Genomic DNA, 72,089 nt, shown 5'->3' with positions numbered 1-72,089 from the left:
CTGAAATCTAGAAAGATCTGCCGACAGCATGAAGACCCACTATAACTTAAAGACTACTAGAAAATAATACAATGTAGGAGACCGGGTCTACTCATACAATTTCCAAAGGAACCAGGCCAAACAGTGCAAATGTTTGCCTATCTGGAGGGGTCCTTTTGAAATTGTAGACAAAATCTCACCAGTCGCCTACAAAATCTGCATCCCCATAGGCAGTTTGGCACAGGGGGAAGATAAGTGGGTCCATATTAACCAACTGAACTGCTGCCATCCTAGGCACGCTCTGCAGCAACTGGAGGAGTCTCCTGGAACCCCAGAGGCGGTCACTCCAGCTCCCTAGAATTCCCACTTTAAAATATTCCATATATAGTCAATAAATTGCCAATAGAAAAATGTGGCCTGATTTGTCAAAATGTATGTGTCCGCCCCACTACATCAATAGTGGTGGGGAAATGTCTACAAGTATGTTTTTACTTTGTCATCCTAGAATTGGAAACCATGGAGACTAAAACCAAGGAGGAGCACCCAGGTCCTGGAAGCAAAGATCCAATGGGCCCAGGGTATCGCTCCATACTCACATCAGGACTGTGCGAGGAGAACTGGTCGATCCACCCCTGATGGAAGAAAACATGATGAACGTTGCCATTTTTGGAACCAAAAGAAAAGAGACTGATAATCCCAGTCTTGCGACTTCCAATTGATAGATGATCAACGACAAATCACAAGGGAGGTCTTGTGGGATGTTCTGACCCACTAGGCTCTGCCCTGCAACATCACTGTGTGCTGCTTTCATCAGAAACAACAGAATAGCTGCCAAAAAGCCCTGTGCGCTAAAAATCTCTGAGAAGTGCAAGGGGAAACCAGAAAAATAGGCTGCCAATCCATTTTGCCTATGTCAGTGGTAAAACAGGAGACCACACTGCCAAAACCTGTCATTGGGCTGCCCATAGAGTGAAATGGAATTACCTGAAAAGGCAGTGCTGCATTGCCAGGCAAACCCAGAAGTGCTTTAATATCTGTTGTTCCTTGGCTGTTGAAATTGCAAAATTATGTTCCCCAAACAGCAGAGAAGATCCAACATCATTGTGGGGTGTTCACCATCACCTTATTTAAGGAATCCCCATAAGCACAATGTCAGGAGAAGCACATTTCATCACAAAAATATCCCTATTCTAAAAGGTGCTTGCCTGGAAAAACCTATCAGATATGGGCGCAGTACCGCCGCTCGCCTGTGTCAAAACTGTCCTTTACTTAACCTGTCAGTTTAAACTTGTATATTAAGATCAAATTGTGGTAAAGAAGAGACTTGCCATCAAAAACAATATAGGTTGCTACAATTCAATCTCTAGGTTTTAAAAAGACTGTAATTAGAGATCTGTGTGTATACTTGTTGAAAATGTAAGATTTAGTTTAGCAAAAGACAATTTTGAACAAAGTGTTTTACGGCCCCCTTGTGACTGTCTTTTTTTAATATAATGGTTTTGTAGCCACACTGGACTTCAAAGGCACATTCCACAGTTTGCCCCAAACAAAGGTGCCTTCCTGTTGCTCTCTGCCCAGCAACTATCATTTAGATGCTAATGAAAGAAGGAGGGGATTATGCTCTGCTTCTCTGGGAGAGACAATAGGCTTCCTGTACTGAAAGGGAATGCAAATTCAGTTGTCAACAGAAACCAATTGCAAGCAGGAAGAAAGTCCTGGACTGCTCTGGGCCCAGCAAACCATGGAGGCGGGACCAGACAGATTTGTGTGTCAGAAACTGTAGAAAATATCTTTTTGAAAAAGACTCATAGAAAACTGCGAAATTTGTAAAAATCTGTAAATTAGAGGATGTAAATATGAAAATGCTGCTCACTGTTTGAAACTACTCTGAACTCTGTGCGATGTTCAGAGACAGCGCTACCGAAATTTGGATGTTGTAGCAATTGTGATAATGCTAGAAATATGAAACTTCACAGGATTATGCCCAGATGTCATGCACATGTATGGAGAAAGATGTTGACAGATCTGACACTGGGTAGCCAACCAAAACACGAATAACTGTCAATTTTGAACCGAAGCTCTCACTGAGCTGGGACTCGGACGGATACGTGCTCTATTAAATCTGTGATGTGAATATGTATTATTAGGAAGTTGGTGATATTGTAAATATGATTTATGTGAAAAATAGATTTACTGTACTGAAACAAAGGGGAGGTACTCCCTGGATTGTAAAACACTGCATCATCATGAAACCATGTGTTCCTTCTCAAATCAGGAGAGAGGACAGACCCTAACCAATAGGATTCCTAGAGGGTGTGCTTAGTATAATCTAGCCTACCCACCCCTTAGCGAAATGCATAAATAGGGACAGTTTAGGACCTAGAGTACACACAGATTCACCCATAAACTGATTTACTGGTGAAGCAGAAGGCCCAATTCCAAAGCTGATCCCTTCTCAGCTGGCCTTAAAATCTTGAAACCTGATTTTACCCCCAGACTTCAAAGGGGCACACCAAAAATTGAACAGCCTGGCTGTGCTGATTCTGCTTTCTTGCCAAGAACTCTTGCCAGAACCCAGAGATCCAAACCAGTAGAGCAGAGCTGTAACCAGATAGCTGCAACCCAGAACCAACCCATCATATCCAGTCCAGAGGCGTGCAGTGTCCAGAGTGCCGTGCTGAGTGCAGAACCTGGCGCCTGAATCCTGTCCGGTGGGCTAGCAGAATTCCAGTCCAGAACCCTTTGACCAGATCCTGACGGGCCTATTCCAAAACCATAGTTGTGAGTATCTATGGCATAGAATTGTCCATAGCCAATCTCTTATCCTTAAGTAATCCAATCCAATACTGTTCTATCATATCCAGAACTGCATTGTAGAATCTCTTTTGTCTTTTCTGAATCTTTCCCTCATCCATGTAGTCCTTTGTGAATTGTAGTGATAATATGATCTTTGCGTTAATATATTTGCTGAAGAAAGACAAGCGTCTCGGCAGGTAGAAACCATCCAGGAGCGTCACTGGATCGGGCCTGTGTTGTCGTGTAGCTTGTGGCTTCATAGACTCCTTAGTGTAAAGAAATTCCTGTTTGTAATTTCAAATGTGCATCTTTCATTTGTAATCTTGACTCTTTCAGAGAAAAATTGACCTCTATTAAAACATCTGTAACTTCCATACCGTACATGCTAGAAACGAAATTCAATGTCAAAATGAAGCTAACATCCTGAGCTTTCCAACGAACCTGAACCTTTAACTGCATTCCAACTCCTTGTAGTTTTTCTGTAATCGCGTGTCTCGCGCACTGAAATGTTTGCCACTGATTTTGCATTTTGGCTCAATTTCATTACGTATAAACCAGCTATTCTTTGCATCCGACCTCAGAATTCAGTTTTCAATCTGCTAGTTATTCAATCATCATTGCTAGTGTTTACCTGAAACTATACAAAACGGCTCCCACTTGTTTTGAATCCAATTTAGAAAATTAAATCCATTTTTCAGTGTTTTTCCCATTCATTCAAAACCACATTCAAAAGCATTTGACCTGGTTTGAAATCATTCCTGTTTCTTTCTATGCTTGCTGGGGGGAATTGGGATTGAAACTGTATTTGTTGAGTGTGTATTTCCTGAAACCTGTGTTCTCTTCTTCCATCTCTATATTGCATATTGGGGGGAATTGAGTAGTGTGCAGGGGGAAAAAGTGACATTGCATTTGACTGAACCCACACAACGTTTTATTCTGTGCTGCATGATTTTTCTTATCCATACTCATTCTGATTAAAGAGATTGTTGATTGTAATATCACCCAATGGTGATCATTGTATAAATATTAATAGTGTGATATATATATTGTTCAAATTCATAAAAGCGTGATATATATATATTGTGCAAATTCATAAAATAAATCTTTTAACTTTGCAAAACAGCCTGCTTCCTGGTTCAGTGAGACCGGGGGGATTCAAAAAGAGGGGCGTGATATAAGGGTACATCATTCAATAAATAAAATAACTTATAGACACAAATATATAATTAAGGGTTCCAGCTGTGCATCACACGCTAGGCATTGACTTAGGTGGAGTGCCGGGTTGAAATCTCTTACAGATCTTTGACTACAGCTCTTACACTAAACCTTTACTTCAGACCCTAAAGAAGGCCCAAGTAACGAAGGAGAAGATTGAATGGCTGAGTCCATGGAAAAGGGGTTTGCTGAACTCAAAAGAGCTATTTGCACAACACCAGTTCTAGGGATTCCTAATTATGCAGAGGAATTTTACCTGTTTTCGCACACAAATGGCAGCATTATGACGGCAGTGCTCACTCAAAGAACCTCATTGGGGTACAAGCCCCTGGCATATTACAGCGGGAATCTGGACCCAGTGATTGATGAGAAGCCTCTTCCCGTGCAAACAATGTTTACACTGCATGAAAACGATGGTTTACCAATGTTCTCAGATTGGTGAACCATTTCGTAACCTCAACTTTGCAATAGTTTACACAGCTATTGTAAACATTTTGCAAACATAATGTCTACTTGCAGTTTACACAACATTTGAATGAGTGTACACTATGTTTGCAACCATTTTACAACAATGTAAACTATGTGCAAAATCTTGTGTTTACAATAGTGTGCTTGTTTGTAAACCATACCCAACCTATGGTTTGAATGGTTTACAAATGTTTTGCAAACCATTAACAAAAGATTTACAACAGTTTACAACAATGTTGCATACCTTTTGTTTTAATGGTTTAAGAACATGTGTATACCTTTCAAACCATACATTTGGTTAGGTTTACAAAAGAGCAAACATTGTAAATGCAAGGTATTGCATGCAGTTTACATGCTTGTAAGAAATTGGAAAACAATGTCCACACTCATTAAAATATCTTGCAAACTTAAGAAAACACTAAGTTTGTGAAATGTTTAAAGGAGCTTTGTAAACAGGTGCAAAGCCGAGGTTATTCAATGGTTTACAAATCAGACAACATTGGAAAACTGTTGTTTTTATTCGAAAGCAATGTCAATTTTTTTGTTTTAATTTAAATCAACTCTCAAAGAGTGACATCATTCAGATGCTAACAATGTGACGAAGAAGCTGGTGGCAGACCTCTCATTGGTGTACTTCATAGTACTCATAAGCCTTAAAAAACTCAGAAGGAATTCTATTGATATGGGGAAAAAAAGTATTGAATACAAAGGTTATGTGTTTATGGGGCTGCTGCATTCTCAGGTGTTACCAGATGTGAAAATTCACAGCATCTTGTCACTTCTCCACAGAAGGTAGCCCTTCTCTGTGAGGCTAGGGAGGTGAGCTCGCTACACAATATTCCACTAAGGGTGACGGTCGGTGGGGCCTCACACGGAGAGACTACCCTCTTGGGGATAAGGACTCCCGTTCCCATCTCTCAAAATGATTTCTCTCACTGAAACCTGTACATCTCCCTCTGATTCTGCTACACTTGCTGTCCTCCACGACCCCCTCTATACAGTGGTCGAAGTGTGCAAAAAGAAGTAGTGGAACTATGTTCCTTACTGGGCCGCATCCGCTCCCCACAAACCCGATCACCACACACCCTCCACTGCACAATACAAGCCCCCAAACCCATGCGCCTTCTGTTTAAGGGAATGCTCAGCGCACTGCACTGAAAGTGCAAGTTTCAACTTCTTCATACACTTTTATTTTAAAATGAAACCATTCCGGAATGGTTCCTTTTTAAAACAAAAGTATAGGAACAGTAAAACTTAATTTGAAAAAGTAGAGGAGCACCGCTCCCAGCCGCTCCCGCTCACTTCGACCGCCGCCCCTATAACTTCTGCCACTCTCCCTGTAACACAGGTGGGGGTGGTGGGGTGGCTCTGTTTTTATCTTCCAAACTCCCTATCACGACTTCACCCAATCCCCTACCAATTCTCCCTCATTGGAACATACTACCGTTACCATCACTGCACTTTACAATATTCACACCATCTCTCTTTACCAGCCTACTGGTCTGGTAGGCCAATTCTTTGACCACCTTTCACAAATAATCGACTCACTTTCTCCAGATCAGCATCTCATTGTCTTACATGACTTTAACCTTTCCTCTCACTCCACAGCCACATCCACCAACTTTACCTCCATTCTCCATCATCACTCTTTCTCTTCCATCCACTCCCTGCCCACCCATGCTAACGGGAACTCACTCAATCTTATTCTTATCTCATCTCTACTCTCAGCCACCAAAATCACTACTGCCCCATCTCAATCTGACCACTCTTTGCCTCTATCCCGACACCCTCCTCCTCCTCCCTCCTGCCACCATCTTTGACTTTTACTAAGTGCAAGTTTTCCACGTCTGAACTCCCCATCTACCTCTCTGACCTACAACACTTGCTTTCTTCATTTGCTGAACTCACCTTCCCAATCCCTGATGAAGCCTTCTCCAACTTCAACACTGCTCTTCACGCTCCCCTCTGTGCTAATTTCCCTCTATCCACTTTCAGCCCTGTTAGAGTAATTTCTGGTGGTCGGCAGAGCCGTACCCGGGGTCCACGGACCTCCAGCTCTCGGAAGGCCCTAACTCCTTCCGCGTCCCAAAGAAGTAGAGGGGCCGCACAAGAGCAATTAGTTACTGCTGTTTATTAGAAGAAATAGGCTGGGACAAATACATGGAGCGTGGGTTCCAGGCAACCTCTCATTGTAATCGGGCTCGCAGGCCGTTTTGTACCTGAGTGACATAACAATTTGCGTCACCTGCAAAAGCTCATCCCCAAACCTACCGCCACTCCGGGTTGGTTCCCCCGAGTGGTAGGTTCAGTATAGGACCATATAGTGAAAGGGATTATTGGTGGGTTAGAGGTCAGGTGGTACGCTTGGTTCGTCCCTAGAAATTGTTACTTCGAAAAAGCTACATGGAAAGGGTTAGTGATTGGTTATGTGGTAATGTCGTCAGTGGTTAGCCCCGTGTCCTGATTGGTCCATCAACGAGCCCCCAAGCTTGTGACCATCGTTGTTCCCAGCCCGTGATGTACCTAGTGCTGGCAACAGTGTGTGACTATTTGTCAGTGAAAGACAATGGACAGGTTCTGCTACTGCCATTAGAGTGCTCCTTTCCGGGGCCTGTGTCTGAGTTGTTACGACTTTGTTGCAAGAGGGCTCCCAGACGTGGGACACTAGTGCTTCTTCAGTCTTCAGGAATTGGCATTGCATCAGGTCAGATTGGTCACGTGTTGAGAGACTGTGGCTGAGGCAGAATTACGGGGATTTGATTTGTATTTTGCTTCAGATGGTCTTAGCAGTGGCAGATGTCACCTTGGCTTGGAGAGCACGGATTGCGGATTGCAACATGGCAACCTTGGCTGCATTGGCTCCAGCCAGGGCTGTTCTGCATGCTCAACACCTTGTAACTCTGCATGTGCTGCTCCCGACCTGTCGGCTCTGGTCTGAGGCCTACTTTGGCTTGGTTGTATGTGGTGGCATACAGGCCATAGGGTAAGGGGTTGTGGGGGCAGTATGGTTCCTTGTACATTGGTCCATCTATAGGGTCTTGCCTCCAGGGTTAGTAGCATGAAGCCTTTGCAAGCATGTACACAAATTCTTCTAGCGTTTTTGCGATGCAGTTGCTGGCCTATGTGAAAAATAATAACGATGCACGTCTGTGAGTGTACGGGGTCTGCTAAGTCATAGCACTGATCGTGTTCTTCATGTGGATTGGTGTGTGAATGATCCAGGTGCGCAGCAGCACATGTGTTTCTGTCCATCGTGGCTATGCCGTCATGTCATCTCTAACGATGGCAGCTTAAATTCCGAAGCGTTAATCGAGCTGGTCCATGTGATCGGACCCAGCTCCGTCTTGATTCCCACCGCATGTCTTGGCCGGGATGCGGCCTGGTTTTGCAGGTGGAGCATGGTCATGGTGTGCGTTGGCATCCGGGGCAGTGGGCAAAGGTGCAAACTCGTGTGATCGTAGGTTCTTTGGTCGTGACATCGTCTTCCACAGTTTGTAAGTGGGTTGAGGGAAGGGACCTTCCCATTTTTCCTCTTCAGCCCTAAACCCTCCCTGACATGAACATGGATCAGATCTCTCATCCGCACCCTGAAACCAGCCATGTGAAGAAAACATTGACCTGGCAAATATCAAGACTCACCCTCGATCTCCAAATCTACCTCTCTGCTCTTTCAAACTACTCCTTGGCTCTTGACACTGCCAAACGTGAATTCTTCCGCTCTCTTATTTCCTCTCAATCCTCCCAACCCAAACGCCTCCAAAAGTCTCTAAACTCTATTCTCTCTCCCCTTAAATCCTTCTCAATCTCTTCCACTCTCCGTTTAATGATCTTGCTGTCTACCTTGCTTCTAAAATAGCTACCATTCGAGATACCCTCCTAGACTTCCTCCTATCCCCCTCCTGCCCACTCCACTTCACCACCCCTATCCTCCACTCTCGCCACCATGTCCACCTTTGACCCCACTGACACTGAAGAAATGTATGCCCTTCTCCATGCAGCAAACCCTTTTTGTTCCCCCACTGACCCTCTCTCCCCCCAACTAGTGAAACTTATAGCACCCACTGTTTTCTGGTATCTTTTACATCCCTCTTCAATGCCTCCATTGACACTGCCACTTTCCCTTCATCTTACAAATCGGCCACTGTCATCCCCATTCTAAAGAAACCCAGCCTTGAATCTAACAACCCTGTTAATTTTTGTCCTGCCTCCCTTCTACCTTATTACTCCAAAATCCTGAAAATAATTACATTCAACTGATTCTCCAAATTTCTGGATATGCACAACATTTGGGACCCAGTGCAATCTGACTTCAAACCAATCCACTCTATCGAAACAGCCCTTCTCAATGTAAACAACGTCTTTTCCTCCCCTTGCCCTGCCAACCTGTCTTCTATCATTCTTCTTGACCTCTCAGCCGCCTTTGATACTGTCGACCATTCTGACCTCATAGCCTCACTGTCTATCCTTGGCATCAAAGATAAAGCCCTTGATTGGATATCCCCTACCTTGCCCCTAGGCATTCCAAGTGTCCTGGAACAACGTTTCCTCCACACCCACCCCTTTCACTGTTGGTGTTTACCAAGGGTCAGTCCTAGGTCCTCTTCTCTTCACCCTCTATCACCCGCGTTCCGATTTGAGAGGCAGCAGAATAGGACCCTGGGATTGAACCCAATTATAACAAGGCACAACAACACTACTTAATGAACATACCTTTCAGGCCCAGTTTTGAAAAAGGCTTTATTTAGCTGAAACACGTGTCAACACAAAGGGCATCCTTATTTTTGTATAACACAAAGGGCATCCTTATTTTTGTATAATTCAAGTTTGGATGACCAGAATGGCATTCTTATTTTGTTTAACGCAATTTTGGATTGAATAAAACACAAAGTGTGTGATAACGGATTGGCGCAGACTCACAGAGTTATTCCTTCATGCAAGACACAATGTACATATTGAGCTGCTGCCGTGTGCTCTCACTCCAACCTTCTACTGAGAGGGTGAAGTTCTCTACAAATAAGCACTTTTCATTACCATAAGGATAATGTGACAACCTTCTGCTTTTCCACAATTGATCTGATACACCAGGGCTGCAAACGGCCATTCTACAGATGTTTGGATTATGACTAATCATCCCTCACCATTTACTTTGCTTGTTAATGGTCATGGGAGTTGAAGTCCAAAACATCTAAAGACCCAAAGGGTCCAAACCGCTGTCATATATGGATGTAAATAGAGGGCTTCTGCAGGGACACGGTCACAGAGTCATGTTGAAGGTGCAGTAAGAGTCATGTTGAAGATGCAGTAAGGGACAACAACTTTAGGCATATTATAAAACATCATAGTAAAATGTTTACCTGTTGTCTTTTTCTAAGACAAAGTATAATATTATGTATAAAAGCCAAGGTGTTTCTGCCCAGATCAGCTACAGCCGATTCAAAACAGAGGCTTTTCCATTAATATAAAAAGTGTTGATGGGTGCAGGGACTGTTATCGGCAGCAGCTACTGGTATCGGTAGCAGCTGCAACAGAATCACAGAGCCAGTCTCTACACCCACTCTCACCTCACCACTGCCAAAGGAAGGGGGTTATATAGGCTGGTGGCTGACTTGCATCTAGAGCTGGGCAAGCCTGGTGCGGCCCGGAACAGTCAAGGTAAAAAATGGGTCTCTGCCCTGATCCTTCTTTTTGGGTCAGTGCCTCTATGAAGCAGGGGGAAGCAGGGGCCAACCATGAGCCCGCAGCACCAGTGACCCATTAAAAAAAGTGTTTTTAAAAGTGCTTCCCTGACCTGACTTCACATACAGGAGCGTCAAGGCACTAGGTAAGGGTTACACTGTTTCCTCTCTTAATCCCACACAAGTGCGACAGTCAATTTTATTCTTTCCCATTCCCTGTGCCCCATATCCATTTCTGTCTCCCCTTATCCACACCACAATCAACAAATCTGTCCACACCTCACCCAGTGTGCCATCATCACTCATTCCCTGCCCATTATTTATGCCTCTAGCACCCTTATCAGCACCACTAATAACAAATGTCCCCCACCTTGAACCAATGGCCGCCAGCTGCCACCTTCGCGCCATCATTCACAAGAAATACCAACTAAAATCCTCCCTACCCATTTTCTATGTGCTCTAGACCAGTTCCTTTTCTCTGCACCCCCACCAGTAGCTTTTCTCTGCGCCCACCCCACCAGTCCATTTTCTTTGTGCCACTCAGCTAAACCCCCTTTCTTTGTGGCTCCCAGTCAACCCCCTTTCTTTGCACCCTTCCAGCCAGTTCCTTTTTTCTGCACCCCGCAGCCAGCCCCTTATCTGTGCCCCGTAGCCAGCACCTTATATTTTCCCCCTCCCACCAGGCCCTTATCTTTGGGGCCCCCCCAGAGCCATTTTCTCACTTTCTGGGGCCCAGGGCACAGACTTGGTGCGCCCCCCAAAACACATGCCTTCACCGACCTCTGAAACCCATGTCAACCCACACTGATCCGCAAAATGAAGAGATTACATACCTCAAGTCAAATTCAACTGAAACTCACCTAGGCTTTAAATGGATTAGCTAGTTTTTAATAAAATATAAACATTACACTCTGCTACCTGTTTGCCCAAGACGGTGCTATACTGAAGACATTTTCAGTTTGTTTTTTGAATAATATATTCATTTTGAAAGAAAATGAAGGAAAAATATGTTTAAACAAGTGTCTATCTATCTATCTATCTATCTATCTATCTATCTATCTATCTATCTATCTATCTATCAAATGCTTAGGGATGTTTCCATACTTAGCTGACGCAATTCATCAGTGTTAGGTTATCCTATGCTGTCCAAATGGCAAGGTGCACCTCTATGTGCCCTTCCACTTAAACAACAGCTATAATTTTAACAAAAATAATGAGTACGGTACTACGTGGTCACTTTCACCTTCCGCTATTGCAAGCATTCAGAATAATTTCAAGTTACTTCTTTAAAACCCCACTTCTCTTCACACAGGGCACGCCAGTTCCAGTATCAAGGAACAGTTAATTACCAGCTTGACGTTGAAGATGCTAAAGAGCGAAACCCTCCTCAGGAGCTAAAACTGAAAGTAGGTGATGTAATTATGCTACTAAGCAATATTATGTCATCATCGGAACTCTGCAATGGAACAAGGTTGACAATTACACATCTAAAAAGACACATCATTCACAGAGACCCATGTTATCAGTGGAACTTAGATAGTGTTCTTATACCATGTATACCTCTCATTCCATCTGATACAAATATGCTTTTCAAATTCAAAAGAAGACAGTTACCTATACGTTTAGCCTTTTCAATGACCATTAACAAGTGACGGGGACCTACGCCCCCTTCCTGGAAGCGATCAGTGTTAATTCCGATATTTAAGAAGGGGGACAGAAGTGACCCTATGAATCACCGACCAATATAAACCTTTAAAATCGACTAAAATGCCATATGTTTCCCCGGAATGGCTAGTTTATTTAATAAAATGATAACCTAACAGTTCAACCTGACAATTATTTTTCTGTAGGAATGTGTCTGAAGTACATGGTCTGACTAGGCAGCAGAGAAAACAAAAAGGCATGTAACAAACATCAAAACCCATTTAGCATTTCAGCTCATGCCCACATAACAGACAAATTCAAGTAATCATAGAAAGAATTAACTGAGAAGCACCCAGTGAGTATATGCTTTCTACTCTAGTTCGGCGGGGGGGTTTTGGTCAGCGTCCCTTGTTCTCTAGGACACCTGTTGCTGTGTGGCACTTCTCCCTTTCCAGAGACTTCTGATTTACTGTGGGGGACCAGTGTTTCAGTTCCGGGTCCCCTAGTGGTGCATCTTCACCTGCAAGGGCTTCAGCGTTTTCCTTATCTGGTCGACTGGCTGGTCTCAGCGTATCTATGTGGGGAAAGTCCTGTCGCAACTTTGGGACTACTCTGGGGTTCTGGTTGGCTCAGGAGTTGTGGGCCCTGGAGGGACGTCTCTGTTCTATCTTCTGGAAGGAGTTATCTGCCATTCCTCAGGCACTGTTCGCTTTGCGGGTCCCTGGTGGGCCTGTCTGTGGTGGTCCGGATGAACGACTCACCTGCCTGGGCTTCTGTGACCTGTCGGGGAGTTTCAGGGGTCTCAGTCCCTCATTGCCTTGGCCTCTCGATTAGCAGCCTGGGGAGAGGGGCGTCTTATCTCTCTGGACGCCACACATATCAGGGGGGTGGAAAATGTCAGTGCAGGGCACCTCAGCAGGTGGTGTCTCTCCTCACAGGACCTGGTCCTTTCAGACTGGGTTTTTGGGAAATTTGTCTCAGGTTCGGGTGTCTGTGTCTGATCCAGGTTCCCGGTAGTAGAGGCCTGGGGGCTGGATGCCCTGCGCCTGGACTGGCTGCAGGGTCTCTTGTATACCTTTTAGCTCTAGAGTCAGGACCCACGATTCATTCAGCAGTGGCCTTGCCCTTTCCTTTCCGTGAGTTGTCCAGGTGATTCGATAGGAAGCCTGGAAATTGCGAGGTCTCAGTTCACTGTTCTGGGGTTTGTGGGTCCAGTGATTGACTCTGTACTCTGTGCCAAGCGGCTGTCTCAATTATGGCCCTATGAGTGGCTCCGGGAGCTTTTTCTGGTTTGGTGTAGGTGATCCAGCGCATCCCCTCTTCTGTGTGGGCTTCCTTCTGTGCTGCAGTTTCTCCAGGGGTTCAGAGGGAGATTCCGCAGGGGCTTGCAGTGTCCCTCTTCGCTTCCAGTAGGCTTCTCTTACTGCCTTCAGAGAGCTTTGGAGGGCAAGATGGAAGGGGCTACCCTGGTAGGGAGGTTCCTCCCAAAGCTGGCTTCTTCTCGCCCCTGTTCCTCTATGGGTCTTCCTCCATGGTGCCTGGCCCCCTTTTTGTTGTTTCTCCAGGGTCCTCCCTTTGCTTCTCTTGCCGATGTCCACATGCATACATGCCAACCCTCCAGATTTAGGCAGGAGACTTCCGATTTTACAGTAAAAAATATTGCCATTTTTTTACTTTCTCCCACCTAAAATATTTAAATCTCCAATACAGTCCTATGGCAAAATTCCTCACTCCCGATTTCTGTGGCAAGATCTCCCTCCCAGGTGCCCAAGAATGTTGGCATGTATGCACATGTGGCACCTTGCGCTCAGGACTGCATTCCTACTCGCTTTAACTTTGGCTTGTGAATTGGGGAAGGTGGGGGCTTTGTTGTGCCACCGTCCTTTTCTATGGGTCCTTCTGGATGCCTTTGTCTTGCACTGTGTCCCCACGTCTATGGACCTGGTTCTACTAGTGTTTTTTGTACTCCTCAAGTCCCTTAGGAGGTGGCTTGGCGCTCCTTTGGTGTCTGTGGGGGCCGGTCCTGGAGTATCGCTACAGAGCTGACCAGTTCTGTTGGTCCAACTGTCTTCTTGTTACATTGGGTCAGCTGGAAGATACGTAGTGGTGTCCATCAGCCGTTTGGTCAGGCGTGGTTTATGTGTCTGCTGGGTTGCCCATCCCTGTGCATTTCAGAGTCGCCCCACTGGGGGGGTGCCTGCTTTCTGGGCAGTCACCCAGGGGTGTCTCTGTGGAAGTTTTGCAGGGCTGATTACTGTGGTAGCACCATGACATTATAGGAAAATGGGTTGATCTTACCAGATTACAACCAATAGACATGCTTTTGTTACTTACAATATGACTGCCGTACGAATTTCACTTGTCTGAGGCCATTAAATCTTTAAGATTCCTATCCTTAGCGTGAGTTGTTATAGCCGGCCCGATAGCACAGCGAGTAGAGCGCTTGCCTTGACGCAGGTTCGAATCCCTGTAGAGCCAAACTCAGCCTTTCATCCTTCTGAGGTCGATAAATGAGCACCACACACCGTGGGTAATAATAAGCAGCGCTCAGATACCGGAGGGTTTGTAGTGCTATATAAATGCTAAATTATTATTAAATTATTTTATTTAAAAAACGCATCTCCTCAGAATGCCATTAACATTGTATACTGCCACATGATACCTTAATTTGGCCAATAAACAAATGGGTGATGGTTATGGAACCCCCTGCGGTTCAATGCTGCAAGTATTGGATTTTCCTCCAACAATGTATTGGTTATTTCTCAATATGGAGCTATTTGGCCTTCTTTTATCACTATGCAATATCTTTGGTTAGATTTCGATTCTTACGCAATAAGGGTTTTGTCTATTGGAAATATCATTCTTGCCAGTGCTTGTGCCCAAAACAATTTTTTGTATCTCTACAGCTGTAGGCACCACGATTCATTTATCTGGTCACAAATCTCTAATGCCCAGATTTTATATTTACTACACAATTATGCACTTCATTCTAGACGTGCTTATTATTATGTCATTAATGTGCACGGAATCAATAAGCAATTTCTAGCTTTCACGATTGTTTTAAGTAGGATCCATCCGAAATGCACGTTGTGTTCTTTGTTATTTTGATTGCTGTGCAAGGTCACAAGAAGTATTTCCTTGCTTTCACCATGGTCGTAAGTAACATCCCGCCGAGTTGATCAAATGGTAACTGTGCTGCGTCATGACGCTACGTGGTCACCTGATCCCTTTCCGTAACTCTGACTGTAGCTGCCGCCTTACGAATTCGAATGCAGCCGCTGTAGTGAAGCCTTATGTTAGACATTCAGTGTGCACTACTGAATCACAGACCAGCTGCTGAGTCTAAGTTAGTTCCAGGCAAGGCTTTATTCACATATGTACAAATCTGTACATTACTCCAGTTACTTTTATTATAGTTACAGCACGTGTAGACATTGACATGGACATGGGAAGGTATAAACATCACTAACAAAGGAGCTGACCCACCGGCCATCCATTCAACCCAGCTCAGGCCCCCAACTGACACTCGCAGAACATTCACACACAGATCCACCCAACATTCTCCTGAGCTGCATTCATGCACCAACATTCTATAGCAAGCATCCAGGCCAGTGGCAATACAAGACTACATTACAACAGCCGCAGGACTGAGGTGCTTTGCTGCACCGCACTACCAATGGGGTCCTTCTTAGTGAGTTTTACACCCATAGATGGGCTCTTGTCCTTAGTGTCAGATTTGCCATATTGACGGCTTGTTTTAGATACTGAGTGCGATTATTTTTTACTTGTTTCCATGTGCAGTGCCGATCTGTGGCATTTTGACGGAATCGGGTCCTTTTAAAACATTGTCACATAATGGACGCTTTGGAAATGCCTAACGGTGATTTATCCGACTGATCATTTTTGAATGCCTGCATGACATTGTACTGACTCGGGTAATGCAGTCTTTCTTAAACAGTTTCACACAACACACGTGGTGTTCACAGCGGACATGCAGTCAGCAATACATCATTGTCTCCTTTTCTTTCTTAGTATCGACTTTGGTCTGATTGGCAGTATCAGTCACATATGGATTAGTGCCCTTTCTTTAACCATCTAGCATAGTTTGGGTAGAATATGCGTGCATTGTTTCACGAATGCGCAGGTCTTTAATCACAAGAGCGCTATACAGGTAATGAAGTGCACCCTTCTAAAAATAATTAAACTGTCAACACATGGGGCCTCATTACGACCCTGGCGGTAAGGGGTTAACGCCAGCGTTAGCTGCGCCGACCCCTTACCGCCAACTACGAGGTCCCTTAGCGCCATGGCGCTTTTAACACCTGCTTTTAGCAGGTGTTAAAATCCATGGCGCTAAGGGACCATGGAGTTAATTACGCCACCGTAATTTACGGTGGCGTAATTAACGCCTTCCCCACTCCCATTATGCCCTATGGGGCAAAAATGGGAATGGGGAAGGGTAAATGGGGATTGGAGACTTACCGCCCCGCCGACCTCGGAATGGGGCGGTAAGTCCGCCAACCACCATGGCGTAAACGTAGTTTACGCCATGGTGGTAAAGTCACGGCCCAGGCGGTAACTTACCGCCTGGGTCGTAATGAGGCCCATGGTGTTTGTGAGGTAGAGCATGGGCTGTTTTTTTTCTGTTTTCTGCACTCGATCACACCATATTATGCAGGCTTTCTCCTTTTAATATCACTATACTGTCTAGGATGAAAATTAAAAACATTTTTGAGACGCATGCTGCCTATATGTTTGTTACCATATTGTCGCAATATTCACTTTATGAGATGCATGCACCTTATACTGATTTGTCACTGTATTTTCGATTCTTATATTCTTTCCATGGCTGCAGTGCACACTGAGGTTCTCTTAGAAATGGTACTGGGACTTCGAGCCGACATGGCCATGTAAGTACTGTGCTTTCAGCTATGCACAAGTGTTTTGTTTTTTTAGACTTTGACCGTAGTTTATGTCTCTTTCTAACATTTTCAATATCCAGTAAGATATTTTCCCTGCCCAGAAAATAATCAAAGCTTTGCTCCAAAGATTTGTTTGCATCTACACATGAAGAGCCATTTGGCTTCACCAACAAGGTATTGTGATGTGGCTCGTTCTTCTCGTTTCTATTATCATGATCTCGTCAATAAGTTGCCCATTTGCAATGCAGACGCCTTACAGCCCACGGGAGACCCATACAACCATGGGATATCATATGTATAGCAATTTGTTAAAAGAGCATGCCTCGTTACTCATCAGAATTAACTTGGGTGTTTTGGTACAGCATATATATCTTTTGCGCCTCAATGTTTTGGTACAGCACATTTTTTCCGAAATATCATGAGTATAGTTACTTTGTGCACCAGACCAGTCAGTGGGTTTCATACCTCACTTTCTCATTGTAATAATGTGGTTTTGTACCTTGATGTAAACATGCTAATAACTTTATATTGTTTTCTTTTTCTTTTCTCCCATCCCCCATATCATTTCCTCTCTGTGCTCCTCTGTGCTCTCATATCCTATGTTTCAAATGATCATCAGAAGTGTTCAAATATATTTTTGGGAGATTCTTTTCTGATATATTGGTGTCCTTCTTTACTATTTCTATGCTCCTCACAGATTTGATCAAATGTGTATTGTTATATTGTTTCTGTGCCTTGATAAAGACCCAAAGGGTTGAAACACGTGTTGGCACTATTGCTCCGCTTTCTAGGGCAATTATGTGTATTTAGCACCTATCATTCAGTAAATCAGCTGTCTGAATTGTCAGTATCAATACATACTATTGATCATTACCATACTTCTATCTTTTTCATTACCAATTGTCAGCACAACTTAGGTGATCCACCAGTTTCTCTTTTTCTTATCATTTGAATTGAATTAATTTTAACCTTTTGCACCTATTACATGCGAGACGGCAGTGGATCATTGGTATGTTTACCTTTCTCCATTTTCAGTTACATCACGAAACACTGGATAAATTTACCTATTGTGACATTCTTACCAATGCAACTTATTTTTTATTAGACCATTATATGGAATGTTGAAAGTAAAATGGTAAACCTACATTTGTTGGCATCTATGCCTTTTAAGGATAACAATTTTAACACATAATGGTTGCATTATGCATGCTAACCTTACCTTAACTATCAGTTTAATTCATACTCTGGTTCTGTAGCCAGCACATACACCACCTATGACCCTATCTAATATCTTGGCATGGTGACTCATAACCACACTACACATAACAGTAGGGTAGAAGGTACTTGGAGCGAAGCGGGATAGAGGAGTAATTGGGGGGGGGGAATTTGGAGGAAAGTGTGGGGAGAAGGGCTGGCACATTTATGGGTGTGTTGGCAAGTGCAGGGATAGTTGGGGAAGAGGGCAGTGGAGGGAGAAGATGGCAGCTTGATGGGTGCTGATGGAAAGGGAAGCAGTTGGGGAACAGTGCAGATGTGGGGGTGGGGGCAATTGAGGGAGAAGGGAGTGGGACAGTTGCAGGCAGAAGGCAAAGTGGAGGGGTGTGGGCATTTGAGTAGATGTTGGAGTATATGGGGCAGTTAGAGAGAAGTGAGAAGGGGCAGTTGAAGAATTGGGGGGGGAGTTGGTGGCAGTTGGTTGGAGGAGAGTGGTCAGATACAGTTGGATGGGGGAAAAGGGTGGCAGTTGGGTGAACGGAAGTTGAGGTAGAGATGAGGGCAGTTGGGGATGAAGTATAGGGGGAGCAAGTGGGGTGGGCAGTTGGGGGAGGTGGGATGGGGCAGTTGGTGAGTTGGGGAGAATGGGATGGTGGTAGATTGTGTAATGTGTGTGTGAATGTGAGGGGCTTGGATGTGTGCATGTTTAGAGGCCCAGGGTGTTCCGTGTGTGTGAGGGTGCTGTGTGGGGGAGGTGATTTGTAATTGTATTTCGTTATTTATTTATTGTAATTGGGTTTTTATAATCTTCTTCGTCTCCTTGTTAGGATGACTCCAGAAACCCAAAGCCGGCGATTTCCATCTATTAAGATGATGTTTGCCAAAATAAGCACCAATCAGCCATCCACCTCCACTAGATCTCATCCCACTTCCCCGTCTCCCGCGGAAACTGAAGCAGGAACCTACACTGTTCATCCATCACCCCGCTTTTCCAACTGAACAGATCAGATAACCCCTGTACAACCACCCCAATGCCACTCATCCTGACTGAGCAATTCTCTCTGCACATCAAACCTCACACAGTCCAACATATAATGAGGCAATGTATCTGGGCACCCGCAAGCCTCACACACCGCTGATGCAACTCTACCCATCAAACACTTCCATCCCGCCCGCATGACCCACCCTAATGCGATTCAAAATAGTTTCCTCCCTTCGTGTCAACTCCACCCCCCTCAAACGCCCAAATCCGTACTTCTCTGCACACCCCTTTGAACTCATATCCCACTGATCCAACCACATATCCTTAATTTTTCCATGCACCATCACCTGTGCCTCAGCCACACTCAATGGGACTTTCACATCCACCTCCCCTCGCAAGGTGGCCCCATACGCAGCCTGATCCACCAACTCATTACCCATGTCCCCACAATGACTGGGAACCCAAGCCAACTGCATCATGGTACCCCCTGCAACACACTTGTCTAATGAGCACAACTATATCCCTCCTATCACAATTCCCCTCCTTGATAGCCAACAACGCACTCATCGAATCCACAAACACCACTACCCTAGCCAACTGTTTCCCCATAATCCGAAGCACTGCCATATTAACAGCCATCAACTCCGTCATGCAGACGGATACATCATCCGACAACCTAGTCACCCAAAACTCCTGATCTGTCTGAAAATAACAAGCCATACCAACCCTGTTCCTCTCCGGATCCCTGGAACCATCCATATATACTTGAGTGCCAACTTTCCCCTCCACATACTGCACTGCCAATCTCTTAATCACCCCTCTATCACCACCCTTCTTGATCACCACCTTGGCCAAATTCAAACAGACAATTGGATCATGATGCATCCAAATCGGCCGTACAACCCTATCCACATATTCCACCATACAAAACCCCTCCAGCCCCAATCGTTTCACCAGCCTGTCCACATGGAATCCAAAAGTCCCCCCTTTCATCTCCCAACTCCCACTCTATAAGCATGCATCCAAATAACCTCCAGGCACTTCTTCACAGGATGCCACACACTAAGGGACTTACAACGCAACCAATACCTAGCACTCAACTCTTCCCTTCTCAAATTCAGTGGCAACATCCCTGCTAACACTTGCACAGCCTCTGGGGGGGATAATCGAATAGTCCCAGTCACAATTTCCCTTGCCTGGACACCATCAAACACCTTAAGCTGAGTCCTACTATAACTGCAGCTGAACTCTGAACTCCAGCACGCTCCTGACCAACCCCACATACAACATCCTCATATTCCTCTGCCCTCCACTCCTGACCCGACACCACCTTCAACAAATTAAGACGCTGTTTACACTTTGCCACCGTCTTTTCCACTTGTAACTTTCATGACAGGTGCTCATCCAAGAGCACACCAAGATACCGGAATTCCGACACCCGGACCAACACATCCACGCTGTTCTAGAGATCCAAACTGACACCACTACGTCACCTGTTAAACAACATACATACCATTTTAGAGGAGGACACCTTAAAACCCCAATCCTGGCGCCACCTTTCCATTACCTCCAAAGCCCCTGCAACCTTCCTTGGATCACTCCTCCCACCTGACCCCTAACCCAAATCACGCCATCATCTGCATTGTTTCCCACCTGACAACCACACTCCCGAACTCTCTCTATAAGGCCATCCTCCGCTACAAGAAATAAAATAGAGCTGATAACACTACCGTGGGGTGTCCCATTTTCCATCAAAAACTCTCGGGACAACACATCCCCAACACCCACCCAAAACGCCCTATTCATCAGAAAATCCTTTGTCCAGGAAAACATCTTCCCCTCAACACCTTTCTTTCACAACACAAATAGCAAGCAATCCCTCCACACCATATCATACGCCTTCTCCATATCAACAAAGATCACCCCCACCGTTTCCCGACAGGACAATGCTTCCTCCACATATGTTGCCAATGCCACAACTATGGGCTTTGCTATGGTCCGTTTCTCTGATGGGACCTTACTAGAGGCTGCCACTGGATCTGGGAACGCAGGATGCAAGGAGGCCCGATTTTGCAGTGGAGGGAGCACAATTGGGCACGGGAGGAGGAGGAAGCACTTCGAGGAAGAAGGGTGAGGTTCATGTGGGACGTGGCGGGTTGCTACGGGGTGGCGTCCGTTTTGTTTGCAAAGGCGGCGTGCTTTGTTGCTAGAGGGGGCTGTGTGTGTTTGGTGTTGGGGAGGTCAAAAGTGACACGCTAGTTGGTGGTTGGTACATGCCTGGTGGGTGTCCCTGCCTGCGCCATTATGAGTGGGCAGGGGAATACCCTGGAGACAGCGGCTGTGGGCGGTGGAGTGGGGGTGCAAGATGGTGTACGGCCTGCGCCTGGGACTGGGAGGAGTGATACATTAGGTGGTAAGGGAACCCATGGATCTGCAGGGGTTGGTGGTGGTGCATCTGACAAGGGGTCTCTTGGGAATGTAGGGGGGAAAGGTGGGAAGAAGAATGGCAAGAGTGATGGTGGGAAAGGGAAATTGGGTACAGGTGGTGGTCACCAGTCTGGTGGAGGGTTTGGCAGGTGCTGGTGTTGATGCTGGGAGGAGTGTTGATGCTTGTAGAAGGAAGGGGGGGTCTTTTGGGGATGACAGTGGGGCACTGCTTCATAGTAGATCCCCTGTGGATCAGAGGGTGGAGAGCAGTGGGGGTTATGGTGGTGGACAGCAGAATGTGGGTGGGTGTGAGGCTGCGGTTGAATCCATGGAGGCAGAGTCAGGATGTCAGGTGGTCATAAAGTCGACAAAGCCGATCAAGATCTTAGTGGTGTTAGCCCTTTTGTTTTATCTGAGTGGGTCCGTAAAGGGATTCGTGCTGTGCAGTCTGTTCAGGTAATTGGTGGGGGGCGGTGGTTGGTTAAGGGTGTGGGTGATGTGACCAGAAACAAGGCGTTGGATTTGGGATGTCTTGGGAGGCATCCTGTTTTCATGTCGAACAGGGTGGTGCAGTGTGTAAGGGAGTGATTTATGGGGTACCTCTTTGTGTGAATGACAGGGATATTGTGAGTGCCTTGAAGGAGGTGGGGGTTTTGGAGGTGTGGAGGCTGGGTAGGAAAGATCCTTATGGTGGTGTAATTTCCACGACTGTGGCTATACGGTTTAGGGGGAGTGAGGTGCCGGAGCACGTGTTTTTGGGGTTTCAGAATTTTCGGGTGAAGCCTTATGTCCCAGCCCTCCTTAGGTGCTATAAGTGTCAGGAGTATGGTCACGTGTCACGGTCTTGTAGTAGGGAGAGGAGGTGTGGTAAGTGTGGTGGTCCCCATGATATTAAGGAGTGTGTTCCGGTTTGTACACCGTGTTGCAATTGTGGTGGGGATCATGTTTCTTCTTTTAGGGGGTGTGTTGCACAGGTTGAGGCCTGTAAGGTGGTGAGCACTAAGGTGAGTCATAACATTATGCAGCAGCAGTTCAGAAGGTGCGGGAGGAGCAGGTGGTTGTGGTAGGTAGTTCTGCTGCACTGGTGAAGCAGGTGGAGGTTCAGTCTTTGGGGGTTGAGGGGGTGTTACTATCAGAATGGCGGATTTGTTGTGTTTTATTATCGCAACTATTAATATGACAGCAGGTTGTCAGTCGAAATCGGACAGGTTACAGGCGGCCGTGAAGTCAGCAGAGATGTACTTAAGGATTGGAAATCTCACAGATAAGGATGTACATAAGATGTTGAGTGGTGGTGATGTTCCCCGTGAGGGTTCAGGTGTCTGAGGTTGTGGCAATGGTGTGCAAGGAGTTTGTTGGCGAATGGGCAGGAGTTGAAGAAAGTGTTGGTGAAAGTGGGTGATGTTGACGTTGTGTGTGTTCAGGAGATGTGGTTGAGAGAGGGCATTCATTTTCGTTTTCTGAGGGGTATGTGTTTAGGAAAGAGAGTGGCGGGTCACGGGGGAGGGTTTGCTTTTTGGTGAAGATTGGTATTCAATGTTCTGTCCTTGAGTTTGGGGGGTGAGTTGGAGTTGATTGGTGTGAGGTTATTTACGAATTCTGATGTGTTGGTAGTTTTGAATTTCTACAATCCGCGTAGACCTCTTGATGTGGGATCTTTGCGGCAGGCCTTGGGGCAGCGTGACAGATATATTTTTTGTGGGGATTTTAACTGCCACAATACGTTGTGGAATAGTGCTGTGACGGATGTTAATGGGGCTAATCTGGAGGTGCTGGCCGATTGAGTGTGGGCTTGTGTTATTTAACTCGCCTGGGTTTACTAGGACTGATGTTCATATCGGGATGGGGTCTTGTTTGGATTTGACCTGGGTATCAGCGTCTATGGTTTCTAAGTGTGTTTGGAAACTGAGGACGGATGGGGAATGATCATGGGTCTATATCCGTAGAGGTAGGTGTAAGGCTGGTGAAGTCTGCAAGTCCTGCCCTGAGGGGGTATCACATCTGTAATTTGGATTGGGTGAAGTTTGGAGAGGGGTGTAGCAGGTTGATGGGTGTGATTGGGTTGGGTGATGCTCAGGAGGTGGGGGTGCCATCCACTGTGGATGCAATGGGTTTGGCTCTGGAAGATATCTTTCGGAGTGTTGTGGCAGAATTGGCCCCTGCTCGAGGTAAGCTCTTCTGGAAACCTGATGTCCCGTGGTGGTCGTCAGAATGTACAGCGGGTGTTCAGGATAGAAAAAGGAAGCAGCGGAAGGCCATGCGTACTAAAGCGTTGGCAGACATTGTTGCGTATAAATAAAGCTAGGGCACTGGTGCAGAGGGTGATTTGATGTCATAACCGGGTGTATTGGAGGACATTTTGTAGTACTCTCTCTAGTGATACATGTTTGTCAAAGGTGTGGGCGAAGTTTCGGCGTATGACTGGGCAGGCGAGAGGTGGAACTCTGTTTTCAGTGATTACAGATGCGGGGTGTGATATGGTGGATGATGGTGGTAAAGCAGAGGCACTTGGAAAGTATTTTGCAGGTGTGCCTAGCACGGAAAATAATTCTTTGGTGTCCAGATGGAAAGTGGCAGAGTTCATGGCTGTTAATCAGGGTGCGCTGAATTTTGTGGACAAATGGACATCCAGTGAGTTGCGGGCTGTGCTAAGGGGCCGAGGGGATTCAAGTCTGGGTGAGGATGGGGTATGTTTTATTTATTTGCAGCATTTGCCAGATGTTTGCTTGCTGGAGGTGTTTCGGCTGTTTAAATGTTGGGTGGGATCACAGTACACTGCCTAGTGGGTGGAAGAGGGCTGTCATCCTGCTGACTCTGAAATTGGGGAAGCCGGCTGGTTTGTGTGGGTCCTATCGGCCCATTGCTTTTGACATCTGTTTTGTGCAAGAATGTGTGGGTGGTGTCGCCTGGGTATGTATGTCAGGGGCTGTGGCTGGAGGGGATGTGTGTTTGTATGTGGTGGGGGCTGTGTGCATGTGCTTGGTGGTTGGGGAGCTGTTTGTTTGGGGGCTGTGTGTGGGGTGGGTCCCTAAGGTTGTGTGAGGGCCCTGTGTTTGTGTGGGGTTGGGGGGCTGTGTGGGGGGGAGATGGGTGGTTTTTGTATGTACTAGGGGGCTGGGTGCTGTGTGGGCATGTTGATGGGGCCTGGGTGCTGTTTGTTCAGCAGAGCTTGGTGCTGAATGTGTAGTACTTCTCTGGGGTGTTGATGCTGTTTGTTGGGGGTGAGGGGGATGTAACTGCGGCAGTGCCTAGCAAGTTTCTTTCCTATGCTGACACAAAATGTTGGCATTGCCAATTCTTGTCTTTTTACCCCCACCGGCCTTGCTTTGCTGAGCTGACTGAAATGGTGCTGGATCACAGAGAGTTTGAATGGGTTTAGAGCCAGCAGTTTTTGTTATGTTGGGTTTGGATTTGAGAGCGTGTGCAGTAGTAGGAAGTGGCTGTTTTTGAAGGTAGCTCTTTAGTTGGAATTGATGTAGATATTTAGTTGGAATTGATGTGGGGTTGTAAGGACCTAGTGAATAATATGCATATAGGGTAGGGGATTAGATCGCCACAATACAGTTTGCACAATAGATGGAAGCAACCTATTGGAGGCTGTATGGGGAAGGGGTCATTTTAGATGGCTTGGCATTCTTGTTGCTCTGAACTACTGTTCTCAATGTTCGAAGGATACTTTTTCTCGTGTGTGTGTGTGATGAATGAGAGAGACATCCCTGACATGAATGCAATGTAGTGTTCTGAAAAGCTGGGTACTTGCCCCAATCCACATTCCTTTGTAGTGGGTGTCTGGGTGGAGTGAATGCCTGTGAGCCTGCATGAATGCCCTACTCTGTGCCTGGATCAGCCAGAGTGAATGAGGGACATATCTGTGTGTCTGGGGACCTCTCACTTACCAATTTGTTCAGTAGCTGACGTCAAAACTTAGCAAGAAAAAAGCTGCTCCTTGAAGCCCACCTGGAAGAGAAGTCTGCTGCTGCATTTCTTCAACAATCTGAAAGTTGTCGTGTCTCCCAAGGACTGACCCCGAGGAAACCTGCAAAAGAAAGAGACCACTCCCCGAGCTACGAGAGACCATTGTGCAAACCTGCTGCTCGTCATTAAAGTATTCTGGAAGCCAGTCCTGTGTGCCTGCCATCCGAAGAAGCATTCTTTGAAATCAATAAGAGGAGTGCCAGAGATCACTAGCCAGAGAAGTCCATTGGTGTCGCCCAGGGACCGCAGGTGCTTTTCGTGACTGCTGGAAGCCGTTGTCTACCGGCCAGAAGAGGGGGTACCCTGGCATAGTGCTGATGGACATCCAGAGCTGTGAAATTTCTTAACTGCCTAAGGTCATTTGAAAGAACATCTTTGCAGTCGCCACTGACAACTTTTTCTGCTGGAGAGAGCCCAGAGTCGTTGGGTGCAGTGGAAGGTCTGCTGGTGGGTTTCCCGCCATCAGCAGCTAACGAATATGTCCAGAGGGTCAATACTTGATGAGGGACCGAGGTCCACTCCAGTGTTCGAGTCCAGGTCGCTAGAAGCCATCCAGAGGTCCGTGCTGCGGCTGCAGCAACGAAGAACCAAAAGTCAGAAAACTGCGATATTCTGAAAACCGACAACAAAAGTGCATATGCACCCGTCCCCACAAGAAGTCATTGAGGGTTCCCAGGGGTCGTATCTTCATCCACCAAGCCTTTAAGGAGACCACAGTAAGTTTCTTCTTCACAGGACGTCTACAGTCAGAGATGTCCTCGACCAAAGGAGAGCACTACAAAGAGTCAAACTGCTGCCATTCCGAAAGACTTTGGTTTCCTTTTTCTTCTCAACTGTCTCCTACTTCCAAGGTGGTCCAACCGCGGAGGGAATCATCGAGCAAAACCAAGAAACTCTGCCACTTCGCCTGCCAAGGCACAAAGCTACTGTGACGAGGAAGAGCCTCTTCTAGCCTCAGTCCAGGGGTCCCAGAGTCATCTTGGATCCAGTTCTCCTGCGCCCTCTCGGGTACTTTGGGGTTGTACAACCTTTTTAAAGAAAGCACAACGTTATTGAATATTGGACTGGGATGAAAAAAAACAACATAAGTTACTCTCTACCTTTTCCATTACAGGTTGCCCAGGTGGGGGTATCCTCCTTCAGAATTACTTGTTTAATGTAAGAAAAGCATTCTGCCATTGTTCATAATTAACCTGCCTTTCTTCCCTAATCTGTGCTGTCACACCTCACTTAAGAATCCACCTGCCTATTTAAAACTGTCTGCAGTTAGTGCATCAATTACTGGATTTAAGTATTGTGTGGTACCACATAGTGTGTGCATATTCGCCATTCTTTGAATAAGTATTCCAAGTACAAAGTGTTATTATTCATATGTGTATATATTTTGGTAGCAACCTTATTTTATATAAAGAAGCTGTGTTATCACCTAAAATAGTGTGTGGATATTCCTTTGTGGGGGCTTTGGGGAAACACTGTACTTAAGAACCTGCCTGCATCACCTCCTGAAAACTTAAGCCTGGCTACTCACCACAATCTACCAAATTGAGAGCCTGTTCCTTTACACTACGGTATAGTGGGCAGAAGTACAGATACCCCCCTCCAATCTTTACACCACCAAATGGATTTACTGTTACTGCCACCGCTGCTTGCTCCGGATGATGTAACAAAGGATTACAAGTGGCGGTGTCAGTCCTCATATATTACAATATGTATGTTTGCTTTGCTGTATCCCATCTTGATTGTGAGCCTCGATGTTTGGTGACATAATAAACTTAGCAGGTGATGTTCTGACGGTTGTCTAGAGCAGTGTGAATTCAGAGACCACTGAATACAGTGGGGGGGGGGGGCGCTACAGTACTGCTCACATGACAAATGGCAATGTATGTCTGTGCCCACCATAGATGTTCTAGTACAGTGACACCTCCTGCATCCTATTGGCTCCTCTTCAGTAATCCCTATGTCCCCCAAAAGTAACTGTGGACACCAGCCTCTGTCATCTGCTGTGATGAACCCCATAGCCAAAACAATATTGGATGGAAGTGCTTTTGTCCTTTGATCTTTGTTAGAAGACGGAAGTATGTTAAGTATATCATAGAATCCAAACTAATTTATTCATTTGTACCTCTGCAGGTTCCAAATCCCATACATTTATTGACCATCAAAGAGATGGCAGTGTTGCTAATCCAAGCTCTAATCAGATAAATAACATTTCCTTCTAACACCTTTCCTCACTTAAACTACTACTGCTGAATGTCCCATGCAGCTGCACAGTGAAAAGCTTGTCTTTGTTTGTGTTTTCTATAGGTTAAATAGAAGACCAGACAGACCGAAGACACTCTTGTTGACCCTCACATCTTTAATATGTTTAAAATAATGTATCTTTTCCCCTGTGCAAATACCGTGGCCATTACAATGAAACTTGGATTTAGGTACTTCACTTACCATCCCTTATCACAAACCGACCTGTTCATATACATGCATGATTCTGCCTCCCATCCATACAACCCCATGCGGGGGCAGGAGAAGTAGATTGCTGCCACGGGTCTGTTTTTGTGCCTGCATGTGCACTGTGTGGTGTGTGTACATTATTTGTTCATGTGTGTGCCATTATTTTCTCATGCATGTATTTTTAGATATCAGGCACTCTGTGTGTGTTTGTGTGTGTGTGTGTGTGTGTGTGTGTACGTCTCTATTGCCACATTCAAACGATTATTTGCTGCCATTGTTGGTAGCAATGTTGTTTGCTTGGTCTTTGTGTCAGGAAAGTGCAAAGCTTTGGGCCATATGAAAAATGTTGCCACCATGTGCAAGACTGAATGTTTTACTCTTTTGTCCTCCTCAAATGGAATGCAGGAAGTAAAATTGCTGGGAGCCATTTATCTCATGCTTGTAGATTCACAGATTCCACTTAGCTTGACACCAAGTAATACCAGGATCTACATTTGACTCCCTGGTCAAACTGGTGCCATACAAATACACCTATGTGTATGTGAAAATAACCTCTTTTAGGAATGTGTATAAAGGAGCATTATGATGCATATAAGACATTTAAAAGTATAATGCCGTATATTTGTAATGAAAACATAATGTATAGCTTAAAATAAACTTTCCACAAAACAATCGCACCACAATAAAAGAAAAACATTATCAAACACAATTCCTTCAATTACAATGAGGCAAATATAATGGATCTCAAATTAAAGTTACATTTGTGGCATGCCAAGTATAGGCTGCTAGTAGCATGCCAAGTATAGGCTGCTAGTTCTCCAGATCCTGCTCATCACATCTTTATTTTGATTAGTTGGAACATGTCCCCACTCACAATCTCATAACCTCCTTGCTGGCAATAACAGGTAGAAGATAATGGGCCTCATTACGAGTTTGGAGGTAGCCATGCCGTTTTAGTGGTATGGGTCCTGCTCTGCACGTCTGGTCTGACAGGCGTGCAGAGCCGGACCCACTGCAGACCTCGTAATGTGGCGGCCCGGAATGAACGGTGCCGGTCCCTTACCGGCACCGTTCATTCCGTGGCCGCCTACCTCGTAATGAGGCCCAATGACTTAAGATGACTTAAGTTACAAGCCAGATTGCCTATAGCCCAGTCTTTGTTCCAAGAGTTACTTCTATGCCATTTCAGCTGCCCGGTAAGAGAGCTAGACAACTGCTAGTGTTACGATGGGCATTTGAAAATGGATGAAACCTAGTTGTATGCCAGAGTTTTCACCTTCTGCCTTTTACAAGCATGAGTTGGGTTTCTGGAAATCTGATTCTGTCAGAGGGACAGCAGCAACACACAGACTTATGTTGGTGATGGTTTTTAATGCTAACCAGGATTGGTAACAAATAAACCCTCCTTTTTTGGTATGGCTGTTCGAAATCTGGTATGAGTTTATTGTAGTTAAATAAAAGCACTATATAACTTAGCATCATAGGCACATCTTCATTGAAGAATACTTCTTGACGGGGCTAATGGGAATTTGTTTGAAGGGTTAGATGTTTTTAGACTTCCCACACATGCAAAGCAGTAATAAATGGGCATTGTAATTCAAGGCTCCTCGGTGTCTGACAATGCATAAAAATGTATTCTATAAGGCCTCATCACGAGTTGGGTGGTACCCTGGTAGTAAATCTGCCGGGATACCGTCCAACACAAATTACTGCAGCTCGGTCCGGCGCTCTTAGCACTTGATCCTGAGTTGCGGGGGGCTAAGTCCCCATTCCCATTGTCTCCTTTGGACCCAATGGGGCATTCTGGGCACTATTATTGCAGCAGTAATGGTGCCGAAAATGGGCGGCAAGTGCTTCAAGCAGGAGGTAGATCTCACTTTCTGCCCAAACTCTGGATTAGGCGGAGCGGTAATGCAGCAGTTATATGGTTACCACTGCATTTCTACCACTCCGCCCAACCTGCGACAAGGCCCTTAGTGGTGTAAACTGCACCACTGTCCCAAAACTTGTGAATATTTTTGGACCAGCATTTAAAGCTTGGTCTTGTTTGTGCCCTCCTTGTACAATTCCCTCTCACCTCCAGCTTGGGATTCTCTGTCCTCCCTCCACTCCCTTGGATCCCTAGTAAATATCTGTCTCTAAGCAGTCTCACACTGTTCTAATGGTCATCTTCTTCCTTTCTTTGAATCAGAGGCAGTGTGGAGGCGCTCGCTCTAAGCGGTCTGCCACTCATTGCTAATGGTTAGCCTACTTTCTTACAATCTGCCATGGAGGAGGCGCTCGCTATAAGCGGTCTGCCACTCTGTGCTAATGGTTGTCTCTCTCCCTCTCCCTCTCCCTCTCCCTCTCTCTTTCTCCCTCCCTCCCTCGCTCTCTCTCTCTTCCTTGTCATCATAAGCAGTAAGACACAATTAACTAATAGTGTAACGCTCACCTGATTCCCACGGAGGCGCTGGTCTAGGCAGGAAGGAGTCTGTGACTCAAAGTGATGTGCAGGACTCGATTGGCTTCTGGGGCTGAGCCTCTTCGCACTGTGTGTCGAACTCGAAGGGTGAGATTTCTGCAGATGAAAGAATATATGGGGTTAAAGATCTGGGCAATTGAGTGTCCTTCTCTCTCTCTCTCTCTCTCTCTCTCGTCTAGCTTCTCCGTAGAGCCCCCAGGCAAACATGCTCACCTTAGATAGGTGAATGCTGGGCTCTCCATCTGCTTCTGGTGCAGGGTGCCGTTGCCAGTTCCTTCACTGGGTGAAACGTAGGCCTTTTAACATCAGAGGATCGCAACCGCCGTTAACAGCACGAGCGGTGAGTTTCCGGACACCTTTTAGTCCATATAGTCTTTAGGTGCGTGAACACGTAAGTATTGAACAGGACTCGGAATAATGCTTTGTTCTATTTGTTTTGCAGGGCTCTAGCGTTAGAAGATGGTATGAAGAGAGCCAAAGCTGGAGCCAGAGCCTTGGAAAGAAGCGCTTGGAAATGCGTGAGTATATGCAAGCGCTTTACTGTCTCTTGCCTTCACAGCTGTGAGTTCGTGCTGAAGAGGTGATGAAAACGCCAGAGTAGTTGCAGGCGCTCTATTGTGGAGAGCGCGATGGGCGTAAGTAAATACCTGTCTAATGTCTCTTCTTTTGTCTTTCAGATGCTGGGTTGCAGTGTTGAAAACATCCGGAATTCGCGGATTGCCGGTGAGTAATAACTATGCTTTTGTCTCCACAGGCGGAGGTGCAGCGTGAAGAAATGGTCGCTGCCGATGGACCAGGTAAGGAATGCGTTGCATGTGAAGTCGTCGTGCTAACCTGTTGTTTCTTGTCTTTTACAGGCGCTGCTGAAGACTGGATACTGGAATGGTAAGTATTGTTCTTGCAGGTACAGGATCGGAAAAAGAAAAGCTGGAACAGACTCGGTGAGCGTTCTGCTGCAGATGCAGAATAACGCGAAGCACGCTTCATCAATCGGGTGTGGTTTAAATAGCCTAGGAGTGATGAGGCGTCTTCCTCCACGGCCCCGCCTAGGTAAGAAAAGAGTTCCTGTTCCAGAAGAGTTCCAGTGTTGTATCCAGGGCGTGGAGCTTGCCCCACCCAGGTAAGAAAATAGTTCCGGCTTACAGAGGATTCCTATGTAGCTGGTAAGCAAGCAGCATGGTCTGCTGCAGGTAAGTCCACCCAAGCATCTTCACATATAGTATGAGCCCGGCGCTTCCAGTGCCGGGACCGATGGCTTTGATGAGCCTGGTGCCACTGGCGCCAGGACAAGGTCCAAAAGGTCCCAGTAGGGACCGGCTGGTGCCTAGGCTTAGGATTAGGGGCCTGCTTCCAAGGACGTTGGGCTGGTCCTGGCTCCTTGGAAGCAGTGATCATGACAGCACCCCCCCCTCAAGGCCCCTTCTAAGCGTGTCTTCTCCGGGGGTTTTGGCTTGTCGGGGTGATTCAGATGGAATTTCTTGACCAGACGAGGTGCGTGGACATATTCTGAGGGTTCCCAAGATCTTTCCTGGGGGCCGTATCCTTTCCAATCAATCAGGTAATATAATTTAGATTTGGCGATTTTGGAGTCTAGGATGTTCTTTACTTCGAATTCAAGTTCTCCTTCTACCAAAACAGGTTCTGGGAGTTTAGTCAATCGGGTTTCTGGTTGTACTGGTTTTAATAAGGAGACATGAAAGACTGGATGTATTTTCATATGCGCAGGTAATTCCAATTTGACAGCCACCGGATTAACTATGGCAGAGATGAGATAGGGTCCAAGGTATCTTGGGATGAAGGTGCGGGGTCCTTTTAGAGGCAGGTGCTTAGTGGATAACCAGACCTGGTCTCCTACTGCGTAGTGAGGGGCTTCTTTACGGTGTCAATCTGCTCCTTTTTTTGAATTGAGCTTTAGCTCTTTGCAGATGGGCAGTGGCTTCCTTAAAAGCACGAGTGATCTCCGAGTGCAAGTAATCCACAGCAGGTGTTTCGAATTCTTGGGGAGGATCCAGGTGAGAGGTTCTAGGATGGTGTCCGTATAATAGGAAAAAGGGAGTCTTCCAGGTTCCAGAATGAGTCGAATTGTTGTAAGCGTATTCAGCGATCCAAAGAATATCCTTCCAAGGGTTTTCAGTTTGTTGGAGCATGCAACGTAGATATTGCTCTAAAGTCTGATTTGTCCTCTCGGTTTGTCCGTCAGTGTGGGGATGGTGACTGGTTGAAAGTCTTACATCAATTTGGGCTAGACGACAGCAACTTCGCCAAAAGTGGGAGATGAATTGACTTCCCCTATCGGAGACCAAAACCGAGGGAAAACCGTGTAACCGAACGATGTTTTCTAAGAATTCTCGGGCCAATACTGAAGCTGAAGGTAGGCCCTTCAGGGGAATGAAGTGAGCCATCTTGGAGAATAGATCCACGACTACTAAAATGGTATTATACCCTGAGCATGGAGGTAAGTCCGTGATGAAATCCATGGACAGGGTATGCCATGGACAGGGAGGGATGTCTAATGGGTGTAATAGGCCGGCTGGTTTCTCCTTCTGACTTTTATTCTGGGCACACACACCGCAGGAGATTACAAAGTCTCTAATATCCTTCTTCCATGATGGCCACCAGAAATGTCTTTTGATCTTTTCCATGGTTTTGGTAATGCCAGGGTGACCCTCCATTAGAGAATCGTGATAACAGGAGATTACTTGTTTTTGTATTTTCTCACAGGGCAAGTACAATCGTCCTCGGAAATATGGTAGGTCTTGATCCACTGAGAATTCTTTTCCCTTTAATTGCCAGTCCTGCAAATCGGCCGGATTTAGGAGTGATTTGACTGTAGTCTTGATGTCTTCAAAGGATTGAGCGCTGACCAAACCCAAAATCGTTTGTTCTGGGATTATGGGTATTGGTTCTGGATTGGTCAAATGTTCATCTACTCCCATTCGGGAGAGAGCATCTGCTTTTCCGTTTTTACTGCCTGGTCGATAAGTAATTATAAAGTCAAACTCAGCCAGAAACAGAGCCCAGCGAAGCTGTCTGGAAGACTGAGCTTTGGCTTTCTTCAGATATTGTAAATTGCGGTGATCAGTCATTACGGTGACTGTGTGTCTGGCTCCCAAAAGATAATGCCGCCAGGCTTTAAAGGCCGATCTGATGGCTAATAGTTCCTTGTCTGTAATTGAATAGTTGATCTCGGGAGCCATTTGCGGGACCAAAAGGCTACAGGATGTAATTGGTGTGTGACCGGATCTCTTTGTGATAAAACTGCCCCCATAGCAAGACTAGAAGCATCCGTTTCCACGATGTAGGGGAGTTCTGGACGAGGATGTTTTAGAACAGGTGCAGAAATGAATTTAGCTTTTAAGTCCTGAAAAGCTTGTTCTGCTTCAGTAGACCACTCAAAACGTTTGTTCTTCTTTAACAGAGCGGTGATGGGCTGGACTATCCGAGAGAATTCAGGAATGAATCTGCGGTAAAAGTTAGCGAAGCCTAACATGCTTTGAACTCCTTTTACAGAGGTTGGTGATGGCCACTTAATGATTGCATCGACTTTCTTTGAATCCATATGGACTCCGTCAGGTGACAATATGAATCCCAGGAACTCAACTTCAGTTACGTTGAAAACGCATTTTTCAAGCTTAGCAAAAAGGTTATGTTGACGCAATCTCTCGAGAACCTCTTTGACGTGTCTCTGGTGTTCCTCTTCAGATGATGAATAGACGAGGATGTCATCAATGTAGACAACAACACACACATCTATGAGTTCTCTAAGGACATCGTTCATAAAATACTGAAAAGTGGCAGGAGCGTTACAAAGTCCAAAGGGCATCACTTGATATTCGAACAGCCCATACTTGGTGCGGAATGCCGTCTTCCATTCATCGCCCTCTTTTATTCGTACCAAGTGGTAGGCTCCTCTGAGATCCAACTTTGTATAAATACATGCGTCTTTGACTTGGTCCAGGAGTTCAGGGATCAAAGGTAACGGGTATCTGTTTTTAACGGTGATTTGATTCAGGGCGCGGTAATCTATGTAAGTCCTAAGGTCTCCTTCCTTTTTCGGAACGAAGAACAAAGCCGAGGAAGCTGGAGATTTTGAAGGACGGATAAACCCTTTAGCTAGGTATTGGTCCAGATATTGTCTGAGGTGAAGATTCTCTGGCTCGGTGAGGGCATAAATCCTACTACAAGGAGGAGTTGTTCCGGGTATCAGGTCTATTTGACAGTCGTAGGACCTATGAGGAGGCAGGGTGTTAGCTTGGTCCTTCCGAAAGACGTCTTGGAATTCCTTGTATTCGGGAGGTAATTTGGGAACCTCGGAAGAGATCGTTGCCAGTGAAACATCAGGCCGAGGATAACAAGTGGTAAAACATTCTGGAAACTGAACCGTCTTTGCTCGCCAATCGATCTGAGGATTGTGCTTCTCTAACCAAGGAATTCCCAGAATGATCTGGAACTGAGGGGCCTTGATTACATCGAACACGATTTTCTCCCGGTGTCCATCTTGGCTCACTAACGTCACTTCTTGGGTGGCATGCGTTACTTGTCCGGAGGCTATCTCCGTGCCATCCACTGTAGTAATGACGTCTTTTACTGCCTTAGGGACAAGAGGTAGATTCATCCTTGATACCATTTCACGGTCCACATAATTACCGATTGCTCCGCTGTCGATGTAAGCTTCAATTGCATGCAAACGATCCGGACGTTCTGGGCTAATGAGGACCACAGGCACCACGAAATGCGAGGTCACGGGACAGATTTTAACGCTCGGCAAGAGGACCTCTACACTTGTCGGGCTAGGTCGTTTCCCTGCTTAGAATTTTGGGTACAGGTATCTGCGGCTCCTAAAGCCTTCTTAGCTGGCTTCACTGGGCAGTCTCGAAGAAAGTGCCCCGAGTTCCCGCAATAGAGGCATAATTGCAGCTGTCTTCTTCTTTCCCGCTCCTTTTGAGTTAAAGGTCCTTTCATGCCCCCTAATTGCATGGGTTCCACGGTGTCGACTCCCCTAGTAGAGGTCTGTGGTTTAGAAAATACTCGGGTATCAAATTTGGAATGATCAGCCTTCCTGTTCTGTAATCGGTGGTCTAATTGGACAACTAAGTCAATATAGTCTGAGCATTCTTGTGGAGGATTCACAATTTGAGCTAACACATCCTTGAGCTCTCTACGCAGGCCTCTGTAGAAAAGCATTATTCTTTTATCCTCCGGCCATTGAGTTTCCACTATAAGTCTATTGAATGAGGCAATATAAGTCAAGAGGTCTTGATTACCCTGTCGTAACGAAAGGAGTTCATTGTCCAAGGCCTGCCCCTGGGCATGTCTTGCGAACAGTTTCTCCATGCTGGACTGGAAGGCCTGAAAATCAGGAAGGACCGGATCATCCTGAGTGACCAAAGGGATTGACCAATCTGCGGCACTGCCACTGAGATAAGAAAGCACGAAAGCCACCTTGGTCTGGTCTGTTGGAAAGGCAGCTGGGCGACATAAGAAGTGTAGGCGGCACTGGTTGATAAACACTGCAAATTTCTTTGGGTCACCAGAAAAGCGTTCGGGTGGAGCCAAAGGCACATTACCGGGTAGATTGATTTGCACTGGATTTGAGGATGCAGAAGGGTAACTTACTCCTGGAGCGGGCAAAGGAGTCTGTCCTGCCTGTGTTTGTAGTAATTGCCTAGCGAGGTCTTCCGTTCGCTCCTTGGATATTATCAGCTCTCTTCTCAAAGAGTTTGTTTCCTGACAAGCTGCATGTACCTCTACTCTTAGTTCCCCAAGCAATCGGGCCAGTTGGTCTGTGTCCGAGGTTTCCATTGCGCCTGGGTAGGAGTTTTGTGGTGGGCTTCGCGTTCTGTAATGCTCACCTGATTCCCACGGAGGCGCTGGTCTAGGCAGGAAGGAGTCTGTGACTCGAAAAGTGATGTGCAGGACTCGATTGGCTTCTGGGGCTGAGCCTCTTCGCACTGTGTGTCGAACTCGAAGGGTGAGATTCCTGCAGATGAAAGAATATATGGGGTTAAAGATCTGGCCAATTGAGTGTCCTTCTCTCTCTCTCTCTCTCTCTCTCTCGTCTAGCTTCTCCGTAGAGCCCCCAGGTAAACGTGCTCACCTTAGATAGGTGAATGGTGTGCTCTCCATCTGCGTCTGGTGCAGGGTGCCGTTGCCAGTTCTTTCACTGGGTGAAACGTAGGCCTCTTAACATCAGAGGATCGCAACCGCCGTTAACAGCACGAGCGGTGAGTTTCCGGACACCTTTTAGTCCATATAGTCTTTAGGTGCGTGGACACGTAAGTATTGAACAGGACTCGGAATAATGCTTTGTTCTATTTGTTTTGCAGGGCTCTAGCGTTAGAAGATGGTATGAAGAGAGCCAAAGCTGGAGCCAGAGCCTTGGAAAGAAGCACTTGGAAATGCGTGAGTATATGCAAGTGCTTTAACTGTCTCTTTCCTTCACAGCTGTGAGTTCGTGCTGAAGAGGTGATGAAAACGCCGGAGTAGTTGCAGGCGCTCTATTGTGGAGAGCGCGATGGGCGTAAGTAAATACCTGTCTAATGTCTCTTCTTTTGTCTTTCAGATGCTGGGTTGCAGTGTTGAAAACATCCGGAATTCGCGGATTGCCGGTGAGTAATAACTATGCTTTTGTCTCCACAGGCGGAGGTGCAGCGTGAAGAAATGGTCGCTGCCGATGGACCAGGTAAGGAATGCGTTGCATGTGAAGTCGTCGTGCTAACCTGTTGTTTCTTGTCTTTTACAGGCGCTGCTGAAGACTGGATACTGGAATGGTAAGTATTGTTCTTGCAGGTACAGGATCGGAAGAAGAAAAGCTGGAACAGACTCGGTGAGCGTTCTGCTGCAGATGCAGAATAACGCGAAGCACGCTTCAACAATCGGGTGTGGTTTAAATAGCCTAGGAGTGATGAGGCGTCTTCCTCCACGGCCCCGCCTAGGTAAGAAAAGAGTTCCTGTTCCAGAAGAGTTCCAGTGTTGTATCCAGGGCGTGGAGCTTGCCCCACCCAGGTAGGAAAATAGTTCCGGCTTACAGAGGATTCCTATGTAGCTGGTAAGCAAGCAGCATGGTCTGCTGCAGGTAAGTCCACCCAAGCATCTTCACATATAGTATGAGCCCGGCGCTTCCAGTGCCGGGACCGATGGCTTTGATGAGCCTGGTGCCACTGGCGCCAGGACAAGGTCCAAAAGGTCCCAGTAGGGACCGGCTGGTGCCTAGGCTTAGGATTAGGGGCCTGCTTCCAAGGACGTTGGGCTGGTCCTGGCTCCTTGGAAGCAGTGATCATGACAATAGTCCTTGCTTTGTAGTTTTAGAATTTGAGTTATTCATGTGTATGTGGTCAGTCACACCATGCTAATTCCATACCAATGTTCACAGAGGGACACAGGGCTTCACAAAGTGGCTATGGGAACCATAGTTCCATAATGAGGGCACAGAGAAGAAAGACTTTCACAATGAGGAGACCAAACTTTACAAAGTGGCTATGGGGAACACATTGCTGTGGACACCTGGTTCAAAAGAAGGAGTAAGTGCCTCAATAAACTGGAGAATTAGCAAGGCCCCCACTTGACAACAAGCTGATCTTGGCCAAATCACTATTAGTCTCTAGTGCCTTTTATGCCACAAGTGATGTTGCTTTCCAACAGGAAATATTTGTCCGAAAAACTATTAAACTCTGAACAATTTAAGACTCCAGATGGAATTATAGTTATTTTGGCTTTGTCAGTGGTTCATATTACTATTTTATTAACTCTATCAAGCATTCAGTGGCTGATGCAGAAGCTAAGTCAATGATGCTGCTGCAGCAGGGAATTGGCAGAACAGATGTGTCGAGCTGCCCATAGGTTTGTTTCTATATTTCCAATGACCACATTCAACATGCCCCAGTACCTGGAAGGCTTAATTTGTACAACTACTTGACCACAGTCACACACATTGTAATTGCCATTATTCTGTTTTGAACGCGTGTGCCTTGTAAGTTGCTTGTGTTTAAGTCAGATTTCCCTACTCCAATCAATGGATGTGAAATAATGTTGGATACTGTCTGGGATTAGAATTGTGATTTTGATTAAACCTCTGTGAGGCTGGTGCTCTGCATCGAAGCAGGGTTGAGGTGCACACCAGTACTTTAGTAGGCTCGGAGAAGCATGTACTGGACTTGTCTAAATATAGGACCTTGTTTTTCAAAATGCTTTTATTGTGGGTTTCCAATATAGCCTACATTAGCTTCACCTATAGTTCTCTTCTATGTGCTGTAGGACCTCATCTGGCTTCATCAGTGTTTTTTTAAATTACATTTGCCAGTGGCCACTATATGCCTAATGGTCAGCATACAACAGTTTAACTTTTAAACCCACTAACCTATTGGTGCATATGGCTGTAACCATGATTTGTAGCTGTTGCTTACATTAATTTGCCCTATGAAAGTTATTTTTGGTGCTCTAGCACACTGAGGACATTTATGACATTTGAGCAACTGGTGAATTTAGATTAAAAAAGACAAGTAAAGAGCCATAACTGGAGGATAACCAACAATTCATAAGACATATAGGTGTTGTGTAGCAAGAGTCTAGTGTCCTAGAGAAAGTGCTGGTTACTATTGCAGGGGTTGAAATTAGGATTTCTTGACCAGGAACAACATTCAGCCCCCTTGTATCAGGCATCATCAATTAGGCAGTAGCTAGTGCATAGAGTACAGCAAATGTAATTTTGCGTAAGACACACATTCTAAATGTTTGTCCATGATTCTCTTTTATACACATACCCAAACCTACCCAGTTAATATTACATAACCGTGTTTGTATTGCACCGCTTGGTTTCGAGGTAACCAGGCTCTCCTTGGCTAGAACCAGGAGCTAAATAGCTCCTAGCAATTTCGAACCCTGTTATTCTTTTTTTTTTAATGTTTTCAAATGCATTTACATATTTGATGTCTCCAATGTCTTATTAACATGTAGTCTCATAGTTGAAAGGCTTTACATATTTGAATAGCCTGTTTTAAGGTGAGCTGCCAGTGATGCACAATCGAGCTGTTTTCTTCAAATCATATCTGCCTTTTCTAAGTCACTGCAGATAGGGGAGAATAGCTACTTCAGTAGATTCCAGGTCTGTATTTATGAGGTTTCGTTAGTAAACTCCTAAAACACAACGTGGGAACATTGGGGGTCATTATGACATTGGTGGTAGCCGTGCCTGTAGTACAGGCACGGCTGCTGCTGGTGTCATTTTGTTTCTGGTGCCCACAAATGGGCAATTACCGGGTCATTATGTCCCTGCTGGACCTGGTAATTGCCCATTTGCGGGCACTGGAAAAAAGATGCTCCCCATTCCCACATAGGGCTGAATGGGGATCTTGGATGCACCGACACCGTTTATGACGGTGCCAGTGCATCCAAAACCCTGAGCTTGCGGGTGCTGCTCTGCGGGTGCCTTGGCAGGCTGAAAGGCACCCGCGAGCACAACTTGTAGTTTGCTGGTTCGGGAACTACGGTACCGGCAAGCTTACTGGTACTGTAGTTACCGGACTGGTAAACTTATAATGAGGCCCATTGTGTTTTAAGGGGTTTACTATTTAATAAAGTAAAAGTGCACTTAAAAGACGGAACTGAGAACTATTTGCAAAGGTTTGCACGCATTGTAAATTCGGTAAACCAAATGTTTACTAATATTGAGAATTTCAGGTGTACACTAGGTTTACAAATACATTTTCTTGGTAAATGAAATGTTCAATTGTGCATGAAACATTAAGTGTACATTGGGTTTAAAAAGTATTCATGATTTGTAAACTATGTCAAAACGTAGGGCTTACAAAGTATTCATGATTTGTAAACCATGGAAAACTTAGGGTTTACAAAGTATTCATGATTTGTAAACCATGTCAAAACAAAGGGTTTACAAAGTATTCATGATTTGTAAACCATGGCAAACTTAGGGTTTACAAAGTATACATGATGTGTAAACCATTGCAAACATAGGGTTTACAAAGTATTCATGATTTGTAAACCATGGCAAACTTAGGGTTTACAAAGTATACATGATGTGTAAACCACGGCAAACTTAGGGTTTACAAAGTATTCATGATTTGTAAACCATGGCAAACTTAGGGTTTACAAATCGCTGGAACATCAAGTCCAAATGGACTTGCATAACTACAGGGTTTACTTATGTGTAAACACAATGTAAACCTAAGGTTTACAAAAAAGGTTTCAAACACTTGTAAACCTTTGTAAACTTATAGTTTGCATAGGTTTGCATGCAGTTTACCAAATTTGTAAACCATGATTTTCATGCAGTGTTAGCTGCTGCAGCGTTTGCCATAGAAAGGCAATAACCATTGTGTCAGTCTAGGAAAATAGATACCACACGATTAATGTCAATGTATCATATTGGCTGAAGACCAACCGTCTCATCTACTGAATGTCAGAAATACAGACTCATAAGTTTGACCAATGTGCATCCATTTTTGATGTAACTAGAATCGCCATTTTGTTCTCTAACATTTGCTCATTGCTTTTTCTTCAAAACTGCTTAGCCGAAAAATGATTCTGCTTGTTCTGCTTCACTGATTACTTTGTTGTTCAAAGCGAAAGAGCAAGGCCGCGAGGCCTGGAGCTGTTCATTGAAACATAACGTAGGCAGCCGTAGGCATAATGTAGGCAGCCCTAGAGAGCAATGCCCAATCCCCTCCCACATGTAGCCTTGGAAGCCTTGGAAGAGCACCACAGCATTTAATCATTTCACTGATGCCAGCTAGTCTCGTTAATATGGTAGAAATGCTAGAAAGAAACAGCTAAAGGCTTGAATCATGCTGTTCTTATGGCCCCCCTTTCCTAAGCCCAGCAGAGCGTGCTGACTCCCAGGACACGAATAGCAAATAGGAGATAGCAAGGCCTGGAATGCGACTCTTCCCCCGTAAGCAGCTTGCTCACAAGAACAGAAGCACTGTGTTCTGTTCAACAAAGAAATATATCTCCAGACTTGCAATGTTGCATACTTTTGATAAAATAGATGTTCGAAGGTGTCATATTCATCGAAAATTGTCAATCATCAGACCCAGTTCAAAGAAACTGTACAATGGGCGTAATGAACATGTCATGACTCATTGCAGGATGTCCATTTTGTATATATGTAACTGATGTACGTTATTTGCTCTCTTGCGTCCCTCGAGGTCTGGAGACACACGTCACGGGGCGTGAGACCGAGTTGGCCAAGTGAGACTATTTGCTTTGCAATAAACCCTAGCTTTTGGGAATACAATCTTGTGTCTGGCGTATCAGTTCGTGTGTGGTGATTTGCCTTGTTTCCACTACGCGAGGGTCCCCTAGGGGACCCTACAAGATGGCGCTCGAATAGGGACCCTCCTCCACTTGTTCCATCGTGTACATTGTAAAATAAGAAAGGCGGAGAGAACGGCGAGGACGGGATGGTCGAGCCGGGATCAAAAGTTGTCCTGGGCGCCCTGTATAAGTGATGAGAGACTCCTTTGCAGATCTGCACACATCTGATCCCTGATCGACGTGCCCGGCCAGAGAACAAGGAGGCGAGGGTCCCGAAACGAGGCAGACCTAAGATATGCAGACACAACGTCATTGGTTGCGTCAGTATATGGACGAATTGTGTCTTGGAAGACAATTTGACTTATCAGGTGAGTCGTACCCCGATTCAAAATGGCCCTGATATTGGTTGAGAGTTGACTTTGCAAAATCAAACACCTAGTGTAAGGTTGATTAGCCGACGGTAAGGTTAAAACATGCCTAGGGTATTGTCCACCCTAGCGGGGTTTTTCCACTGTGGTAGACAATCTTTGGAAATTGGCCAAGTTGCGCCACCTGGGGGAACGCCGGCGTATGAGATGTCTGTGAAGTATGGTGTGGGTGCGATAATGTTCTGTGAGATTTGGCATAAGCACACTAGAAACCAAGAAGATTTTCAGTGGCTGATCAAGGTGAGTTTTGAGATTGAGAAAATAGATAACTTGGAAAAGCTATTGATAAGAAAGAAAGCACGTCCCGCAACCTTTGATATCCTTAGGGACTTGAGAAGGGAAGGTATGCTTCGTTGGAGAAGTAGAGAGAAACATGCACGCAGGCATAAATCAAAAACTAAAATAGCAGAAGAAAAGGAGGAGGAGGCGTGGACTGAGAGTATGAGAAGGACAGGTAGACGCGAGCAGTTGAAAATAGAAAGAATATACCCACAACGAGAATTGCATATGGCAGATGATTTAATAGAAAAAATGTTGACCGATACAAAGAGGGGTCCAAGACCAGAAAGTAAAACAAGCGCATCAGGAACCACTGTCCAGCCCCCTCCTGTTGCTCAAATCCCGCGCCCCTCCCAATTGTTCAAATCCTAGCACAGCCGCAGACTGCACACTTAGCACCTCCTATTAGCCAGCCAGAATCGCAACAGTCACTTCCCGTTCCTGTTATCCCATCCGCCCCTCCCGCCATAGAAACAGACACAGTCCCGTACGTCCCACCCGTGATTGAACTCGAAACTACGGGGGCGAGAGATGGGACTGCACAAAGTGGATGCACAAGAGTGACCCGTAGTGCGATCAGCAAGGAGAGAAAGCGGGAGTTGCAAGTACAAGCAGAGATGTATATAGAAGGGAACAATGGGACGGCAGCATTGGACTCGATGTATGATTTCCAAAGAAGCAATGAAAGACAGGTAGTGTTGGAATACATGGGTGAATATTTGGTATGAAGATGGAAACAGTTAATTGGGAAATTACCGCCACAACGATTGTTAGATTTAAATGCATTAGCATGTTGTAGAGAAAGAGATGAAGAAATAAGGGAACATGTATATGGACTTTTTGCGCTTAAAAATGAACTTGATAATGAATATGCTGAAATGTTTTCCATACCTGGGTATAGAAGCAAGGAGGTTGAGAAAGGAAGGACCAAAAGGCGATTGTTGATGAATTATTATTGTTAAAACAGGTGGGGGAGGATTTGAGAGCATGCTTATTGAAAAGAGTGCTACTTCAGCAAGTAGCGGGACACAATAGAGGGAGAGGGAACGCACAAGAAAGGAGTAATTCAAATATGCATGGAGGGCCGTTGGGGCAGAATCAGTGTGCATATTGCAAAGAGGAAATGGACCGAATAGGAATAATATGCAGCAGCACCAAAGTAACCAAGGAGCTCAGAATCAAGCTTACCATCAGAACACTACCAAACAGAATCAGGGCCAGGGTAACCAACAACATGGGAGTACCCAGAATGGGGGAGCTAGAGGAAGGGATGAGAACATTTTTGATACGCAACAAAATGCGTATTACAGTAATAGCAGTGATTACACTTCTGACGATGTGGTATTCCCTCAATAGGACAGCCCAAGACAGGGGTCGGAACCAGTGTCTATTCCCGTGAATCAGAAAGGACCCTATGTAGAGATGAGAGTCGGGGATAAAGAGCACTGTTTTCTTGTAGATACAGGAGCGCAAAAGTGTTCAATAGACCATCACTTGGTTCCAGATATACTACTGTCAGGGCAAAAGAATATTTCTGAAGGGTTTGCAGGTACACCAGTAATTAATCCAGTGTCCCAATCAATCCCAGTAACGATAGGTCCATTCACTGAGCATTGTCCATTTCTCTTAACAGAAAATTGTGGGCAAAACCTCATGGGATTGAATTTATTGAAAAAACTAGGTGCAGTTATTCATTGCACTCCCGATGGTGTGTATTTGACAATTTGGCCACAGAATGCACCGGTATCTGAATTCTTGTCTAAACCCTTGCCAGGAGAGTTGAGTAAGGTGCCAACCTGTATATGGGCAATTAATGACAAGATGTGGGATGTTTAAAGATAGAGCCAGTAAAAATGATTTTGAAAGAAGGGGTCACGTTGACCTTTATTCCACAGTATAAAATTTCAGCTGACAGGGAGAAAGGATTGAAAAGTATTGTTTCAGATTTGGTAATATTGGGAGTAATTGAGGAAATTACAGGTAGTACATGTAACAGCCCCATTCTTCCGGTATATAAGAAAGGAGATAATGAGTTACCCTACCGTTTCATAATTGATCTGCGCGCGTTAAACAAGGTAGTTGACCCTCAATTTCCCTTAGTGCCAGACGTCACTACGATTTTGACAATGATACCTGCATCGGCAGAATACTTTAGTGTGATTGACTTAAAGAATGCTTTCTTTAGCATCCCAGTGAACAAGTACAGTAGATACTTGTTCGCGTTCACTTTAGGAGGACGGTCATTCACATTCACGCGCATTCCACAAGGATACACGGAAAGTCCTAGTATTTACAGTAGGGCGTTAAAGGAACGGAACAACTAGATATGCTAGAGCTACCAACAGGTTGTGTATTGCTACAATATATAGACGATCTGTTGGTCGCTGCAGACACAGAGGAGATTTGTAAAGAAATTACCATTTTACTATTAACACACTTAGAAGCGCATGGCCACAAAGCCAGCTTGAAAAAATGTCAGTATTGTTGAAAGGAAGTGGCTTATTTGGGTTACTTACTTTCAAAAGAAGGGAGAAGACTAACGCCAGAGCGAATAGAGAGCATTTCTGGTATGCCTATTCCAAAAACACAGAAAGGAGTCAGAGCCATAATAGGCATGGCTTCTTATTACTGGCAGTGGATTGGAAACTTGGCGTTAATTGTGAAACCAATGGTGGCATTGACGAAAAAGGATGCTGTGATGCCTTTGCAGTGGAATGAAGACTGTCAGAGAGCATTTGAGTTGTTGAAAACTGCATTATGTTCTGCTCCAGTTTTGGGCACACCAAATTATGAGAAGATTTTTAGAGTGTTTGTATGCGAAAGTGAAGGATGTGCATTGGCAGTTTTGGCACAGGAACAAGTTGGAAGAAATAGGCCATGCGGCTATATTTCTTCTGCGCTGGACCCTGTAGCCCGCGCACTGCCACAATGTTTGCGAGCTGTTGCAGTGGCTGCTGCGTCAGTGAAACAAACGTAAGGGATGGTACTGGGGCACACTTTAATTTTGATGGTGCCACATGCCATAGACGTTCTATTAAATAGAGCACAGACGCAATACCTCACCTCTGCTAGAGCGACTAAATATGAAATCATCCTATTCGCACCCCATATACAAATTATGAAGTGCAGCGCCTTGAATCATGCAGAATTAATGCCACTACCCACGGAAGAACTTGGTGACAACAAATCACCTCCCCATGAATGTTTAATGGTTACTGAGGAAGAAACGAAGAGAAGAGTTGATTTAAGTGACACCCCACAAAAAGAGCCAGATAGAGAGTTATTTTGTGACGGCTCTTGTTTTAAATTACCTGATGGCACATCAACTGCCGCCTATACTATCACTACTCTAGAGAGCATTGTAGAAAGCAAGAGTCCCCAACAACTCGGCGCAAGCCGCAGAAATAATAGCCTTGACCAGAGCCTGTGAGATTTATGAGAATTTGAACGTGAACATATATACTGACAGCCAGTACGCCTTTGTCGTGGTTCATAACTTTGGCCGACTCTGGGCTGAGAGGGGTTTCTTGACATCACATGGGGCCAGAATTCAACATGGCCCTTTGATTGTACGATTGCTGTCTGCACTCACGTTTCCAAAGCACCTAGCAATAGTGAAATGCGAGGCGCATAGCAAAGTGACATGTAAAGTGGGAGAGGGAAACGCATTTGCAGACAGGATTGGGAAACAAACTGCCACTGATTGTACTGACAACTGGGAAACAAACTGCCAGACTGTACTGTCACCAAAATGATGACAGTACAGTCTGAGGAAGTGCCTTGCATGATAGAAGATGGGATTGCCACTGTCAAAGAAATACAGGCCGAAGCTACTGCTGATGAGATACAAGGGTGGGCTGAGGGCTCTGCTGAATTAGATTTGGAGGGTTGTTGGGTGGACAAGGGAACTCAAAACTGGATGTTGCCAAATTCCTATGTAATTGCAATGGTCACAATGGCTCACAGCCCTACCCACATTTGTGCCAATAAAATAATCCAGCACCTAGCTACTGTATGGGAGAATGTAAACATAAAAAAGAATGCAGAAAGGTTGGTCCAGAACTGCATCACGTGCTTACAACACAATGTAGGAAAGGGAACAGTGACTCCCTATTTGCTTTTTGAGGTAATCCATTTTGATTTCATAGAGATGGTGGGATGCCAAAACTTGAAATATGTCCTAGTGGTAATATGTGCATTCAGCAAATGGGTGGAAGCATATCCCTTAAAAGACTGCACTGCAATGAGCACGGCAAAAGTAATGTTAAAGGAATACTTTTCTCGTTTTGGCCTGCCCGTGTCATATGGTCAGATAACGGTCCACACTTTGTGGGCGCAGTAATATTACAGATTTGCGCAGGTCTCCAGATCAATAAGCGATTCCATTGTTCCAGACATTCGATGTCGGCCGGTCTTATTGAACGTCACAACGGAATCTTAAAGTCTAAGATCAGTAAGATCTGTGCAGGAAGCAAGTTGATATGGGTGGACGCATTACCATTAGAGTTATTGTGCATGCACACGTCAGTACAGGCAAGAACTGGGCTCTCCCCATATGAAATTGTCATGGGGAGGGCGGCAAATGTTTGGTGCGCCCCTCAGCCTAAGCGGCTTTGCGAAGTTCAGCATCCTGTGCTTAGTACTTATTGTGGCCTTTAATACAAAAACTGCATTTGATTCATAAGCAGGTGCAGGAGGCTTTACCCATGAGGTATACTGGTCTGGGGCACGCGCTGGAGCCAGGAGACTGGGTGCTACTTAAGAATTTTGAACGAAAATCATTGTTAGCACCCAGATGGCGTGCCCCCTATCAAGTACTGCTGGCAACACAAACGGCGATTCGAGTTGATGGGAGGAAGGCGTGGATTCATGCCACGCACGCTAAAAAGATCCCACCGCTGCTCAAAGACTTGCCTGACCGAGACAACCAGAAAGAAACAGCAGCTCCAGAATCGAAAGAAACTGTTGCCAGTCCTTTATTAGAGGATCTGCCTAAACCTGAAGTGAAGCTTGAAGCGAAGCCTGGAAAGATTGCTATAAAGGAGAAAGGGCAAAGAGTGCCCCAACGTTGGCCAGCTGAATCTGCATCACTGCGGGCCGACACAAAGCATGTAGCACTTTGGTGCCCACCAGCATCTGCCATCGTGCCACAGCCTGAAACAAAATTTGCATCACCACCGCAGCGTTCACAGCCACCTGTCACTGTGCTGCAGGACTTCGAGTTTGAGTGTGGGAGTGCACCGGCACTATTCATTGACCATACTGTTCCAGGAGTTAAATGGTACAATCTACGGCTTCGGAAGAAGGAGTGATCGAAGCTGAATCTCATTGTTTTTTTTTCATCATTGCCTCTGGTTCCCATCATGGATGGAGAAGGAACTGGAGGTCTAGAGGAGAGAAGCGTGAGAGTTGTGCAAGTCGGCAAACTCAAGACTTGCGGCTCCTCGGTGCGATCATAAAAATCCATGTGTCCGGAACCCGAACGAACAAGCGTGGCGCACATGGTACAAAGGCAATTGATAACTGCTCTGGAGTCCTTTTGAGCAAACATGCAAATACATATTGATCTTCCCTAACGAGTAAGCAATCCAGGCTTCTAAGAACTGGCAGAATGAACTGTTGACATTTATCAAATTCATTGACTTTCGGACAAGTGCCACAAGGAGAGATATTCACGATGACCACTGCGGAAGAAGAAGGACTGTGAGAGAGAGAATGCCGGAACCAGCTTTAGCCTCCTCCTGTACCGCTGCTGATAACAAATTAGGTATAAAGACTGAAAAGTTAGAAAAAACACATTGTCGAAAAAACTGTATGCTGATCCTAACGATAGTAATATGTGTCATGAGTATGTTAGCGCCAATAATAACAGCATTGATACTATGGTACGTAGAAGTAACGCACCCAGTAAATATGCTCTTGCCAGTAATTAACATCTCCACTACTGAAAGCCCGGTTCATGTAATTACTTACACCTTGTCCCCAATGGAAGAGAGGCACAGAGAAGGATATGGGAATAATACCTTATTGCTCATAATGAACAAGACACATGCAATTCTAAAGAAAAATAATTGCTGGGTATGTGCCCATATACCGCAGCACGCTGGGAAGGGAATAGGTTGGTATGTGCAGCCATTACTATTAAGTTCTACATGCAGTGCATCACTAAGTGCACTATTTTATGGGAAATGGAATAAGAGTGATACGGGTCAACTAGATAAAACAAAGATGAATGAATTTGTGGAAATAATTATGAGACCCGTAGGTTGTTCTATATCCCATAAAGCATGAATGATAATCCAAAACCCTACTCCAAAACCTGCACAACGAGATAGATTGTCTCCAGCATCCAAAACATCAGTAATCATGTTCCGTGTAAGAACAGAAGAAAATAAAGATGCAATGCCCCCTTCCTATACAGTGAATTATAGCCCACGAACTGTCCCTTTTTGCCTAAAGAAGAAGGGCTCCTATTCAGTAGGAACGTTCACTAAATGTATGAATACAGCGGTTCTCAAAAGAGAAGTAGAACCAGTGTATGTAGGTGATCCTGTTTATTTTTTATTCAGAGAAAAAGCGTATCCCTGGTTACCCAGAAACTGGGGAGGCACATGTTATTTGGGTCTACTGTTCCCGGGAGTGTTCCTCTTAGAGACAGCAGATGTAGCCAGGTTATCCAGACCCAGGCTACGAAGAATCACAGAAGATGCTTTAAGAACAGAAGACTTAGCAAAATCATTTGTACCATTTTTGGCCCAAGCCATAAATTCCTATAACATAAGGAAACTATCCCGAGTGTTAGAGAGTACAAAAAACATAACAACTGATATACTATACAACATGACGCTGGAAGAGAAAGGAATAAGATTAATGACGCTGCAAAATAGAATGGCTCTTGATGTAATCCTGGTTGAACATGGGGAAGTTTGCAAAATCGTGGGATCTGCGTGCTGCGTATTCGTAAATGACTCCTCCCCTATGATTTTTGAAGCAATAAAAAAGTTTCACGTCCTAAGCTCCAAACTCCATACCATAAATTGGAATTGGGAGGCAGGGTCCTGGTTCTGGGGGATATTACGTGCTTGGGGATGGAAGTTAGTTGCAATACTAGTAATAGTGCTCGGAATGTTTATGACTTGCTGTTGTTGCATACACTGTCTGCCCCTTGTTTGCACTGAGATAAGTGAAGAGTGTATGCATATGGTAACCCAAAAACAAATGTATGGCCAAAATGATAAAGATATGCATGAAATGAAAACGATAAAAGAATTCATGGCCATAAATATTGGTGGGAATGAAGATGCATATAGTAGTATGCAAGATTCAGGTTCAAATTCAGATATATCAGACACTTCATCAGAGGAGGGTGCAATGTATGGATGAGGCGTTTGGCAATCGGCCAAAAGGAGGGTTTGTCAGTCTAGGAAAATAGATACCACACGATTAATGGCAATGTATCATATTGGCCGAAGGCCAACCGTCTCATGTACTGAATGTCAGAAATACAGACTCATAAGTTTGACCAATGTGCGCCCATTTTTGATGTAACTAGAATCGCCATTTTGTTCTCTAACATTTGCTCATTGCTTTTTCTTCAAAACTGCTTAGCCGAAAGCTTATTCTGCTTATTCTGCTTCACTGATTACTTTGTTGTTCAAATCGAAAGAGCAAGGCCGCGAGGCCGGGAGCTATTCGTTGAAACATAACGTAGACAGCCCCAGAGAGGAATGCCCAATCCCCTCCCGCATGTAGCCTTGGAAGCCTTGGAAGAGTACCACGGCATTTAATCATTTCACTGATGCCAGCTAGTCTCGTTAATATGGTAGAAATGTTAGAAAGAAACAGCTTTTCTTGTGGCCCCCCCTTTCTTAAGCCCAGCAGAGCGTGCTGACTCCCAGGACACGAATAGCAAATAGGAGATAGCAAGGCCTGGAATGCGACTCTTCCCCCGTAAGCAGCTTGCTCGCAAGAACAGAAGCGCTGCGTTCTGTTCAACTAAGAAATATGTCTCCAGACTTGCATTGTTGCATATTGTTAATAAAATAAATGTCCGAAGGTGTCATATTCATCGAAAATTGTCAATCATCAGACCCAGTTCAAAGAAACTGTACAATGGGCGTAATGAACATGTCATGACTGATTGCAGGATGTCCATTTTGTATATATGTAACTGATGTATGTTATTTGCTCTCTTGCGTCCCTCGAGGTCTGGAGACACACGTCGCAGGGCGTGAGACCGAGTTGGCCAACTGAGACTATTTGCTTTGCAATAAACCCTAGCATTTGCGAATACAACATCGGGTCTGGCGTATCCGTTCGTGTGTGGTGATTTGCCTTGTTTCCACTACGCGAGGGTACCCTAGGGGCCCCTTCAATTGTAAAGGGATGGTCTATGACATTGTTCGTCGAGCACTCACTATTTGCCATTCTAGAGAAACCAAAGGGCACATTGACATCTCAGAGAGCTTCTGCTTATGAAGAAATGACATCCAATCCATTGATTAAGATAGTTTGATGTAAGATAGTGAACCCAGCTATGTTTATAGCAGAGCCAGTCACTGAAGGAGAGCCCATATATGACTGTGCAAATTATGAAGAATTCTATGATGAAATTCCCAGGGTAAAAGAAAATGTCTTGGCAGGAGGAGAGATCGTCTTTATTGACGGGTCTTCAAGGATCGACCAAAGTGATGGGCAAAGATATACAGGCGTTGATGTGATGAAGCACACAGCAAATGGAGAATTTCAAGTGCTTCTTACTGCACAAATACCATCTCATTATTCAGCACAGGATGCAGAATTATTGGCGTTGATACTCGCCATTGAGAATCACGCAGACCAGGAATTAACGGTATACAGTGACTACGCCTATGTGATGTCGACAGTGCACGCAGGATTAGCGCGCTGGAAAAGGAGGGGCTACCTCTGAGCAGATGGCATGCCAGTGCAGCACACAGCCTTATATGACAGGCTGATCAAGGCGCTACAACTCCCAGTGGGCATAGCAATCGTGAAATGCCCCACCCACACGAAAGGGACAGATTTAATCTCGCGCGGAAATCACGCAGCAGACATGGAGGCCAAACAAATGGCATCCAAAGATGAGATGATCATGGAAGTGTAAGTCATCCTTATCAATGAAAGAATGATGGTGGCACGAACTACGCCTGAAAGTTATAGCGATTTGGGGCAAACACAGCTAATGGAACTCCAAGGGGAGGCACCACACGAAGAGAAAAACCTGCGGAAACATTGAGGGTGTTTTTTAAACCCCTCTGACAGCTTGTGGTGACAAGACAACACTGGTAAAGCAGTAATGCCTGTGGCCCTGGAGCAGTTACATAACCCAGCTCATATGACTAAAGAGAATCTAGCTGCAACACTCGCAGAAGACTGGTTCATACTGAATTTAGAGGAGCACTTTGCATTTTATATGGTGAACTGTTTAATTTGCCAGCAATTTACAGCAGGGCACACATTAAAAGTAATGAGAGGAGTCATCCCCAGGCCAAATGGGCCTTGTCAGCACTTGCACGTCGATTACATCGACATGATTAAAGTATGTTACGGGTACATATACTTAATTGTTGTGGTGTGTCCATTCTTTAGGTGGATTGGGGCAGGTCCATGTACACACCCAAATTCTACCTGTGTGGCAACATTTTAGTGAGGGAAGTTTTCCCCAGGTGGGCGGTCTGCAAAGTCATGAGATCAGATAACGGCTCTCATTTTGTCAATACTGTATTCGAGCAGATTAACTTACTGCTTGGTATAAAGCACTAATTCTCTTCGGCGTATCATCCACAAGGTCCTGGAGTATGTGAGAAACTCAACGGCTTGTTAAAGGAAAGGATAGCCAAGTTGAAGCTCACTCTAAAGAAGGGATGGTTGCAATGCCTTCAACTGGCATTGTATGCTCTTCGGAACCAACACGGCTCCGACCATCATTTTATGCCACATGAGATAGCCACAGGAAGAAGAATGAGAACTCCCCTAACACTCCGAGACAGAGCTAGACGTGATGCCCGTCAACAGGAGAGGTTTTAGGATCAGAAATGCAAAACTTTCTGAACTGCATGACATCTTGCCTTGCTGCAATTTCAGACCTGCTGCAGCGACGACGAAAAGGGTGCAGTGCAGCAATAACATAGAAGGAGACACTACAACAGACCAAGTTCAAGTTCTATGTGTTCCACTCATCTTCCCTGGTGACACCTTCTTGGTGAGAAACCATACAAGGAAAAGGTGGGACGAGCCAAGGTTCAATGGACCATTTATAGTAGAGAACTCCACTCCATCCGCTGTGAAACTGAAAGGCAGGAGAGCATGGATTTTTCTCGGTGATATCAAACCCTATATTGGAGAAGGCCCCCTGCCTGCACTCCAATGAGAGGAATTGACGAGTGACAGGGAAGAACCACAGTACGTGCAGACAAGGTCCATGACAAGGAAGAAGGATGCATGACCAGCCAGACAAAGACCTTTTTGCAAGTTGTGGCTTATATTGGACACTTCCTCTAAGCAAAAAGGGGATAAGGACATAAAAACAGACACTCTGTGCATACTAGTTGCAGGGTGAAGAAGAAAATCACACATATAAGCCACAACACAGGTCATTAACTATTGAACTTTGGACTAAGGCATGCAAAAAAACTTAATAAAGGAAGGAGAACATGAGAAGTTTTGATCGAGGACACATAAGCTGGAAGAAAAATCAATATCCTGACTCTTTCTGCACAATAACCCTGTTCGGAATCACTTATGGTGTCCCACAGTAGAGACATCACAAAGGATGTAATCACCTACTTTGACTTTGTGCTAAAGTCATACCCGTCATTGGTAGGAAGGCTCACCAGTGTCACTGACTTTTTACAAGATCCCGAAATGGAAAAGATAATAAGACAACTGCTCACTGTTATAGCTGAACAATTTGTTCTACTCCCTGAGTACAGGGAGGAAGAACCAAATGATCCCAGCACAGGCCAAAATAGATGAGCTCATCAACACATGGTCTTTGCATAATCGAAGATTGTCCAACTCTCATTGGGAGAACAACAGACACGCTCACATTTCATCAAGATCCAGCAAATACAGAACATTTGAGCCATCTCTTGAATAAGATAATCATTATGGTTGCACTCCATGCAACTAGACAGTGCAGATATGGTTTACATCAAGGAAAGAACATATAATCCTGAACCTCAACAAAGACAGGACAGATGTCCCTGTCACCAGAAGACAGCAGGTTGGCACACAATGTCCTTTTTCGCCTAGTTACTGACTTTCCAGAGCTAGTGGGGAGACCAATCAATGTTGACATCCTCACTTTCATCAGAGATCCAACTAATGTTGCACAGATGGGAATTCTCCTGCATGGAATCATACTTCAAGTGGAACTATCTAACCATCAGAGGAGCTATCTGAAGAGATTCTAAAAAGCTTTTGCCGAGGGACAGATCGAGGAAGCAGCGTCAAGAACTTCATTGCATTTGATATTTCTGTCCTTACTCTTCGTATCTGACCAACATACACCATGTCCTCAGGATTGAAGCAAATCAGGGGGGTGGATTGGGAGCTCACCTACTTTGAACATGCACACTAAAATGACTCACTGAAGTGTTATATAATCTCTTTTTCCCATAGTCTAACAGAGGAACTGTATCCTAAAATAAGAGACAATCTGTCACCCGCAAGAGGGGGGACACTTGTGGAACACCTAACACTCATGAACGCAGCATTCTAAAGACAATATTGGTTAAGGAAATAATAACATTGACATTTTTGTCGAATGATCGAGATGGGGGCCCAGAACAGCAACCTGGTCCTCCCACAAGAAGAGAGGCACCCCCGCTTCTCTGGAAGAAAATGCTGCCGCCTGACTTACATGGGCATAATGTACCTATGCATCATATTCATCATTATTTTACTGTCATTAACGATCAGAACTGCATTCTTTATTGGTGCACAAAGCATTCCAAATGTAGTGCACCCACCTAATGATGTACACATAAGACCCACAAAAATCCCCAGACCTTATATAGTCCTTCCGGTCCCTAGAAAATCTGATGGCAGAATAAATGAACTTGAAATGAATGTGATTAGCAGTGAAAAACACACTCTTGTGGTAACAAATGGAAAGGAGAGCCAGAGACAGGGTTGTCAAGGGATGAATGAAGTAACATCACTGACAACTACACGCACACAAACACTGAATGCACACAAAACAAGCCTAGTGTCAATGACTACAGAACCACAAACACAAACAGCAGAGAAGAAGAGACTGCCCGCCATAAGAAACTCCACAGCAGACGTTGTGAGAAAACAAGAGTTAAGAGGAAAACCAACAGAAACCATCATACTAGAAACTCTTAAGAAAACGAGAACCAACTCAGAGAAACTCTCTACATGGACATAATGGATAGTATACTCATTGTTTCCACACATAGCAGGAGCAAGGAAGATGCAAGAGGAACTGAAGAACAAAACCACATAAACTGTACTGCAAAACATATATGTCCCAATGAAAGGAACAAGCACCAGTTCTACAGTACAGCCATACACCAAACCAATGCCAGTATGGGTACAAATGTTCCTAGTCAGAGAAAAAGGAACTATACAAGGAACAAGAGAAAGCAGCTAGAATTCGATCAACTGAAATGGCGCAGATGAGAAAGCCTGCACCATGGACCAGGATACCTGAGAATCCTCCAGCAAAAAAAAGCCATACAGATGCCTTTAGGGATGTAGTCATAGCCAACTACAGGAAAACACTAAGAATCAAGACAAGCATATATGGAAATGACAATGAACTAAACGATTACCTGGACAGCACAGCACATCTGGGAAACAACATTTAGTACCAAATACATGAAAGAAGTTGGAAGGCGAAGTACAGAAGGGGAATGCTTTGTATGTGCACTCCTACCACACAGCACGGGGAAGTCCAAGATCTTTGTGGCTGTAGAAATTGATGTCAAGACAGCACACTGTATGTCGCACGTAGAAATGTGCAAGACCAGAGGCCAGTTCATGGGTAGTGATACCTCTCTGAAATGGGCAACTTAAGCAACTGATCCAAATGAAGACAATTATGTCCAGGACATAAAGACAAGAAACAATGGAAAGAGAAAACACATTGTGATAAGATATGAGAATCCTGGATTTAAAGGAGCAGAGATTAGAAGAGAAGCAAATCAGGAACTAAATGTCCAAGGAAAAACTCTGGAAGAAGCTCAGAGATGGAAGAATCGAGGCCAAATGCAAATTTGGGGAACAATGCTTTCACCAGACGGATGGGAGAAAGGAGTAGTGATATGCCGAGCATGGATGGTCTTCGGTCACTACGAGCCAACCATCAACATAGTACGAAACGGATGCAAGCCATTATGGCCAAAACTACTCACATGGGTCGAAGACAGAGGAGGACCGTTGCAGATAGTGCAACTAGAAAGCCCAAAGTTCTGTTTCAGAAATAACGGCACAAGGAAGATGGGAGAAAATCAGAACTGTGGACACATTTTTTACGCTCCAGGAATGGTGCATGGAACTGCAGTGATTATGGAGCATTATTGGGCATGTGGATCCAAAGCATACATCAGACTGCCAAGAGACTGGGGAGGCATATTCAAGATAGTGAACATCCATGTTCCAGCATTGATGACCCCGAAAAGTAACCTGAATGTTGACAGTTTCCCGAAAGCAGATGCTCACCTGAGGAAGAAGAGATCTGTGGAACTGGCAACTCGAATGAAGAGAGAGAATTACTTCTCTGCTAAATCAGAAGAAGACTTCCATGCAATCCTATAAGAACACAGGCTGTTTAGCTTCACCTCATCCGTATTTGCAACGATTTATATGCCAAGATTTCAGGTTGGAGCAAATACTAAATGACTGCAGATAACCAGATGGGAGTTACTGCAGACCATTAACATGACCATAAAAGGATTTAATGCGATTAAAGAAGAATTAAGAGCCATCCGACTGATGACTGTCCAGAACAGATACGTGCTTGACATGATTACAGCTATGGATGGAGGAGTTTATGCAAAAATAGGAGAATCATGTTGCACGGTCATACCATCACACAATGAGGAGAATGGAACCTTAACTGAAGCCATAGGTATGTTGACAAAATTACTGAACCAAATTATTGATGAAACCGACAAAGTTGATGACGACAGCTGGTTTGGATCATTGTTCTCATGGGTCCCACAATGGATGGCAGACATATTCAAGTTTCTAGGAGCTCTGCTAATGATGATTTTTCTAGGATTTTGTGTTAGTAAGATAATAATATCACAATGCCAGAAAACTATGAAGAAAGCTATAGGGATGAAGATCATGATTAATGGCGAGCCAGGATGGAAGCCCAAAGACCTGACTGATGAAGAAATAAGAGACTTTGTGAAGGCCAGCAGGCACGTGCCATAAGGTACAAAATTGTTCTATCCCAAGAAGCACAGAAACTATGTGGGAAGATGCATTTACTGCAGCCCAAATGGACAATGACAACTGATGCCCTGGAACAAGGACGAACATATAAGAAACGCAGGAAGCCTGAAGGGAGTTATAAAGATATGGACTCCAAAGAGACACTTCTTCATGCCATCGTGTATAGATCCAGAAGATGAAGAAAGAATTAACCCAAGAGAAGAAGTGAAAGAGAATACAAAAGAACAGAACAAAATGGATCTAAAGAAGGAAGTGAAAGTGGTTGATAGATTGCCCAGAGGGGGGAGTGTAGAGGAGGTCCCAAATAAAGCCTGCACTCCAATCGTCCATTTTGAAGTACCAGGAACGTTCACACTGAGATATGTGACATATGATGAGCAAATAAACCAGCAGAGAGCCGCAGTAGGGCTCTGCCCAGTACCCATTAGAAGAACAGCACCTTGTGATGTGCGTATACCAAGAACACCATGGACAGTAAGGTATCCATTAAGAAAACCCTACCAGCAAATAAGACAAAATGAAAATTGCTTAAGTACAGTCCCGGAAGAACCCAAAAAGGCCTTTATGGAAGACGAATGGTTATGTCACGAAGACCCGGACTGACTTTCAAGACAGAAGAAATGACGACCAGAGAATGATGCAAAGAGACGAAATGCCACAGATAAAGATATCATGAACCTAAAAGAGAATGATGTTGTAACATGAAGGAGCTTAAGCGGTAAGCAAGAATGAAGATATCCAACTAGTTGATGCCTGTATATATGCTTGAAATACAAGAAAGCTAAGAAAACAGTACAGCTTGATATGCTTAATAAAAGAATAGAGCGGCAAGCGCCATATACAAACTCTACCTCCAAACGAAGCACAGTATTATAAGTGCAAACCCACTTTACACGAAAAGCAGAATCAATTTAGGTTACTAGAGGCCAACCACGACAAGCTTCATATTCTAGCAAAACGAGGATAAACGGCTGAATCGAAACTCAGCAGATGCAACTCATGCCAAAGGAGCCAAGATCATATCAATAGAAGAAGCGAACAGTAGCTACGTCTAATTGAAACTTAACAGAATATCCTGCCTCTGAAAGGTGAAGATAAGGAAGCGTAGGCAGGTGGCAAGCCGAATAAGAATTAAATGCACAAATCGAGTGAAACTAGGCAAATTCACGGTGTCTGCATCACGTGACCATCCGAGTGAGGAGATGCACCAGTTCACACCTCTGCGTGGCATCCACCCAGAAGAAGATAGCAGAACTTTCTCAGTCAGAAGATGCAAGTTCGAGGCCAACCACAGTAACATAATTGACACATAGTTTCTGAACCGATGATTGATTGTAACCTTAATTGGAGGAAGGCTGGGTGGATGGGGGGAGCACCCTGCACCTGGCTGACCATTCTGTGTGCTGATAAGCAATGTGGAAGAATATGCATGGGTTTGGTGCCAAAACAATCACAGTGGACCAAATAATCTGGGGTCCTATAGTTAGTAGAAGCAATGGGACATCATACTTTTAGTGACGTCTACAGTAGTCATTTTTGAAATAAGGGCTTAGACGCCCACCTGACAGTGTCTACCCAATCCCCTCACTCCGTTACGCTATACAGATATAGCACCTACGTTTTAAAGTTACCTTTTCCGAACCAATAGAAATGCTGATTAACTTTGGATTGTTATACGTCAGCTATGATGAGTTTTTAGTATAAATGATGTTGTTTTTATGAAGTTCGTTGGAGTTGAAGCGAGACGGACGATCGCATCACTGCTGATTTCCATGGCTCCCTGTTTTTTGTACTTGTCATTAAAAGGACTCTCTTTGCCAAACCATTGAGTTGTCCTTATTGATTGGTGTTGGAGCAATAAATCTGTACCCCCATCCATCTCAAAGGTGCAGTTATCTCATCTTAAAGTGCTTCGAAGCAAACCCCGTCGGGAGACTCCCCAGTACAGGGTGGTGATGCAGAAACATTGGCCTGAGGCAGGCCTTCTTAATGAGCTCAGCTGACTTGCTCGCATGGACCGTGTGCTCTGGTTTTGTATCATTCTTGGCTGAGTGTGAACTACGGTTGATCGACTGTCACATGCCACCCATATTGTGGTGGCTATGGCACTGTTGTTTGCCTTCTGCTAAATGTTATCTTTTGGAGAGGAATAGGAGGCATAACATGGGAAGCTGCGCTGGTAGGTACTAGCAAAACATCAGAAGCACTTACATGAATGCCACCAATACATCAAAAGCACTTGAAAGCCCATGAAGTACATGAAGTACAGTGGTTACTTTCCATTCTGCCTGGTCATAGTCTTTGTTGGTCTTCTCCTGGCTGTTTCCATCTATGCCTATTCAATCGCCTCCTTTGTTTATTATTGTAGTGATTAGAAAGTTTGTTGAACTACCGTGAAATTTAATTTTTGTTCATGGTTTGCTCTCGTCTTCTCCTTTATCATTCTGTTATGTTCTCCATTTAAAGTGTAATCCTATAACCTCTATATACAGCTCATTAATGTGTGTATCGCACTTTGGTGTAAAGCGTCATAGAATTTTGATAAATACAAATACATGTACTTGTAGAAACAACACTACTCTGGGTGATAATATTCCACACTGTAAAACTGAAACCACACCAGTTTCCCCTTTGAAATCCACCACACATCACCACCATACAATGATAAAGCATATTACCACTCTCTGAACAGTTGCTTGACTCCTCTAATAACATTCATCAAAAGGCACTTCCTCCCATGCTAATATTTTTCAGATTGCACACATCGTCAAACTTTCATCAGTCAAAAATAAAACTCAACCTGATCTTGCTAAATGTATAAACCATGTGGACTCATAGATGAAAAATATTTTTTTTTAAACTTAGCCATAACAAAACAGAAACCAAAATCATTTAGGCCAAGTGAACAACCTTTAAATTAATCTTCTTACCATCAGGGAAATGTGAAATCGCCACAAACCTCAACAATGGTATATACATTTGAGAATAATGTAATGATCACAAACGACTAACCCTTGAGCTGCAAATCAGTGCTCTTTTCAAGAATTTACTTTTCACCTGTGATCAATCAGCTGTGCTCTGCCTTCCCTCACTTTCCCTTCCTGAACCCTCACTATCACATCCACTGTCCATTCTAGGTTTGAATATATCAACAGCTTCTACTGTGGTGTTCCAGTCTGCATGCAGAAGAAACTGTGAAGAATACAAAACTGGATGCCTAAATTCCTCCTGTGACTAGACCAAAGAGCAGATATCATTCAAGCACTCCAAATGCTGCACTGGCTTCAGGACAGGGAAATAAATAATGTATTCAGTTATCCAAAGGAAAATCCTGACCTACCAACCAATGCTGCCATTAAGATCACACAATGCATCATTTCTAATGGTGCCTCACTACCGCAATACAAGCCATGGCATCTCAACATTTGCAATCATGAGCACTAAACTCTAGGACACACTATAAAAAGCAATTCACAAACTACAACACAAACTGTATCTTAAAGTTTCCTACTTGAAGAAGGATCTTTCAAATCTGATCAATCATCATGTGACCAGTGGGAGGGGTGTAATTTGGGCTATGCACACGACACAGTAACCCAATACCAGTCTCACCGATGTGTGCATTGCAATGTTAAATATTTGGTGGTTGGCAGGCTGTGATTTCTGTTTCTGAATAAGCATACAAATATTGAGACTTGTTTTCATTGAACAATAATGTGATTTTTTTTAAATGAAAAAATAAACACTTTGAGGAAGAATGCTGTTTCGGAATATATGAAAATACATGCAGTTTTTAATGTTTCCAAAGTCGGCAATATGTTTGCAGTACAGTACACATGCAGAAATCTGTTGTGAGTAACCATCTCTGGGACCCATACAGGTGAGTTTTCATGTAGGGAGAGGAATGGAAACTCTACTATGGTGAGTATTAGATAACACCAGGCATCCATTATCTTGTTCGATCTCTCAGCGGCTTTCAATACCTCTCTCACACTACCCTTCTGGCAGTGTTGGAGGATATTGTAGCCAAAGAGTTGGACAGTATCTGGTGAAGGTTTTTTCAAAGATCTATTCCAGTCTATGGCCCTGATTAAAAGTTTGCCGGTATCCTGCCAGTTTAACCGGCAGGATACCCGCAAACTGCACTTACTGTCTCCACCACCCAATATCCTGGTATTACTATTGTATTATTATTGAATCACCGGCACAGTTAGTAACAGTGCTGGTGATTCAGGCATTTGTTTGCTAGTAGTGTGGGATACATCGACCAGCCCTGCAGAATTCCCTTATCTCATCAATCTGCACTTCAGTAGTTACCAGCAGAAAGGCTGCACTGGCTCTACAGAGCGCCATTCCCTTGCATCAAAACTGTGTTTTGCAGCTACAAAAATGATTGCTGCGCTGTCTTGCCAAGCACCTATTGGTCGAGATGGAACTTGGAACACCCAGAGAAAGCCTGCCAGTGTTTTCCTTATGTGCACCAAAGAAAAGAATTGAAAAGCAGCGCTGCTTTGCTGGTAGCTCAAAATTTCCCATTGAAAAAGGAAATATTTTACATTTAAAGTGATTGCGCCTGATGCTCTTTTTCATCTGTTCAACAGTACATAGTTGGTTCCAGTGAGTCCCAGCTATGCCCAGCCATATTCAGGTTTTACTCCAGAAAAAGAAAGTACTTCTCACTGAATGACAGGCTGTGCCGGGCAAGATCTGTGAAATAACAAAGAAACGTCACTGTCAGCCATATAGAAAAACACTTGACTTTTTGCCACAAAATATCACAGAAAATGTCAGTTTCAGTGGACCTTTGACCTGGAACAGGTTTCTGTGTATAAGAAAATGACTAGGGCTACAAATAATGTTAGAACCTAGATGTAAGAGAAAACCACATTTGAAGGTGACATCCCAGCTGGATTAATCCACGTGTAAAAAGGTTGCTTTTTGCAGACAAGAAAAATATCTGTTTAAAATTGAAATGTTGAATTAGGCCTGTCCTTGCATAGAAATGTGAGGGGAGGAGGTTTGTTTGAAAACTTATATAGTATGTTTTATTTCAACAGACTTGCTTCTGATTAAAAAAAAAGTAAATAAATAAATGCATTTACTTTACAGTGGAGCCACAGAACAGGTTTTCCTGCCCTGGTTTCAAAGGACATTTGCTTTCTGGGGACATGATTTGCCTTCCCCCAAAGGGCCGGCCCCTTGGAAACTATGAATGGCCAAAGAGGAAGCATCTCACATGCTCGTCATATTTTGTGTTTGAGCTTCAGCCTGATACAATGGATTTCTGGGACATTTAAGGGTGAAATTTCAAGTTGCCCTTCCCCTCAAATTAAACTAGAGAGCTTCAAAGAGAAACTCCAAGGCAGCAAAGGGCTAACCTGACATTTGGTTGTGGCCTGGAAAGAAATGACCATATTTGGAAGACAAATGCCAGCCCATCTGGCTCAAAAGACTGTTTCAATTAACATACTTTAAGTTGTTTTATAGTTTAAATGCAATTGTTGTGGCATTAAATTATGACGTGGTAGTTTGCACTAGCATGTTGGGGATGGAATTGGCAGAAAATTGTATATTCTGAGGAAAGTGTATATGGTGTCACTTTGAGAATCAATACTAATATGACTTGTGATAATATGTATACATGTATAAAATTATAGAATGTTAGGAAAAATATTTCCCACTGAAAATGGTGAGAGATTATTAGAGGGACAAAACAATGTCATACAGACCTGGGAGTTGGACTGCCATGCTGTGCATGAAATATGTCATTTGTCTATATGATTTGCAAGAGTGTCACAACTGTAAAAAATAGCAATTTTGGTCAGAACTGATTTTTGGCAAATGTGATTTGGCAAAAGGCGGTAACAATAAACCCTGACCAGTCCACTTGTTTAGAGGCATGTCCAGCCAAAGCATGCACCCATGGTAAACCCTGTGATGTTACCTGCCTTATAAAAGGGGGAAGCTCACAGAGACAAATGACACACTCTTTTGAACTTTCCAGTTCCTGCGTATCCAGACATTCCATATTCATCCTGCCAGACTCCATACTCCTGATTTTACTCCCAGGCCAAAGCATAGCTGACCCTATCCAGACAGGACCATTGATTCAGAAAAAGAAACTCCATAACAGATTCCCACTAACTCAGGGGGAAAGGGGGAAACGCTGTCATACCCTTTTTGAGAGTATCCTGTGACTAGACAAGCTTTTTGTCCCACTACCTGCATGCTGCTATGCCGTAACCAGACAGGCCCAGCTGTTTTCTTCTAAGAGAGACCCACCGCGGTGACCAGTGAGCAGATATTGCTTTGGTGTACAGAAACCTGGTTGGCTGTCCCAAATTCCAAACTTAAGTGCTGATGTATCACCCCATCCTGTAGCAACACATATCATACCCGATCTTGATACCTTGTCTTTGTTCCACTATCTAGGTAATCCCATCAATACCCTGATAACTTGTTTAAAACTGTCAGAATTCTCTGTGCATCCTGTCCTTGTTGTCCGTGTTAGCACCGTTATTCCACTCATTTTTGTCTTGTCATGTGTAAATCCTTAGTAATGTTTTGATTAAATAAATTAATTCCCCCTAAAAAGAGGCACACTGCGTGAAGGGTTACAACTGCAGCGTAACATTTCTATTCACCGGTGGCGTTCCTCTTTTCTAGCCACTAAATCTAGTTTAAGTGAAACTTGTCCTTTCCTTTCCAAACTGATTTTCTCTGTTAACTGCTTTTATTTTTAAAACCAAATTTACTTTCCCCTTGAGAATCTCATCCTGTCATTAAGTTAGAGTCACTCTTTCACTTGCATATTATCCCTGTGAGGTGCATCTATCATCCAACATAAAAACTGTATTCCAATTCTGTCTATTTCACCCATTTTTCAAACCATTTTTGACATTTAAACATGTGAAAGTATGAAAGTGGCGTTTCTATGCGTGTGATTTTGGCTGCACTGTGTTGTCACTTCAAAGTTGATTTTTGAAAGGTATGCTCTTTGTTGGTACCTTGCCTTGTAGTTGCTAGTGTTCTTACATCTCTGATACTTTTATAACTCATATTTACCTCATTTATTCAAATGCACATGTAAATTAATTATTTACCAATTCCAAGTGTTGTTTATGCAATTGCAAAGGTTTTTAAATCCGATTTTGCCCCCCATTTTGTGAGGGAAGGTCAGATTTTAATTCTGTTTGCTGCATATACCTGACTCATTGCTGCTCCTTTCTATCCACTCAAAATTCGAATAATAGGGGTTTGAGGGAGCTTTGCAGGGGGAAATTTTAACTCAGGTGCTATCTACCTGAACAGTAAAATTGCTCCCATTCACCTGTGCTTTGGATATGTTATAGTAGAAGGTCATGTGTGTTTCATCATTTTTACCTTATAATTATCACCCCATCGGTGATTGCTGCCCAATATTAAATTTGTGTGATTTTATTTGAATATAAAATAAATAAATATTGTATTACCACCCACCGGCCCTGTTCATGACCCACTGTGACCCCGGGGTATTTGTAAAAGGGGGTGTGAGACGGGTTGGGTGCCAGCTCAATTCGAATACTAGGAAATAAAGAAAAAGTGAATTGTGCGCTACCTCCTAGGCTAAGGGCAAGATTCCTGATCTTGTGTGTGACACCCGATAGGAATCCTTAACAGATTGTGGGCTCGTTGTCATGATCTCTGCTTCCAAAAGGTCAGGGTTTTCCCAACTCCCTTGGAAGCAGATCCATAACCCAGGTTCCGAGGGCCAACCAGTCCCAATTGGGACCTTTTGGACCCAGTCCTGGCGCCAGTGGCACCAGGCTCATAAATGTGCCCAGTCCCAGCGCTGGAAGCGCCGGGCTCATGATGCTTGGGTGGACTTACCTGCAGCAGACCATGCTGCTTACTTGCCTGCCAGCTGCGCCTCTGATCCTCTTCTGTTTGGAACTACTTTTCCTGTTGGGTGGGGCAGGAGCCACTCCCTAGATTCAGAACACTGGAACTCTTCTGGAAAGCAGGAACTCTTTTCTTACCTAGGCGTGGCTGTGGAAGGAGACACCTAAGCACTACAGGAGGCTATTTAAACCACACCCGGTGGATGAATCTTGCTTTGCGTTATTCTGCATCCTCTGCAGCAGAACGCTCATCGTGTCTTCTGCATCGGATCCTGGGCCTAAGGAAAAAGGCTTACCATCCTGAATCCAGTCTTCAGCAACACCTATAAAGACAAGAAAGAACAGGTTAGCATTCCGGCATCTGAAAGACAAAGGCTTACCTACTCTTCGTGCGCTCCGGAGGTCTTCACACTGCATTCCGGCATCTGAAAGACAAAAGCTTACCGACTCTTCGCACGCTCCGGAGGCCTTCGGCGCTGCATCCTGCATCTGAAAGACAAAACAAGGTGCGTTTAAAGACATTGGGGAACTTTGATACTCACGTGCCATTACTCCTTTCCACATCAACCCCAGTGGGTATTTCGGCACCCTGCAGCCGCTCCGAACTCGTACCTGCAAAATAAAAGACAGTTAGAGCGCATCGTGAAGCAGGCAACAAGCGCTTACTTACGTGCTTCCAAGCGCTTCTATTCATCATACGGACTCCATCTTCAACTCACTTCAGCCCGTCATCCGCCATCGCCGGAACCTGCAAAACAAGAGACATCATTGCTAAAGACTTTAAAGACAATAGAATTACTCGAAACTTACCGTTCGTGCAGTAAACGACGGACAGCAGTCCTCTGAAGTCAAGAGGCCTGCGCTACCGATCCAGTGAAGAAACTGGTTACAGCACCCTGCCCCGAGGCAGATGGAGAGCTCGGCATTCACTTACCTAAGGTGAGAGCGTTAACCTTTGGGGGTCTACAGGAGAGCAAAAAAGGGAAGAGATAGGGACACCCCAATAACCCCAGTTCATTAATCCCATATTTTCTGTCTGCAGACATCTTACTCTTGAAGTCAGGCATACAGTGCACAGAGGTCCAGCCCAAAGAGCCAACCGGGTGCTACACATCACCTTTGAAGATACGGTAGTCGCCCAGTGAAGACCGGCGCCTCTGCGAGAATCAGGTGAGCGTTACAGAACGCAAAGCCTACCGCAAAACTCTCGCCCAGGCGCTATGGAAACCTCGGATACTGACCATCTAGCCCGGTTACTTGGGGAACTAAGGGCAGAAGTGCATGCAGCTCGTCAGGAAACGAATGCTCTAAGAAGGGAACTAATTATTTCCAAGGAGAGAACAGACGGTCTTGCTAGACAATTGCTACAGTCACAAGCCGGACAAACCCCGTTACCCGCATCAGGAGCAAATCTTCCTTCAACATCCTCTATGAATCCAGTGCAGATAAACCTACCTGGGAATGTACCTCTGGCTCCGCCCGAACGATTTTCTGGTGACCCAAAGAGGTTTGCAGTATTTATCAATCAGTGCCGGTTGCACTTCTTATGCCGGCCAGCAGCCTTTCCAACTGATTAAGCTAAAGTAGCTTTTGTACTTTCGTACCTTAGTGGCAATGCGGCAGACTGGTCGATCCCTCTAGTTAATCAAGATGATCCGGTTCTCCATGATTTTCAAGCCTTTCAGCTTAGTATGGAAAAACTGTTCGCAAGACATTCACAGGGGCAGGCCTTGGACAATGAGCTTCTTTCGTTGCGACAGGGTAATCAAGACCTTTTGGTTTATATTGCATCTTTCAATAGACTAATAGTGGAAACTCAATGGCCTGAGGACAAAAGGATTACGCTGTTTTACAGAGGTCTACGTGGAGAGCTCAAAGACGTTTTAGCCCAAGTAGTGAATCCCCCACAAGACTGTTCGGATTATATAGACTTGGTCGTTCAAATAGATCATAGACTGCAGAACAGGAAGGCCGACCGTTCCAAGTTTGATGCTCGAGTATTTTCCAAACCGCCAACTCCTTCCAAAGGAGTAGACTCCGGGGAACCCATGCAAATCGGGGGTCTGAAAGGTCCTCTAACACAAAAGGAGCGGGAAAGGAGAAAACAGTTGCAATTATGCCTATATTGCGGAAACTCAGGGCACTTTCTTCGAGACTGTCAGGTGAAACCTGCCAAGAAGGCAGTAGGAGCTGCAGTTACCAAAGTTACAAACTCTGAGCAGGGAAACGACCTCGCCCGACAAGAATAGAGGTCCTCTTGCCGAGCGTGAAAACCAGTTCCGTGACCTCGCATTTCGTGATACCTATGGTCCTCATTAGCCCTGATAATCCGGATCGATTACATGCAATTGAAGCTTACGTCGACAGCGGTGCCATCGGCAATTATGTGGATCATGAAATGGTTTTGAGGATGAATCTAACTCTTTGTCCCAAGGCTGTAAAGGACGTCATTACTACAGTGGATGGTACGGAGATAGCCTCCGGGCCAGTAACGCATACCACTCAAGAGGTGACGCTAGTAAGTCAAGATGGACACCATGAGAAGATTGTGTTCGATGTGATCAAGGCCCCTCAGTTTCAGATTATTCTAGGAATACCTTGGTTAGAGAAACACAATCCTCTGATCGATTGGCGAGCAAGAACGGTCCAGTTTCCAGAATGTGTCTCTACTTGTCACCCTCCACCTGGTGTTGCACTGGCAGCAATTTCTTCAGAGACTCCCCAGTTACCTCCCGAATACCTTGAATACCAAGATGTTTTCCGGAAGGATCAGGCTAACACTCTACCTCCTCATAGGTCTTATGACTGCCAGATAGACCTGATACCTGGATCTACTCCTCCTTGTAGTAGAATTTATGCCCTCACCGAGCCTGAGAACCTTCACCTTCGACAATACCTGGATCAATACCTGGCAAATGGGTTTATTCGTCCTTCCAAGTCCCCTGCTTCTTCAGCTTTGTTCTTCGTTCCAAAAAAGGAAGGAGACCTTAGAACTTGTATCGATTATCGCTCCCTGAACCAGATCACCGTTAAGAATAGATATCCGTTACCTTTGATCCCTGAACTCCTGGACCAAGTCAGAAAAGCATGCATATATACAAAGCTGGATCTTAGAGGAGCTTACCACTTGGTACGAGTAAAAGAGGGCGATGAATGGAAGACTGCCTTCCGCACCAAGTATGGGCTATTTGAATATCAGGTCATGCCCTTCGGACTTTGCAATGCCCCGGCCGCCTTTCAATATTTTATGAACGATGTCCTCAGAGAGCTCATAGATGTGTGTGTTGTTGTTTACATTGACGACATCCTCGTTTATTCTTCATCGGAATCTGAACATCGGAAACACATGAAAATGGTCCTCGAAAGATTGCGTCAACACAAACTTTTCGCTAAGTTGGAAAAATGTGTTTTCAACGTGACTGAAGTTGAATTCTTGGGATTCATATTATCACCTGGCGGAGTACGTATGGATTCAAAGAAGGTCGATGCAGTTCTCAAATGGCCATCACCATCCTCCGTAAAAGGTGTGCAAAGCATGTTAGGCTTCGCTAACTTTTACCGCAGGTTTATCCCCGAATTCTCTCGAATAGTCCAGCCCATCACTGCCTTGTTAAAGAAAAACAAACGTTTTGAATGGTCTACCGAGGCGGAACAAGCTTTCCAGGATTTGAAGACTAAATTTATCTCTGCACCAATCTTAAAACACCCTCGCCCCGAACTCCCCTACATCGTGGAAACTGATGCTTCAAGCCTTGCCATGGGGGCAGTTCTATCACAAAAGGACCCGGTAACCAATCAGTTGCATCCCGTGGCATTTTGGTCCCGCAAATTCTCGCCTCCTGAAATCAATTACACGATTACTGACAAGGAACTTCTGGCTATCAAGTCTGCCTTTAAGGCTTGGCGGCATTATCTGCTGGGGGCCCGACACACCGTTACTGTGATTACGGATCACCGAAACCTGCAATATTTGAAAACCGCAAAAGCCCAATCCTCTAGACAACTCCGTTGGGCATTATTCTTTGCCGAGTTTGACTTCATAATTACCTATCGACCTGGTACAAAGAACGGTAAAGCTGATGCCCTTTCTCGGATGGGAGTGGAAGAACACTTGATCAACCCTAAACCTGTACCAATCATTCCCGAACAAAGAATTCTGGGTGTAATCGCCACAGAATCCATAGAGGAAGTTAAGGATAAAGCCAGGCAACTTGTAACTCCAGCAGACATACAGAATTGGCATCTGCAGGGAAAGGACTTTGCAGTAAAGGACAACTTATTGTATTTCCAAGAACGATTATACCTACCCAGCACAGATTTACAGAAAAAAGTAATCTCCTGTTATCACGATTCTTTAATGGAAGGTCATCCCGGTATGGCCAAGACCTCAGAAAAGATCAAGCGCTACTTCTGGTGGCCGTCTTGGAAAAAAGATATTAGAGACTTTATAATGTCTTGTGGAGTATGCGCCCAAAACAAGAGTCAAAAGGAAAGACCAGCAGGCCTCTTACGCCCTATTGACATCCCACCTCGCCCTTGGCATACGCTTTCTATGGACTTCATCACTGATCTACCTCCATGCTCCGGATACAATACGATTCTAGTAATCGTGGACTTATTCTCCAAGATGGCGCATTTCATTCTGCTCAAAGGCTTGCCAACAGCAGCAACTCTGGCCCGAGAATTTCTCGAAAACATCGTCCGACTACACGGTTTTCCTTCGGTTCTAATTTCGGATCGAGGTAGTCAATTTATTTCTCATTTTTGGCGAAGTTGCTGTCGGTCGGCTCAAATTGATGTGAGACTATCGACCAGTCACCACCCTCAGACCGACGGACAAACCGAGAGGACCAATCAAACTCTGGAACAGTATTTACGCTGCATGCTGCAACAAACTGAAAAAACTTGGAAAGACATCCTTTGGATAGCCGAATATGCCTACAATAACTCTGTCCATTCGGGAACTGGGAAAACACCGTTTTTTCTTTTGTACGGCAGTCACCCTCGAACCTCGGAGTTGGATCCCCTCCAAGATCTTGAAACACCAGCAGTAGACTACCTGCATTCTACAATCACCCAAGCCTTTAAGGAAGCTGTTTCTCACCTTCAAAGGGCTAAAGAACAATACAAGAAAGGAGCAGATCAACATCGGAAGGAAGCCCCTCAATATCAAGTAGGGGACCAAGTCTGGTTTTCCACCAAATATCTACCTCTAAAAGGGCCACGCACATTCAACCCAAGATACCTTGGTCCCTATTCCATCACTACCATAATAAACCCAGTAGCGGTCAAGTTGGACTTGCCCCCTCACATGAAGATACATCCGGTCTTCCACGTCTCTCTATTAAAACCCGTGCAACCTCAAACCCGACTAACTAAATCTCCAAAACCCATCCTAGTTGATGGAGAACTCGAGTTTGAAGTCAAAAGCATTCTGGACTCCAAGATCTCCAAATCTAAACTATTTTACCTAATTGACTGGAAAGGCTACGGCCCCCAAGAGAGATCCTGGGAACCTGCTGAATATGTCCACGCTCCTCGCCTAATCAAAAGATTTCACCGAACATTTCCTGACAAGCCAAAACCCCCTGAGAAGCCCGGTTTGGGAGGGGCCTTGAGGGGAGGTACTGTCATGATCTCTGCTTCCAAAAGGTCAGGGTTTTCCCAACTCCCTTGGAAGCAGATCCATAACCCAGGTTCCGAGGGCCAACCAGTCCCAATTGGGACCTTTTGGACCCAGTCCTGGCGCCAGTGGCACCAGGCTCATATATGTGCCCAGTCCCAGCGCTGGAAGCGCCGGGCTCATGATGCTTGGGTGGACTTACCTGCAGCAGACCATGCTGCTTACTTGCCTGCCAGCTGAGCCTCTGATCCTCTTCTGTTTGGAACTACTTTTCCTGTTGGGTGGGGCAGGAGCCACTCCCTAGATTCAGAACACTGGAACTCTTCTGGAAAGCAGGAACTCTTTTCTTACCTAGGCGTGGCTGTGGAAGGAGACACCTAAGCACTACAGGAGGCTATTTAAACCACACCCGGTGGATGAATCTTGCTTTGCGTTATTCTGCATCCTCTGCAGCAGAACGCTCATCGTGTCTTCTGCATCGGATCCTGGGCCTAAGGAAAAAGGCTTACCATCCTGAATCCAGTCTTCAGCAACACCTATAAAGACAAGAAAGAACAGGTTAGCATTCCGGCATCTGAAAGACAAAGGCTTACCTACTCTTCGTGCGCTCCGGAGGTCTTCACACTGCATTCCGGCATCTGAAAGACAAAAGCTTACCGACTCTTCGCACGCTCCGGAGGCCTTCGGCGCTGCATCCTGCATCTGAAAGACAAAACAAGGTGCGTTTAAAGACATTGGGGAACTTTGATACTCACGTGCCATTACTCCTTTCCATATCAACCCCAGTGGGTATTTCGGCACCCTGCAGCCGCTCCGAACTCGTACCTGCAAAATAAAAGACAGTTAGAGCGCATCGTGAAGCAGGCAACAAGCGCTTACTTACGTGCTTCCAAGCGCTTCTATTCATCATACGGACTCCATCTTCAACTCACTTCAGCCCGTCATCCGCCATCGCCGGAACCTGCAAAACAAGAGACATCATTGCTAAAGACTTTAAAGACAATAGAATTACTCGAAACTTACCGTTCGTGCAGTAAACGACGGACAGCAGTCCTCTGAAGTCAAGAGGCCTGCGCTACCGATCCAGTGAAGAAACTGGTTACAGCACCCTGCCCCGAGGCAGATGGAGAACTCGGCATTCACTTACCTAAGGTGAGAGCGTTAACCTTTGGGGGTCTACAGGAGAGCAAAAAAGGGAAGAGATAGGGACACCCCAATAACCCCAGTTCATTAATCCCATATTTTCTGTCTGCAGACATCTTACTCTTGAAGTCAGGCATACAGGCACAGAGGTCCAGCCCAAAGAGCCAACCGGGTGCTACACATCACCTTTGAAGATACGGTAGTCGCCCAGTCAAGACCGGCGCCTCTGCGAGAATCAGGTGAGCGTTACACTCGTGCTGGCAATTGAGAATTGTGTATTCACCCGTGGCAGTTTAACACAGCGGGCTAACCTTCGAGGTAGTAATACTTTGTGTGGCTAGAAAGATGTGTTACACTGTAAAAAGCACCTCCCCAAACATAGGCCCTAAGTACCAGGCCTGTGTATAAAATTAAAGCAAAATCAACCCCAAACTAGACATAAAGCAACAGAATACAGGTTACCCTTATAGAAATAAATTCATAAAGAAAGAACACTTTCCAAAATGACCACAATAGAGATCAACATGGCTAGGCAGCATCTTCTGCACAAGTTATTTGTCGGGGGGGAATGGGCACTGCAAGATGAGGCGACTGGCTAGAAGAAGTGATGCAACAGGTCACCACCATGGACATGGATACGTGGCAGGACGATGGCCTATTACATTTGAGTGATTTGTACATGGCTCCGAAAATTAAAGAGGAGCTGCTTAAAATTGCCAGAATCACAGCCTACATGTATCTCCATATGCGAGTGATGCGGGCAAACATGAAAAAAACAGAAGCCTTGCGCAAAATCAGTCCGGG

The sequence above is a fragment of the Ambystoma mexicanum genome, chromosome 5p, assembly GCF_040938575.1.
Source record: "Ambystoma mexicanum isolate Mex_15411 chromosome 5p, UKY_AmexF1_1, whole genome shotgun sequence".
Lineage (NCBI taxonomy): Eukaryota > Metazoa > Chordata > Amphibia > Caudata > Ambystomatidae > Ambystoma > Ambystoma mexicanum.
The sequence above is the reverse complement of the archived record's forward strand: the minus strand, read 5'-3'. Positions refer to the sequence as shown.